We start from the raw sequence: 72,089 nt of genomic DNA, 5'->3' as shown, positions 1-72,089 counted from the left end.
TTTGTGAATCCCACTTTCGTAAAGAAGATATTTTATTCGAAGGCAGACCTAGATTGAGGTTAGGTAGGGTTACCATATTTTTGTGACTTCAAATCGGGACGCCTCGAAAGACAACGAGTCCTTAACTGTGATGTTATAACTTCACATTTTCCGATTTTACTACATAGGCCTCATTTAAAGCTGTCTTTATTGACCATACTGTTATCGAAGTTTCATGTGCATATTCTCTGTCCAAATATCGGGTTCAGTTCGAAAAATAGGAAGGAATTAACGATACCGGTACAAATAATTCGAATTTAGACTAATTAGTATTGGTTTTACATGCGATACGTCTGCCATCAATTGGAATCAGCGGGAAACGAACGCATTCACCTTCAGTAAGTAGGCTAGCGCTGCGCTACACAGAAACAACAGTAACGAGAACATATTTGTGTATTATGCTGGAAAAGCGGGACTTTTGGCTGACTTATCGGGACGGCGGGACAAAACGCTGAAAAGCGGGACTGTCCCGCCTAAAGCGGGACGTATGGTAAGCCTAAGGTTAGGTGCCAGACCCATTCTTAATTTTCCTAAGAAAAAACATTCAACAATACCTCGTAAGTAGGCTTACCATACGTCCCGGTTTAGCCGGGACAGTCCCGGTTTTAGCATGTTTTTCCGCCGTCCCAGCGATGGACTTAAATGTCCCGATTTTGCAGTATGACAGTAACAATTTTTCCATTTGATATCATTACAAAATTTTGTTTTTAACGGAGGCAGCTTATTTACCCTGATTTGCGTCTCATTTCACTAACTAGTTCAGATAGAGAGAAAAATTGTTATGTCATAGTTGTGATTTGAAGTATGAACCGCGCGTTAATTTAACACCCAGCTGTACTGTCGTTGTATCATTAAAATGACGGAAACAAAGTGCAAGTTTTATAATGAGTTGAACGATTTCCAATGTTACAAGCAAAGACCAATAGAGAATAGTTTAATAGGATTGACAGCTCATTTTGATGCCCGTAATCTACCCACGATGGTATGGAAAACCTTTAAACTATTACTAAGCTTTGGAATCGAACCAAGGTTGGCTTGCCCAATCCGCGCCGTCCCGGTTTTTTGTTTCAAAAATATGGTAAGCCTACTCGTAAGGCACCAAAGAAAAGGCTGTTTGTAAAAAAGCCAAAGTATATGTCGTTGAAACACATGTGAAAGTCCTGTGAAACGCTGCCATCAAACATAAAAGGTTTCAGAAAATTCTAAAATATTGTTTTATTGTATATGAGTTCTACATCTATAAACTAAGATAATGAATTTATTTGACAGAAAAGTGGATTTTTTACGACCAGAATGGCCTATTTATAGCAGAAATGAGAGAAAAGGATTGCATTATACCTAGAATAAGGTTTCTACAGTAATTAATAAGTTTTCTTTAAATGAAGATTTTGAATTTTTGTCAACTATTAGTTTTTGTATTATCAAAGGATACAGATAAACTCAGACCTAAAGATAGGGAAAGTTGCGGTTTTATGGTGGCAGGTCAGCGTCGACGTATTTAAAGATCTGACTCATAATTCGATACACAACATGTTGTTTAAGTAGATAGTATGCTAAGAAATTGGAATAAATGTATCAGTTCAGAATCCCCAGTGAACTTGACTAAAATATTGATTTTCAGGTCATTTCGAAAATCTGAAGGTGCAGGTATTGGCAAAATTTTGAAAGGGAGTTTGGACCATCCTATACTGCAATGGGATGGGTGCAAGATTGCACAACAAAATATATACAGGGCACCGAAATGTGAAATTATTGGCAAGTATAGCATTTTTTTTGTGAATCAAAACTGAATTTTCTTTGCAATATTCTTTGTGTTTTCATAGTGGAGGTTGACTTAGCATTGTGTTCGGAATGTATAAAGTTTGGAGGGTATCAATAAGAACAAGAGGTGGTTGTTGATGATGGTATGCATGGCCTGATTCAGGTAGTTAATTGACATGCTTCGAGTCTCTGATCAACTACATTATTATAATCAAAATTTCTATACAGAACATTTTTGGGGAAAGTAAGAGGAATATGAATGATAGGCAACAAATGTTTTTCTCAAATCAAGTCGAAAACGCCTCGATCACTGGGAAAGGAAGACGATATCACCCAGATACCATACGATGGACTATAGAGTTGTACTGCCGCTCGCCTGCAGCGTACAATCATATTAGACAGAGCCAAGTGTTGGTATTGCCATGTCTGTCAACCATACAAAGATATCGGTATACTTTATTTTCGTTTCATTATAGGTTATGGATTTTATTTTCTAAGACTACAATTTTCATAAACAGCAATCACCTTTCTCCTGAACCTGGGATCAACCCAGCTGCTATTATGGAGATTGAAAGAGTGATGACTGAACGCGAAAGTCTTCCTGGATATATAACTGTGGATGAGTTGAAAAGTAAGCAATTTTCTTTTTAAAATTAGAGGATTAATTACAGAATCCTATTTTTACTATTTCAGTCAGAGAAGATCTTGTTGTTAAAAACGGGAAATTAGTTGGATTTATTAAGAGTGACCTCTCAAATGAATGTGTTCTCGCAAGCTATATATTGGGTTGTGTAAATGACAGTGGTGGCGCGTGGTCATTTTGACAACCGGGGCAAGCTACTGCGGGACCAAGTCACCCCCATCTACGGGGACAGCATGAGCGCTGTAAGTTCTCCCATCATTTTATGAGTATAAAAACCATTCCATCGGTAACAACCAATTGGCAAAAGCGACAATTTTTAACGATAAGAAAGTGTCTTTAAAACCGGTCCAAGTCAAGGGATTAATAAATATAGACATAGTTTATTTTGAAACCTCTTTCAAAAGGAAAGGCAATATTTATCCAGATAAATACAATGACATATTAACAGAAACTTCGGGAAAGCAGACAAAACCTAAAATAAGGTTCAAAACGTTTCTATGAAGAAAGGAAAGCTAATGCAAAGATAAGGACATGCGTCGCTCACTCATAGATATAAATGCTGCTAGAGTTCTACTGCTTGAATATATATGCAACACGCCGCGGTTTCTTGGAAGCAAAATGCTCAATAACGCGCTGATTAAAGTCATGCATCCCAGAAATAACGTCTCTGTGAATGGATAAAACAGCCAAGGAATTTAATCTATCTTGCTTCATTGTGTTTCTGAGATACGTTTTAATACGCTTCAGCGTGCTGAATGTTCGCACTGCGTCGGCGGAAAAAATAGGCGTCGTCAAAATGATGTCCAGAAATTTTGCAGACGCCGCAAAGGTAGTTACTAGAGTGTTATCTATGAGGAACCCATAGAGCGCGCTTGTTGATGTGATGTTCAAAAAAGTTTGATTGGTGTATATACATCGCAATTCATTTTCCAATTTACCCACGTTTATCATGGGGTAAAATTTGGAGACAGTAGCCAACAAATGGATGGGAAATTGACGTGCAAATTTTGAAAATTTTTTGGGGTTCATCAAAGAGAACGCGGCAAGGTGTTCATTGCGCAGACGATCGCCTATTTGATTCACCAGAATGTCACAGCATTCCTTTGCAGACAAAATCAAACGCTGCGTTGTTTGCCCGCGGCGTAAAGAAGCACTCCATGTGTCGTCGTATTTTATTGTTTCCCGGATACGAGATACAGCATCGCAGAAGTCTGAAATACACGACTGCACAGACGCTCCATCCATTAGCCTTGACTGCAATGCGCCGTATATCATCCACGTGATAGAATATTGTGGAGAAAAAATGAAAACTCACCATCTTCTAGCAGACGCTTTAGACCTGCCGCCTCCCTCACAGAGCGTTCGTCCCAAACCGGAGAGCTCTGAATGCCATTGAAACACTCAATGAGCTCAGACCTAATTTCGGACACGCCCTGCACCACGCATGATTGGAAGTTCCAACGTGTTAGTGCACAAGCTGGGAGACGGCGGCTACATATCTGGCGAAGGAGGTCAGAGCGCTTCGGCGAAACGGAAAAAAATGAAGACAACCCCGAAACATTTGCAAAAAATATAGGCCTACGGACGAGAGGGGTATCAAGACACATATTTTTAAAAACGAGGTTAAATTGGTGTGCATAACAATGTAAAAAATGCGCATGAGGAAAATCTTCTTTTATATAAACTTGAACACCATGTTTCGACCCACTCATGACTGCCGCGCCGTCATAAGTTTGAGCTATCAATTTTGACTTCGCTTCGTGAGGCTGTAACACTTCTTTCAGTACAGCCGATGTCCCGCAAGCCGTGCGATCAACGATTGGCACAAAGCTGTGAAATCTCTCGGTAGGTTTACCATCTTTCACAAACCGAAAAATCACAGCCAGTTGGGAAACGCACGTGATGTCAGTTGTCTCGTCAGACTGAATCGAAAGGAACTGGCAATTCTCAATTTCCAGAGCCAAATGTTGTAAATAAATTTTATACATTGAGTCGAGCAAATCATTTTGGATATCCTTTAGATGTCCCTTTCGAAACAGTTGCGGCATCAAGATGATCTCCCAATACTGTATCTAGGGATGCGGTGTATTCCACCATATCCAAAAATACCCCTCTATTAGAAGAGCCAGCCCGTTCATCGTGCCCACGGAGGGACAGCTCGTGACAACCAATGAACTTCAAAACATCTATCAATCGACCGAGAACATGGCGGTTTTTCTCGACGTTTTGGTTGTACCGACGAATAGAAACCGCGCGTCTTTCATCCAACTGTGATGCAATATTAACATTTCCGAATGTTCGGTATTTTACTGCATTGTCCAGATGCTCCATAGAAGATTGATGATCCCTGGCACGCTCGGAAAGATGTTTAAGATCTCTAAAACCAAATTTACACCAACGTGAGTCACGGGCGGTAGCAAAAAGTAGGCGATAAAAACAAAAAAGTGCATTTTTGTCCTCGCTGTAACAAAACCATTCGTGTTTTTTTGAAAGAATGTACGCCGATGCTTTCCTCCGTCATGGGATTGTTCCAGTGAACAATTTTTTGGTTTATAAGGCCCAAGACGTTGTACCTCTAATTTTTGTTCCAGCGGCAGCTGCGAAAACGGAGTGCGAAGTAGTGCATCAACCTTATTCATTATGAGGTCTAAGGCTAAGAAATGCGAAGCCGGAAAGAAGTGAGGAGCTCAAAAGGAATGTGGAAAATCGAAAGCAAATGGACTAAAGGTCTCTAACTGATTCAAATAGCGAAACAAGCGACAAAAACGAAGGCGAGGAAACTATCAACTCTTCAAGCAACCAACGAACGAGAAGGAATGCGTGAATATGTCAACACGTTGTTGTAAGAAACGTCGGCATTGTGTCGTCATAATTTCGGGGCTAGCCCCGATGATTTAGCAAAAAAAACAGAAAACAAACGAGACAAACGCGGCGAGTGGAAGATAAAAGAGAGAATACGTTATACAATAAGCAACCGGGGCAAAATCGGCGTCGCCCCGTCGACGTTCGGCGAAGGCTTTGCGAGCGAAAAATGCCCCGGTTGGCCCTATTGACGCGCCGCCACTGGTGCCACATTATGACAATATAGCAGGAAAAACCTTCTTTACTTTAAAACTTGTTCTCAAAAATATATATGGAATATGAAAGATTGGCAACAAATGTTTTTCTCAAATCAAGTCGAAAACGCCTCGATCACTGGGAAAGGAAGACGATATCACCCATATACTATACGATGGACTATAGAGTTGTATTGCCGCTCGCCTGCAGGGTACAATCATATTAGACAGAGCCAAGTGTTGGTATTGCCATGCCTGTCAATCATACAAAGATATCGGTATACTTTATTTTCGTTTCATTATAGGTTATGGATTTTATTTTCTAAGACTACAATTTTCATAAACAGCAATCACCTTTCTCCTGAACCTGGGATCAACCCAGCTGCTATTATGGAGATTGAAAGAGTGATGACTGAACACGAAAGTCTTCCTGGATATATAACTGTGGATGAGTTGAAAAGTAAGCAATTTTCTTTTTAAAATTAGAGGATTAATTACAGAATCTTATTTTTACTATTTCAGTCAGAGAAGATCTTGTTGTTAAAAACGGGAAATTAGTTGGATTTATTAAGAGTGACCTCTCAAATGAATGTGTTCTCGCAAGCTATATATTGGGTTGTGTAAATGACAGTGGTGGCACGTGGTCATTTTGACAACCGGGGCAAGCTACTGCGGGACCAAGTCACCCCCATCTACGGGGACAGCATGAGCGCTGTAAGTTCTCCCATCATTTTATGAGTATAAAAACCATTCCATCGGTAACAACCAATTGGCAAAAGCGACAATTTTTAACGATAAGAAAGTGTCTTTAAAACCGGTCCAAGTCAAGGGATTAGTAAATATAGACATAGTTTATTTTGAAACCTCTTTCAAAAGGAAAGGCAATATTTACCCAGATAAATACAATGACATATTAACAGAAACTTCGGGAAAGCAGACAAAACCTAAAATAAGGTTTAAAACGTTTCTATGAAGAAAGGAAAGCTAATGCAAAGATAAGGACATGCGTCGCTCACTCATAGATATATATGCTGCTAGACTTCTACTGCTTGAATATATATGCAACACGCCGCGGTTTCTTGGAAGCAAAATGCTCAATAACGCGCTGATTAAAGTCATGCATCCCAGAAATAACGTCTCTGTGAATGGATAAAACAGCCAAAGAATTTAATCTATCTTGCTTCATTGTGTTTCTGAGATACGTTTTAATACGCTTCAGCGTGCTGAATGTTCGCTCTGCGTCGGCGGAAAAAATAGGCGTCGTCAAAATGATGTCCAGAAATTTTGCAGACGCCGCAAAGGTAGTTACTAGAGTGTTATCTATGAGGAACCCATAGAGCGCGCTTGTTGATGTGATGTTCAAAAAAGTTTGATTGGTGTATATACATCGCAATTCATTTTCTAATTTACCCACGTTTATCATGGGGTAAAATTTGGAGACAGTAGCCAACAAATGGATGGGAAATTGACGTGCAAATTTTAAAAAATTTTTGGGGTTCATCAAAGAGAACGCGGCAAGGTGTTCAATGCGCAGACGATCGCCTATTTGATTCACCAGAATGTCACAGCATTCCTTTGCAGACAAAATCAAACGCTGCGTTGTTTGCCCGCGGCGTAAAGAAGCACTCCATGTGTCGTCGTATTTTATTGTTTCCCGGATACGAGATACAGCATCGCAGAAGTCTGAAATACACGACTGCACAGACGCTCCATCCATTAGCCTTGACTGCAATGCGCCGTATATCATCCACGTGATAGAATATTGTGGAGAAAAAATGAAAACTCACCATCTTCTAGCAGACGCTTTAGACCTGCCGCCTCCCTCACAGAGCGTTCGTCCCAAACCGGAGAGCTCTGAATGCCATTGAAACACTCAATGAGCTCAGACCTAATTTCGGACACGCCCTGCACCACGCATGATTGGAAGTTCCAACGTGTTAGTGCACAAGCTGGGAGACGGCGGCTACATATCTGGCGAAGGAGGTCAGAGCGCTTCGGCGAAACGGAAAAAAATGAAGACAACCCCGAAACATTTGCAAAAAATATAGGCCTGCGGACGAGAGGGGTATCAAGACACATATTTTTAAAAACGAGGTTAAATTGGTGTGCATAACAATGTAAAAAATGCGCATGAGGAAAATCTTCTTTTATATAAACTTGAACACCATGTTTCGACCCACTCATGACTGCCGCGCCGTCATAAGTTTGAGCTATCAATTTTGACTTCGCGTTGTAAGGCTGTAACACTTCTTTCAGTACAGCCGATATCCCGCAAGCCGTGCGATCAACGATTGGTACAAAGCTGTGAAATCTCTCGGTAGGTTTACCATCTTTCACAAACCGAAAAATCACAGCCAGTTGGGAAACGCACGTGATGTCAGTTGTCTCGTCAGACTGAATCGAAAGGAACTGGCAATTCTCAATTTCCAGAGCCAAATGTTGTAAATAAATTTTATACATTGAGTCGAGCAAATCATTTTGGATATCCTTTAGATGTCCCTTTCGAAACAGTTGCGGCATCAAGATGATCTCCCAATACTGTATCTAGGGATGCGGTGTATTCCACCATATCCAAAAATACCCCTCTATTAGAAGAGCCAGCCCGTTCATCGTGCCCACGGAGGGACAGCTCGTGACAACCAATGAACTTCAAAACATCTATCAATCGACCGAGAACATGGCGGTTTTTCTCGACGTTTTGGTTGTACCGACGAATAGAAACCGCGCGCCCTTCATCCAACTGTGATGCAATATTAACATTTCCGAATGTTCGGTATTTTACTGCATTGTCCAGATGCTCCATAGAAGATTGATGATCCCTGGCACGCTCGGAAAGATGTTTAAGATCTCTAAAACCAAATTTACACCAACGTGAGTCACGGGCGGTAGCAAAAAGTAGGCGATAAAAACAAAAAAGTGCATTTTTGTCCTCGCTGTAACACAACCATTCGTGTTTTTTATACCAAGTTTTTGCGCAGAATGTACGCCGACGCTTTCCTCCGTCATGGGATTGTTCCAGTGAACAATTTTTTGGTTTATAAGGACCAAGACGTTGTACCTCTAATTTTTGTTCCAGCGGCAGCTGCGAAAACGGAGTGCGAAGTAGTGCATCAACCTTATTCATTATGAGGTCTAAGGCTAAGAAATGCGAAGCCGGAAAGAAGTGAGGAGCTCAAAAGGAATGTGGAAAATAGAAAGCAAATGGACTAAAGGTCTCTAACTGATTCAAATAGCGAAACAAGCGACAAAAACGAAGGCGAGAAAACTATCAACTCTTCAAGCAACCAACGAACGAGAAGGAATGCGTGAATATGTCAACACGTTGTTGACAACCGTCACTCCGCCAGGACAACTAGCCATCAACTTTTGTCAGCGTGTGAGAGAAGATGTGTTCGGATACATGCAATTGTTGCAAATGGAATGCCAACAAATCGTCGATTTTTCAAAATATTCGATGGTGTTATTTCCATCCCTCTTGAAGGGACTTTCACTGCACCAAACCCCACCAACCAATTTTTTTATGCTCGGGCCCATCTCATCTGTTAAAGGTAAAATGATGATCTGATAATCTATGCGATTTTGGACCTAGTTCATAGTTAGTGATAGGCATTCATGTATTTTTGTCTTATATTTTTGAGAACAAGTTTTAAAGGTTTTTCCTGCTATATTTTCATAATGTGGCACTATTACTAAGAAACCAAAAAAAGTGAATTAATTATTTCTAGACTTCTCGAAATCTATTATATTCTTCGAGGCCTGGCGGTGCGAAGTATATGAACCTAAGAGGTCGTGATGTGCTTTGGACACACCTGCTCCAGCTTTATGAAAAAGAGAACTCAAGTTTGGCTTTGATTCGAACACGTCTGACGCAAGATCATGTCATATTAAATACACGGTCGAAGGTGATGGTTCCAACACCACCTGGTGATATTTTCAAACATAAGTATCTTTTATTTTGAATGGGGTAATTTAATCTTTCTAATTGCAGATGAAAGTAGTCCTTGCAAGGGATGTCCTTAGTTTTAAAGTTGGGCAATGTCTTCGTGATATTCCAGGTGCAGAGGGTACTTCAGAGTATGTATTGATGATCGACAAGTGAGTTCACTGTTATTCAAATTTCTGGTGTATGTAATTGCTTAAATGAAAGATGATAAAAGTTGCATATGCTTTTCAAAGGTGGTTCACTATAGTAAATTGTAACATCACATGTCCAATACGCAACATCAATGACGAACGGCTACTTTGGTTGAGATCATCCTCCAAAAAACTTCTCGCTTGGAAGGTGATTCAATTACTTGTCCCTGGATATCCAAGTTGACCCTTGTAATAGGGAATGATAGACAAAATGGGTTAAACAAATGATCTTCGTTTTATTTGCAGAATGATCCATTGAGTCGCATGGAGCATGGTCATGGCCACTCCGACACTTGATGGCTTGATTTTTACAACAAACAATCTGTTAGCGTTGTGTGAAAGGTTGTTACAACAATTACCTTATGTTTGTCTACATAGTTTCACACAGGATGTTCTGAAAGCATTTTTTGGAAACTTGGTATGTAATTTGAAATATTAATTTAGGGCTGGCTTATGAACAATTGGCGATTTGTAAAAAGTGGTAGACCATGTCAAATTGAAACATGCTAATTGATATATTGCACATACATTACAGAAACAGCTGGAAAGAAGAAGTCAGAACCCTGACATTACACAGGTGGCATACGGCATTCAGCATTTAACACAGAGAAAGGCTATAAAAAAAATAAGAGGTGGCAATACAACATTTGGCAAGAGTAACGCATGGACCACTGTTTGTGATGATCTCATGCCAAAAAGAATGAAATAAAAAACAGCATGGTTTTTGGGGTAGTGGGACCCCTGGTATACCAAAAGGCGGATGAGGTGAATATTATCCAGCCAACGGCATCCACATGTAATGTACCTCTTTGGGTAGTGGGACTCTTGGTATACCAGAAGGCGGATGAGCTGAACTTTGTTCAGCCAACGGCATCCACAGCAGTTTCTTTACTAAGCATTGGCGATCTGCCTATCCATGCTTGGGTTTCTTCTGTTCAAAAAGAGATCCAACTCAGGGGCTGGAACCTTGCCGTGGTGAGTTGGCTTCTCACAACTACCAGCCGGCAGAATTAGATGTTCAGTGTATCTAAAAATAGTGTGGAGCAGTGGTTCCCAAACTATCGGGACCCAATATTTATTACCACAGCTTATGGCGACTCACTTAAATTTCTAATCATCGCAAAACTACCGTGTTTCCTCGAAAATAAGACCTGGCCTGAAAATAAGATAATAATTTGAATTTTCAAAATGATTTTCAATTAAACCCTATCCCTAAAATAAATTTTAAAATGTGTGGGAGAGGAAAGGTTCATTGGCCTGAGGTAAGGTGAAGATCACACCACTATTCAAGATTGTGTTACACCACTATTCAAGATTGTGTTAAGTCACAATCCCAATTATGATATTTGTCACTTGATTTTTGTATAGGAATTACAAATAAAAACAATGTCGGTTTTTATATAATGTTAGTAAAAAATCTTGTGATTTTCTACAATGTAACTTTATTTTTGATATATGAACGCAAAAAACATAAGTGTTATTCTTCAAAAGAAAATAAATCTAAATCCTGTCTAAATTTCGGGGAAACACGGTAAGAAATATTTCTCTTGTTTTTTCTTAACATTTACGTATTCGAGTCGCCACCGATCCTAATAACCAGTTAAGTCACAATCCCAATTATGATATTTGTCATTTGATTTTTGTATAGGAAATACAAATAAAAACAATGGATGTCGGTTTTTATATAATGTTTAGTAAAAAATCTTGTGATTTTCTACAATGTAACTTTATTTTTGATATATGAACGCAAAAAACATTAGTGGTGTTCTTCAAAAGAAAATAAATCTAAATCCTGTCTAAATTTCGGGAAAACACGGTAAGAAATTTCTTTTGTTTTTTTCTTAAGATTTACGTATTCGAGTCGCCACCGATCCTAATAACCAGTATAATTAATCAAATCTTTCTACATCTTTCCACAACCCACTAAGATTCCTTTCGCGACCCATAGTTTGGGAACCGCTGGTGTAGTTGATGTTAGGTAGGAATTGATACATTGTTGAGTTTAAGATCCCCATACCAGCATTTCTTTGAATATTGGTTGACAAATCCAATCTAAACAATATCGATCCATATATCAAATTTATTTATACTTCCCATAACATTGTCATTTTAGTGTAGCATTTTTAACAGCACCACTTAACATTGGTGCATATATTTTGAAAAAAAAGTAGTAAATGTCAATTAATGTTGCAATATTACCCTGCTGTAACTTACTTTACATGGCCAAAATTTAGTAATCTGTCAATCTGCAGTGATTTACAAGTATTATTGTATAAATGCGAGTTTGAAGGAAATCATACAAGAAAGGTTGGGAGTTGGAATCTTCAACGATCAACATAATTAAAGTTTTATCGTATCTTTGATCCATCCTAATCCGGACAAAGCCTTCTTCAACTCAGGGGTGTCAAAAGTGGGCCGTATTGCATTTTGAAAATTGTGCCAAGGGCCGCGTTTGACATTTACATATTAATTTATTACTTTCCACTGTGTTGCAAAAAGTGATAAAATCTATCTATCCTAAACTAGCAAATAATAATGTAATTTTTCAAAGCTACTTACCATTGTCCAAGTAATTAGAGAAATGATAACCTTTATCACAGTTATAGCTGCAAGCAGTACCCCCGTATACTGATTCAGTGTCGCATATTACGAAACCATTATCTATTTGTGAAGGAGAATTGCAACCACGAATACACATCCAGGTGATCTTCCATACATGTACGGTTACTGCCTTTAAATTCTCACCATATTCACTTTGAAAGGTTTGAAAAATGTATTACAGTAAGATAAAAACCTTACAAAATATAACAATTATTGTTAATCGTTCGAGGGCTGCGAGTTTGACACCCCTGGTTTAAATGCACCCAAGTTATTATGAAACCCAAATAAAACAGCTGATATTAAAACAAATCTAAACCACTTTTTACTGCCAGCTGGTATTGGTCCAGGAATTGGTAACTTTTAAAAATGAGACGACCACGGCTATAACTCTGTTTTATTCTGTATGCCAATATACATTTTTACCACTTGAGTCACTAGTGAGCAACTGTGTAACTTTCTCTTTTAGCTGGTTTGTCGGACTGCCGGCAGTGTAGATATTTCCTCTGTGTATTAGGTATTATTATAGTGTTTTAATGCCGTAAATCTATGTAATTCTTGTTGTAAGATGATATTAGTAGTACAGGTTTACTATTTCTCCAGTTTGGCATAGCTCTGTTCACTAGTTAGCTTGTATTTAAAACTTCCGTAACTAGTCTATTTTCGCAGTTTATTTCCTGTGTGATTTCCGTATTTCTATGCGTATTTCCATGTATATTACGTGTTTGTCGATAAGATAGGATTTGTGTTGTATCTTTAGTGTCATACTAGTTGTTCTTATGTATTTCTAGGCACGTTTTACCCGTTTTTTTATATCCCATTATAAGTAAATAGTTCATGACTATGACGTCATAGACCAATTCCGTATCTTTCTGTTTCGTATGTATCCTACGGTATTTGTACTGTGTTTTTCATGTTTTTATTTGTTTATTGTATTTCGTATTGGAGTATTTGGTTGTATTAAGTTCTTACAGGTGTATAATTAATCTAATTAGTTAACTTAGTTACTCTTGCTGTATTTGGAACCGCAAGAAGATTATTTTGTGATCGACATCTATAGCAATTACAGCGTCCAATAAGCTGGCAGAAAGAACCTGAGTGGTGATATCAATTTTGGTACGCCACACGTGTTTATAAGTTTCTCGTTTATATAAAACAAAGCAAAGTCACAAATATCCTGTTAGTTCTTCATATATTTTATCTGGCATAATTCGAAATATTAGTACATATCAACTATAATTGCTTGGTGATTTTCAACACTTTACTACACTACAGCGACGTTTCCGGAGCAATAGAGGAATATTATTTTAGTTACTAACTTCATTTATTTTACCATGATGCTCGTTTATATACGGATTATAAACCTCATTAAAGAGTTCGAAAATAGGCGTGCAGAGGCTTGAAACAACTGTTCTAGTCTACCTGCAGGGATTTATTCCAAGTCTTTCTGTAGTCATACCATTGAGTTGATGTCCAAAACCTTCCCATTATTAAGCTTTTTGGTGGAAAAAATTCATTTATATTATAAAGCTTGCCTATACCCACACACTCCCGATCGGACCATGCCACAACACAATGGTTTTGATTTTATTACTGTGCAATGTATGTAATAAAACAACAACATTGGATCAACAAAGATAATCGTTTCAGTTTCTCATGCAGATAATAAACGAATTTTTGATGCTTCATCTTGAACTGCTTTTTACAAACGGGTAACCTTGTTGTGGCACAATGAACTATATTTACTCCCCGGACCCTTAAAACGAAGTTTACAATTAAATCTCCAAATTATATGTGGCAGTAGGAGCGGGGTGTATTTTAAACATATTACTTCTGGCTTTTTTACAAAGCAGATGGTTACAGTCGTGGGCGTAAAATTTTTCTCCAGAAGGGGATTGCCTTGTATATTACGCCTAAGCAAAATATGAGCTTTTACCTTGATTTTTTGAAAGCTGGGACACACACGCAAAAAGTATCGTCCCCATCTGTTGCACAGTCTCTCTCATCAATTGCGCATGGGCTTCCATTTGCTCATGCATCATTTTTTCTTCCCACTCCCTTTGTTCCTAGTAAAGGATTTCAAAGTCAACTGAAGGTCTTTTCACTGCACAATGGCATAAGAGTCTTTTACTTAACTAGGCTTTCACTTAACTAGATCTTTTGACTCATTAAAAAGATCGTTCGTTGTTGCAGATGCAGTATTTTTTTAATACTGACTAGAAATGAGTCTTGAATTGAAACGAATATTAAATGATGTGTTTATGAATATTGCCGCATGAATAATTGGATGGATTTTGTGAGAACTATAATTTGTATTGTGGCTTTCAACCGGGGATGAATATTGGAATGAAGACTAAATACTAAATTTTTAACGTTATATTTTGCGTTGATTTATCGCTTTCTTACCACCAGACAAAATTTGATTTTCTCTTTATTAATTTTTAATTAATCTAATTCTAAACAACGGAGGCTGTTTCTGGCGTTTTTGCATATATTATTTATATCCGTCGTACATGAAATATTGTACAATTAATCAAAAAATAAATAAATCGAGAAAAAAACGGACATACAATATTTTAATTGCAATTGGCGAGAATAAACTATACAGCCTATACACTAAAATTACCGTGTGCAGCAGAAGTTGGCGTCAAATTACTTGTATTTGAACGTTTTTTCGTTTAAGGAACTAATATTTAAATCGAATTGAGTGAGTCAGTCAGGCGAGAATTGTTAAAATGAACAAAAGAGACAGTCGAAAAAAATGTTCATATCGTTAGTGTGTATTTGCAGCATCATGCTCGGGTGAACGGAGTAACAACGACGCTGCGTCGCTGAGATAAATTAAGGGGAATTCCCAGCTAGGGATGTCCGTATCTTAATACTAAATTATTCTAGAATAATACTGAAAAAACCTTTCGTATAACGTTTTAAACCAAATTAACCGGTGTTTTTTTAATGACAAATCATTGTTGCAATTCTACATGCTTTCCTGTTGAATAAGTATGGAATTGTATTGCAACTTGCAAGTATTGCTTTATTGAAAGAGCTCTCGCATTCACAAAGAGTCTAGCTGGGCCACTGCTGGGCCATAGAGGCATTTTCGAATGGGCCACGAGCGTATTATAATTACTCTAGTTATTGAAAAGTTTAGTTTCATTTGTGTCACTATAATCAAATTTTTATGGTAGTAGCAATGAATGATGCTGCCGCTTTTTATTCTGATTCTTAAAGTGAAAGTATTTATTTTTGCAGAAAGATTCTCGATTTTCTTGTAGTTTTACCCTTGCATGAGACTAGACTCTAGCTCCATAAAAGATAAACTTAGAACTTTATTGAAAGTTAACATGATGAGGAAAGCGAAGAGCCTACACTTTCATAATAAGTTCAAGGCCCTGAGAGATAAACTTAAAACTTTACTGGGCGTGAACATGATAAGAAACGCTTAAAGCAGGGGTGTGCAACCTTTTTCACTGGCGGGCCAAATTCAAGTAACTGGGTGAAGCCGCGGGCCGCACTTTTATTTGATATAGACTTTTTCGTAATTACCGGTACAAAAATTGTTTATTTTTGCTAGTTATCTTACGGCATTATTAGGATTCCTTGCAGAAATAGTGAGTTGAACACAAACTTGTGTCACTGATATCAGTTCTCTCATCCAATGCCAGACTGAAAGCTTCACACGATTTCAATCTCTCTTTCAAAGTTTCTTTGATATTATCTGATCATTTGTTCGGCGTGAAACAAGCGGGAAAGGCTGGTTTGCTCCACCAAATGTTTTTTCTCTAGACATGCATATTCTGTAAATATTGTCAAACAGTTTTTAATAAATTCTCCGTCACTGAAAGGCTTTCCCTTTTCTGCCATACATTCACAAAGTTTAAAACTCAACTTTGTCACCAGTTCTGAGTCCTTCTTGTAAGTGGTGTAAAAATGGATTTTTTAAATGTTCCATTTTGTCTACTCGTGCCTGGCCAAGAATTTGATCAAACTGGGAGTGCTTAGGTATGTAATGACGTTTAACATTATACTCTTTGATGACTGCAATAGTACTTTGAAAAGAGAGGCAGACAGCACCTTGGTTGTATGGGACAACAAAATATTTTGTACACCATTCACTGTTGAATACCCTTCCTTCTTCATCAATTTTTGCTTCTTAGCTGCCGACATTTTACTAGCACTGAAGTTATCAAAAAAATATTACCCTCACGAAAATAGGCTACTGAACTGCTTCAAATTCTTGAAAGCTAGTGTTACGGTAGCCAAAGTCCAACTTAGTTCAATAGCCCCGCAAATAGTCTATGACTGCAATGCATTTATACGCGCTCCCAAAACCTGTCTTGCTGTCTATGATACACTGGAAATATGCAGCTCTGATATTGTTGTTTGAAATGATATTTTAATCCAAGTAAATCCACAGTTAAACAGAATATCCAGTTATTAGATGTAATCCAATAAAGCAACTATACAGGAATTGATTGCGGTAAATGACAATTGTGTCTATCCAACCAATAGTTCTACGATAAACAGATGAAGAAGATAAGCAAATTTACTATGTGCGCTCCCGGTTTCAGGTTCTTGCCGAAGAGGCCTTACGGTAACTAAGAATACACATCAGTGAACCACTGCCCACTAGCGGTAATACACAGGAGCTAACTTTGAAAGGGGGTACACACAATACAAAAACTAACTATTGGCCCCAGTAACATGGCTCCCCAAAAAGGGTTCTTTGTTGGCAAAGAAAACTTTTTTAAACGAAACATATGTACAGTACAAAAAGTAATAAAACTAAGATGTTGGCTCCTCGTCCGGGGAATCGCCATCTTTGGCTGCACGAACCAACAACACAAGTTTATGTATCGGTCTGTCGAGGTATGTCACCGCTTTTGTTCGTTTGCCTCTAGAATCAAGATTACAATCGGCAACAAGAACTCTAACTTTTCGAATGAGGCCATCCTCAGACGGATACAAGGCATCAACTCTGGCAAGTTGCCATTCATTTCTTGGGGCATTCTCATCGTTCACTATGACAATATCTCCAACACATAAATTCAGTTCAGTTTTAGTCCATTTCCCTCTTGGTTGTAGTGTTTGTAGATACTCCAATCTCCACCGATACCAAAATTGGTTCAAAATGTACTGGACTCGTCTCCATCGACGTCTTGCATATACATAAGGTCTTTGAAATTGTCCAGGTGGAGGCAGAAGAACCTTTGGCTTCATCGTCAAAAGATGATTTGGTGTTAATGGCTCGGGTGAACCCACATCACCTAAATTAGAAACTGTAAGTGGCTTAGAATTAACCAAATGTTCAGCCTCCACAAGTACAGTACGAAAACTTTCATCATCAAGCTGTGAACCGAACTTCTGCATAATTGGCTCCAGAGCATTTCGAACTGTCCTTATTTGACGTTCACAACTTCCATGCATATGACTACATTTTGGAACATTAAACTTGAATTCGAACCAATCACACTCATTAGACAATAAATATTCTCTGACCTTGCATTGATCTATCTCACCAATAGCTTTTAGTAATTCGTTTCTTCCTCCAATAAAATTTGTTCCACAATCTGCTCTCAACTGCTTAATTGTTCCTCGTCTTGCTAGGAATCTCCTCAAGGCATTGAGAAATGAATCTGTATCTAATAAATTTGCAGACTCTAAATGAACTGCTCTGGAAGATAAACAAGTGAATATTATACCATATCTCTTTAAAATAGATCTACGCTCCTTTATTTCAAAAGGGCCGAAAACATCAACAGCTGAATAATCAAACAAGGCTGCTTCATTCACACGATCCTCTGGAAGATCGCTCATCCTTTGAACCTCAAGAGGTCTTCGGATACGTCTGCATGCAACACATGAAGTTATAAATTGTGACACAGCTGAGGTGCCTCCAACAATCCAATACCCATTTTGACGTATCTCATTCAGTGTCATTCCGCGTCCCATATGATGAACTTTCATATGAAAATGACGAATAATCAAATTAGTAACATGAGAATGTCTTGGCAAAAGCAATGGATGCTTACAATCCATGGGCATATTTGCTCTCCCTATTCTACCACCTACACGAATTAGTCCATCTTCATCGATATATGGATCCAATTTGTAAATTGAACTTCGGCTAAGTTTGTTTCGAATTTTAATTTTGGCTCGATCCAAAATTGCACCAGAAACTGCACAACTTTGCAGCTGCTCTATTTCCTCTGAAAAATGAATTTGCTGTAAACATCTGATAATTACTTTCTCTGAAATCGACAAATTTTCGACTTCCAAATTATTCGCACAATCAACTTTTCTCAGCTTGTGACAAAATCGAATACAGTTGGCCACAGCTCGCTTGGCTTTGAACCAAGAAGAAAATATGTCCAGTCTATCAATATCAAAATTATACCCAACAGTATTTTCTTTTTCAACTGTTATGAACGCTGTTGCCTTTTTCATTTCATGTTTCAACAAGGCATCTGTTTTATTATTTGGTACATAGGAAACTTCTGGTGGTTCATAAGCTCCTTTACATTGCAAAAACTCAGGACCATTCCACCATTTTGAATCAGCAATTGACTTTTTTACTGATATACCACGACTTGCCAAATCACTTGGGTTTTGATTAGATTCAACATGTAACCATGTACTAACATCAGACACATCAAGAATTTGTTGTATCCTATTTGCAACAAATACATGAAATCTTTTCACTGGATTGTTCACATAACCCAGCACCACCATACTATCAACCCAAAAATATTCCTTAATATTTTCATACCTTAGTTCTTCCCGTAAATATCTGCTCATTCGTGCAGAAATTGTAGCTGCTGTCAATTCCATCCTTGGAATGGAAATTTGTTTCAATGGAGCAACACGAGATTTCCCCATGAGCAAGGTGCAGTGTGAATCTCCATTTTCATTCACCAATCTGACATATGAACATTGACCATAACCAGACTGACATGCATCTGAGAAATGATGCATTTCAACAACTTTCACTACTCCAAAATTTGGTGATTTGATGCATCTGCTGATTGTTAAATTATCAATGCCATGTAAGTCGTCAATCCATGCATTGACTCTTGGTTGTACATTCTCTGGGATAGGATCATCCCAATCAATTTTGCTTTTACAAAGTTCCTGCAAAATTTTCTTACCTTCCAATATCACAGGTGACAGAAATCCCATTGGATCAAATATAAAACTCACAATTGATAGAAATCCTCTTCTGGTTCGTGGTTGATTTTTCAATTGCAAATGATAGCGAAAAACATCATCATTCACATCCCACAGCATACCTAGAACTCTCTCAATTGGAAGTGGATCATTATTCAAATCAATTGTTTTTACACTACTAGCCCGATCACATTCAGGAATAGATTCTAAGACTTCTCTCCGATTCGACACAAATTTATGCAACTTTAGACCTGCTTTGGCACACAGAGAAGTACTATTTTTAATGAGCAACTTAGCTTCATTAACAGTTTCGAGAGACTGTAAACCATCATCCACATAAAAATTATCTCTCACAAAATCAGCTGCTTCTATCCCAAATGCCTTTTCACCATCATCTCCAGCTAATTTCAATCCATACATTGCAACACCTGGGCTACTACGAGCACCAAATGGATGTCGAGTCATTCTATACTCAGTTAATTCTGATTCGGTGTTACCATTATTCCACCAAAAGAATCTCAACAAATCTCTGTCTTGTTCTCGTACAACAAACTGATGGAACATACCTTTTATGTCTCCCATTACAGCAATTTCCTCTTTCCGAAATCGGCACAAAATTCCCGTCATTCCACTCATAAGATCTGGTCCAGTGAGCAAATGATCATTTATGCATTCTCCTTTATACAAAGCACTCAAATCGAAAACAACTCTGATGGTTTTCTTCTTACTATGAAAAACAGCAGTATGTGGCACATAATTAACTTTTCCATCACTAACAACAAGTCTATTTTCTGGCACCCTTTCAGCATAATTTTTTATCATATCTTCCATGAATTCAACATATTTACTTTTATACTCTGAATCCTTTTCAAATCGTTTTTTCAATTGCATTACTCGTTTCAATACCATGGGCTTGTTATTCGGTAATTTAACTTGGTCACATTTCAATGGTAAAGGCATTTCATACATTCCATCGTCACATTTAATAACATTTTCAGAAAGTATTTTCACAAACCTTCGATCCTCAATTGACATATTTTCATGCTTACTTTTGTGATCAACAAAATCTATTTCCATCATCTGATTGAGCTGTTGAGGACTTACAATTTCTTTTACTTTTGTGGAAAATACAAATGATGATTTACCATTGCTCTCTAACAGATTTTCCGCTGTGGAACAATCTTGTGTCACTTCGACACGATGAGATATTGAACTTTTATCATCACGTTTGCCATTTTTGCAAACATTTCCAATTATTCCCCAACCCAATATAGACTTTTGACCATATGGATCATTTTCCCGTCCATGAATTATGTCACGAGGCCTTACCGCACTAGGAATGTTACTACCAATGAGAATACTGACCTTCAATTTTGAATCATAAGGCATAAGTTTGTCTGCAATTTTCTCCAAATGTTTCCACTGTTTGGCAACTTCAGGTTTTGGAATTTGTGAAGGGCTCGCAGGTACTTGCTCACGAGTATAAGCTTGTGGAATATCTATCTTTACTTGACGATCCATACTCATCACCTGTAGTCCTCTGATTCTCTGCGAAGACACCAACGCTCCAGATTTCATCATCGTAGAGAGATTTAACTGTGTCTGTACACCTTTTACATCAAGTTGCTTTTGCAATTCCTCAGAAACAAAACAACAATTAGATTGATCATCTAATATGCAGTAGCACTGGATTTCCTTAGATGGATTTTTACTATTTCTCACAAATACTGGAACAATCATAGAATTATGTTTGCCACCACTTTGACCTTCTATGGTGCAAACTTGAGTACATTTAGAATCACTTTTATCAAGAGTTTTATCCACATGGAGGGCAGTCAAATGTAACCTATTGCAAATCTTACATGTAACCCTCTGCTTACAAAAATTAACCCTGTGACCTCTATTAGAACCACATCCATAACACAGTCTCTCTTTCAGAAAAAAGGTCTTCTTGTCCTTTATTGACAATTTACCAAATTCATCACAATCATCTATATGATGACAAACACTACAAAATGGGCATTTGTTCGCATTCATATTTTCTACTTTATGAGCATATGCTCTCGCATTCTGTGCACTTCTATAACTGGAAAAAGACTTACTTTTCTTTTCCCTGTCATCATATGACTTCACATATTCACGATTTTTGTTCATATGTTCAAGCTCAGGAATATTCTCCTTTTCTGACACTTCATTTACAAATTTAACAATTTCATCAAAGGTGGATAGCTATTTTTTCCATATTTTGATCTCCAATTTTTAACAGTACCACGCCAAGCATCTTGCAAATAGGTTGGTAAACGTTCAATTACTTTTACACTTTCAACAGAAAAATCAAGTACCTCCAGATCTTTGATCCTATGTTTTGCAACTTTGACTTGGTCAAGGAAATCACCATATCTCTGAATTCCAGCAGCATCACGAAATCTAATTCTTGGCCATGATGCCAATTTGTCAAGAAATGCTTTACATATGACACTTTCATTGCCATATCTTGACTTTAATTTTTCCTTTGCTTCTGCATACGCAGTATCAGACTGTAACAACACAAGATCTTGAATCATTGTTTTAGGATCCCCTGATAAATGTTGACTCAGTAAATTAAGTTTTTGGCGTACATTGGTAGTTTTAGCTTCAATAAGAGCATCAAAATCAGATTCCCAGGCAGGAAATTTTAATGGATTACCATCAAAAATATCAACTTTAATTTGTGGCAAAGCATATGCATTGGCTAGCATACTATTTGATATTGCCAACTCTCTCAAACATGCACTTAAATCATTATTTACACGAGAAACACTATTCATGTTAACTTCAGGAGAAACAAATGTAGTGTACGCACCTGATGGAGAATGCTGAAAAGCATTTGCATGTTGTGAATTCATACCTGAATTAATATTCTCACATACAATATCATTTGAGTTATCTTCTCCATGAATTGTTTTCAAACTATGATCCCAATCTGATTTCAAGATCTGTGATTGTTGACTACTTGAATTTGCAATAAAATCTTCTTCATTCAACCCGAAAGGATTTTCAACTTGCTGGACCTTCTTGCAAACTTGTGCTCTTGCCTTCTTCGACTCGAGTTCCTTCTTGTGCAAGTGCAATTCCAACTGGCTTTGCTGCATTAACTTATGCATTTGAAGTTGACTTTCATCAGCCAAAATCTTCATTTTTCTTTGATATTCCAGCTGTAGTGCCTGAAGATTGAGCAACTTCTCTTCTTCCACGGATTTTACTTTAACTTCGAGTTCCCCAACATCCTTCTGTAAATCATACCATTCTTGCTTACTGTCAAGAGCAATCTTTTCTGATTTACGACTAACATTACTAGATGCAGATGTCCGATATGTGGAGCTTCTGGATGAACTTTCATCTCTCTTTTCCATGAGATTATCAACAGTTTCTTCAGCAATCCTAGTCGCATCTTTCACTTCTCTGTCCACTTGTTGAATACCCCGAAACAAAGATGTCCTCTCCTTTCTTGACACCATCTCTTCAAGCGCTGACCACATCTCCATTAATTCCCGTGAAGATGCACGCATTGCAGATGATGCTCTTAGGATATGGCTAACATGCTTTGCTGTTTCGCATAGTTTCACAAGCTTCTGACAAAGTTTAGATACGCTTTGCCTCTGTTGATCAAACTCTTGTTTCCTATTTTCCACAACTTTCGATGACGGTCTGATCTTTCTCTTTGTAATGTTTACAATATCACCATGTTCCATGGATGCTGGCTCAGAAGTTACAAGTTTACCTTTTGCAAACCATTTCCGCGCAGATTTCATCATGAAATAAATCTGTTTACACTGTCACCCAAACGGAAAGCAACACTGTTGCCAGTCAGTTACTGTAAACTCCTGGAAGTTAAATGACTAGGGAAACTCTTCAGCTTTTATCAGTGCTGTCACCACTGATAATCTACTTTTTCCTTTCACAACAGTACTCAGGCCTCCAAGCTGGAACTTCCACTCTTCTAAAGGCTGATAGACTTTGTCATTTACTGTTACGCCTTTCTACTAAAGGCTGGAAGATATGTTGTCAATTACTTCCACTCTTCTTAATACAACCAAATACTTCAAAGGCTGGAAGATATGTTGTCAATTACTTCCACTCTTCTTAATACAACCAAATACTCCAAAGGCTGATAGACTTTGTCATTTACTGTTACGGTAGCCAAAGTCCAACTTAGTTCAATAGCCCCGCAAATAGTCTATGACTGCAATGCATTTATACGCGCTCCCAAAACCTGTCTTGCTGTCTATGATACACTGGAAATATGCAGCTCTGATATTGTTGTTTGAAATGATATTTTAATCCAAGTAAATCCACAGTTAAACAGAATATCCAGTTATTAGATGTAATCCAATAAAGCAACTATACAGGAATTGATTGCGGTAAATGACAATTGTGTCTATCCAACCAATAGTTCTACGATAAACAGATGAAGAAGATAAGCAAATTTACTATGTGCGCTCCCGGTTTCAGGTTCTTGCCGAAGAGGCCTTACGGTAACTAAGAATACACATCAGTGAACCACTGCCCACTAGCGGTAATACACAGGAGCTAACTTTGAAAGGGGGTACACACAATACAAAAACTAACTATTGGCCCCAGTAACAGCTAGTGACTGGAAAGTGTCTAGCAGTCACTATGAGGGACTATTACATTACAATGTATTGTTGTAAACAAGCGAATCAAGTGAAGAAGCAATGGCGACTAACAACAATTCCTGGCTAGTGAAATAACACATTTTATCTATAAACGTAATCTGCTAGACAGAACCTATAGCTCAGTGGTTCTTAAACTTTTTCGAGCGCGACCCAAATCTGAGTTTTATGAATACTCGCGACCCAGTCCTAAATAACGCAAAATGTGTTTTTAATGTTAGTACAGTTTGACTCAAATACAGACAACTATTTATTAGAAACAGTCCATTGACTCAGTGAGATTGATGAAACTGAAATTTCCTTTTCATTATATCTTCAATACACAGCTCTATTTTACTTAACGCAATACGCAAGTTGTCACGGGTATCGAGGCGATTGCGAGCTTAGTTTTGATAACCGTCAGTGCCGAATATCCTCGCTCGCACAAGTGCCTTGTCGCGAATTGTAGCAGAAAAGGCGTCCGCTGTCCGTCGCAAACACGACATCCTAGCTGGCCTTCGGTATCTCTCGCAATATCTAACTTTTTACTCATCAAATGTGCACACACTGCTTCGTTCGCGGTAAATGGTGCCTCGAGATGGAGTCACATTTTCTCTAGATATTGAATAATCTAATGTCGAGAAGCGATCTTTTTCATTGCGTCGTCTATTACAATTTACATTACCAAAAAGACACCCATTTTTGGTTATTTTAATCCACTAAGACAACATTCCACGCGGTCAACACAACGACAAGCGACGTGCATGGTTACCGATACCATAAAAATAATACACAGGACTGGCATATCAGAATCGTGATGTAACAATAAGCTCAATACAGTTCTTTCCGTGAATGAAATTTTATATTTCATTATTTTCAAATACCAGAGTTTAGAAGCTGAATTGAAACATTGGGAAAGCTGAAAATTCGTCCTTCTTAGATTGCCCTTGCATTGACGACCTTGTCGCAACCATTTTTAAACCTTCCGCGACCCATGTTTGGGTCGCGACCCATACTTTAAGAACCACTGCTATAGCTGAACGAGTCTAGGTTTCATCATTTTCATCCGGTTCTGTTACGAACAGAACATTGAGAGTAACCAGTAATTCTAACCGGTTCGCTGATCTCGAAAAATTCCGTGAGAAGGTTCTATAGAACCGGTGCGAACGAGCTGAATCCCACCACGGGGGATAGTTATTTGATTATGTGCGAGAGGATTGCTGAATTACTCGCCGCCGTACGGTGGTTCACGTAACCGCTGGTCGGTTACGGCTTCGTCCACCATCAAATCCATGCATCTGAACACAAATATCTAACGGTTCCATTACATTTGAACCCATGACAATCGCACCTGCATACTATCGCACTTATGAATTGTTTTTTGTTTTACGGATATTTGAACATATACTCACCCTAACCCATGGGTTTTAGCACCCGCATATAGATTGAACCCGCGGATATACGCATGGGTTCAAATGTACGTGGGTTCAAATGTACGGTCACCATATCTAACTATCTATCTCCATACCCGACATAGACTGGTAACCGGGCGAGAGATCGTGGTTCGCCATATGATTGAGCCGTCTTTTCATTCCCACTGGATAACTATGTAAATCATATCCTATCAGATACTGATATTATGTACTCCACTAGCGCTAATAATAGCTTGTTTAAAGCCTTTTTCATAGCAACAAAAATTTAACAAAATCAGTTCTATACCTTTGTCGTTGTATTTTGATCAATTTCCTTTTAATCAAACCCGCTAGGTGTCTCTATATCAACTTTTCTATACTGTTTTGCCAAGTCTGTGTACCCCCTCTTCCGCATCAATGGAGCATAAGTAATTAATATCTATTCGAGACATCGTCAAGTATACTGTTGAAGACGAAAAGATAAATCAACTCGATGTTTAATGTAAATAAATTTTGTCTGTGTGCGGCATTGCTGGGCTCTCGGCATTGCAAGCAAATTCACATAACTGGTAACATTTTCTCCACAATCAAAGTTGGAGTCGCGGTGAAAAACGAATCTGATCTACTCTCGGTTCCCAGTAATACTATAAAAAATATTTATTCAATTCTAATAGTGATCCGGAACTTTTTACCACCATAGTAAAATCAACGCTTTAAGCGCTAGTTCACGTCACCCAACAAGAACGCTCTGTGGTGTATAAGATATAAAGTATTCACAGAAGCTTAGCTTTCGTCGTCAAAGTCTTGAATTGAATGTAAAATCAATTCACAAAAACACACGTTAAAACTTCTTTACGACGTCATAGTGAAATTACAACAATGGCCAAATAAGTGATATTCTGATTTTTAAATTTAATTTTGCTATTTCAAGACGAAAAGTTAATATGGAAATGTCAAACTCTTCTCTGCAAACTGCAACCTTAAAAATGTCAGAAAACGAGATCTTAATTCAACGGGGATGTTATCTACGGGTTATTATTGGTAAGTACATTCTGTTACATTCTTGTTTATACTTTTATTTATTCCAGAGAACTTGAACGAAGTTAAGTGCGCTAAAAGGCGATCTCTAGGTAAAATCATGGACTCAAAGGCCAGTGTAAGTTTAGACCATGGTTTCCAAAACTGTTTGCCGCCAATGTCCTGAAAGTGTGCCGTGTATTTTAAGAAGCTGCTTTACACAATATTCAACATGAATTTTATTTTATAGCAACCAGTAATTGGGGTAGTTTGGTAACATACAAAGATTTATTATTTTATGCTCACCGATAGGTGATGTATTGTGCAACAATTTTCTACCAGGGCGTTGAACGTTTTAGACCACAACTTGGCTATATTCACTTGGCTATCACAGACACTCCCCCAACTCGTAATAGAACTAAAACAAGGAAAATCGGAATAAAATTATGGCCGTACTCTAACCTGGTACACATATTACGGGAGTACCTGATAATGATGTTATTAAAATATTTATATATCAGGGATACATACACAAGGAAACGTTCATTTAGATTAAATAAGTTTGAAAGCAATTTATTTGTTTCCACCCTGGCACTGCACTTTGTTGCAGCAGAAATCAGGCTGCTCCCGAAGACGGACACCAGAACGTAGTATGCGTACCAGGTTGAGGTTAGGCCATAATTTCAGGCAAAATACCACGGGATTCACTTGGCTAGTCCCCGAACTCGTAATAGAATTAAAATAAGCAAAATTGGAATGACATTATGTCCTAACCCTGCCCTGGCACACATACTACGCTCCGGTGTCCGCCATCTTGGTTCACATATTACGGGATTTCCGAAATCAGTGAGAGGTGAATTGTCAGAATAACCTCATGATTACTGAGGCTCAAACATGAAACCCGATTTGGACTGGTTGACCACGAATCGCCAAACAATTAGGATAAATTATCAGCTTTCTTCCTTCTCTCAGATAAATATCAGTTTCCTGTCCAATAACAAATAAAGATTCGAATTATGTGATAAAGCTATAAAACAGCTGCTTGCCATAAAATATCGGAACCAGAAAGTCAGTGTTAACATCTTTAGTTAGTCACATTGGGACAGCTGATGTGAGATTTTAAAAAATAAATTTTGCACACAAAATTGGCAAAAGCTTCCATAAGTATCACATAATTATATAAAGTATGGTTACTGGATTGAAAAGATATGAAAATAATCACACAGATTTGAATGTAAAAATTCTAAAATCACGACAATTTGATGAAGCATGAATGAATTTAAAGTTAGATTGAGTACAAAAAATGGTGCCCGGGAAAATGGTTCAAAAGTTGGACAGTGTAAAAATAAATCATCGAATATCTATAAATTAGGTATTGTAAAGTTGGAACGTGAATACCAATCCACTCAACGTTGTTGTAGTGGAGTCCTATTTGCACCCGCACCCGCCTTGAAGAATTATGCGCAATCTCCCAGCTTCTAGTAACTGCACAACCAAAGTAAAGAGGCAACGAGATCCTTAGAAAACGAACTGTATTCATCAATCTCCACATATGAGTAAAATGTTGCTACAGCACAGAAACTTGAAGACCAACGATAAAACTAATTTATAACGACACGGATGCACTATAAACAACCAATGAAAGAATGACAAAATAACATTCACAATGACAAGCAATAATAACCAATACTAAATAAGACCTAACTGAGCTAAATTAATATAACAGATTTCACGAAACCCGCACCCCTAATGTAAACTATATCCAAGACAAATTTCAATACTAAACGACACTTTTGCAATCCCACAGTGCCGTATAGAACAAAGAATCAGAAAGCGTTATCTCAAAACCCGGGGAAAAGTTTCACTCCCTATTTCTTCACTATGGCGCAATAATGAGTTACCGTCAACAGGAAATCAAGATAAAGAAAGATAGAAAATAATTCGTCTGGGATTGTTAATATAATAGAGAAATATAAATGGACAAAAGTGTGAGGCGTGCGAGGTCAAATCTAACATTCCGGCCCCAGATAATTTAGACTTATAATTATCTCAATAAAAGAGGTGATCGAAGTAGCCGAACACAAAGCATATAAGTAAACCAAATAGGAAAATAATGAATACGAAATTGTGTATGGAAAAATGTGAAATGTAATATACAGAAACAAAATAAATAATCATCAATCAGACATTTAATCAAGTTCAAGTGAACATATCTTCCTAACATCACGCATGAACGTAGATTTAGAGGTTCGTACCTTCACCCTATGCACAATGCCTAGTCTATCAGGATAAACCTCATCCACAACAGCCATTGGCCAACTACCACGGGGAAGTATGTCATCACACATAAGTACTAAGTTACCAGGCTTCAGGTTAGGGGAGGGATGAAACCACTTTGAGCGTTTCTGAAGCAGAGGTAAATATTCCCTAGTAAATCTCTGCCAAAATATATCCAACCACCGCTGGACATGTCTATAGCCCTGTCTATACTCATCAGCCCGCAGAAAAACATCAGGGGGTAGATCAGGATCTAATTTACTTAGTAAAATAGAATGGAGGTCTCTGGGATCATTACTTACTCGGGTAAGGGGTCTGTCATTTAAGATGGATTCCACTCCAGCCAGAAAAGACCAAAGTGAATAATCGGTTAATGGTTTATCATCAAGCATATTCCTCAGAATCTTCTTAACTACTCTGATCAATCTTTCAACAACTCCATTCTGGTGACTTGCAAGAGGTGGTGAAAAATGCCATTGAATTCCCTTTTGTGCAAGAGCATTGTCAATTTGTTTCTTATTCCAATTTGTAATTCCATCCTTGAGAGCTTTACTTCCAGCAATAAAATTCGTACCATTGTCAGAGTACATGTGAGCTGGTCTTACACGTCGCGAGACAAAACGAAAAAAGGCTTGTAAAAATGCAGAGGTATCCAAACTCTATGCAACCTCCAGATGAATTGCTCGAGTAGAAAGACAAGTGACTATAACTCCGTAACGCTTATGTTCGCTTCTGCCCAACTTGACCTTTATATGACCAAAATAATCAACGAAGCTGTGAAAGAATGGTCTATTTCCTGTACAAAGCCTAACAGCAGGCATATCTGACATCCATTGTTTACCAGGTCTGGCAGATCGAATCTTGCATGGCATGCATTCTCTAAGAACTTTTGCCACCGCTGACTGAAGATGCAATATCCAATATTTTTGTAACAAATAAGCCTGTACTTGATTGCTTCCACAATGTCCATGTTCACAGTGGTAATAATCAATTAGTAGTTTAGTAGCATGGTGATATGGGGGTAAAATTACAGGATTCCTTTGATCAGGTTGTAATTCAGATTGACGAAGCCTGCCTCCAACTCGAAGTATGCCATCAGCCACATATGGATTACACTGCAAAAGTTCTTTAGCAAATGGCGATTTAAGTCTCTTTCTGTCAGAAGGTGGAGGGCCCGAACTCATCATATCTTTAAAATAGCAAAACTCAGCAGACAATGAATCTGCTTGTATAAGTTTCACAATATCTATAGTTGCATTTTCCCGTTCTGCAACAGTAAAACAACCAGTAACTGGAGAATCAGAACGATGTAGCAATTTCCCAATCATGTAAGTCTTGAATCTTTGAAGCCATATCACAGAGGAAATAAGTCTTTCAAATTTAGAGTAACGTTTCAACAACACCATAAGTCCAGGTTGTTGTATTATAGAATTCTTGTCCTTGTAGGAAATCTCATTATAATTAACTTTCACTTCAGAACATATTTCAGAGTCCTCAATTGTTTCAGAAATATGTGAATTTCTCAATGGTTCCTTGCTTCTCAGAAAAGAAGGTCCTTTGAACCAGCAATCAGCTTTGTGGCGCTTGTCAGGCATTAGTCCACGACTGGCAATATCTGCTGGATTAGACTTAGTGTCAACATGATGCCATTGTCTAGGTTGAGAAAGCAAGTGAATTGTATTCAATCGATTAGCAACAAAAGTTTTGAAACGTTCAGATCGACTGTTTATCATTCGAAGAACTGTCATTGAATCCGTATAGAAAAATACATCTGTTATCACTTCATTCAATTCCAATTCTGTAGCAGCAACCGCTGCAGTCAGTTCAAGACGTGGTATCGTTACAACTTTCTTTGGAGCCACCCTTGACGAGCCTTTAACAAATGCAGTGTGAATGTTTCCTGCATCGTCAATTATTTTCAAATAAGCACAAGTTCCATATGCAAAAGAACTTGCATCACAAAATACATGTAACTGAAAAGTAGATGGAGTAAATCCTTTTGGTCTGTTGCATCTACAAAATGATAGCCCATTCAATGAAGGTAATTTAGATAACCATTCTTCCTATTTGTCTCTAAGAGGGCCAGTAATTGCATCATCCCATTGAAATTCTTCATAACAAAGATCTTGCAGAATGATACGAGCTTCAAGTACAAATGGTTGAACATACCCAAGAGGGTCAAATATCTGCGACACCATTGATAATATGCCACGACGAGTAGAAGGACGTTCTTGAATTCTGACAATAACAACAAATTGATCAGTGGCTGCATTCCAATTCAATCCTAAAGTACGACTCACCGCATCATCGCCTAGTTCCAGAGCATGAGCGACGGGAGCCTTGTCTTCTTCAGGAACACATTGTAGAACTTCTGGTTCATTGCTTAAAAATTTAGTCAAGTGAAAACCTCCTGTTGCCAGTAAATCAGTAGTCTGTCGAACTAATGTAGATGTCTCCTCTACTGTATCTTTTGAAAATAATCCGTCATCTACATAAAAATTAAAGCAAATGCATCGAACAGCGGTCGGATCAGCATTAGATAAATTATCTTCTGCAACCTTTCGTAGAGCAAAGGTTGCAATAGAAGGTGAGCAGGTAGTACCAAAGGCATGAGATAGCATTCTAAATTGATAAACAGGTTTTGTAAGATCATGTGTAGGAAACCATAAAAAACGAAGAGATTGTGTATCTTCACGCTTTACCAATATTCTGTGAAACATCTGTCGAATGTCACACGACACAGCAATGGGGTTCAAACGGAAGCGTAGAAGAACTCCAACTAATGAGTTATTGAAATCAGGTCCTGATAGTAAATTCTTGTTCAGTGATTTTCCATCAAACTCTGCTGAACTGTCAAAGACAACACAAAACTTCGATTGTCTTGTTGCATGGTGTGGAATGAACCAGGTTCTCTCTGTAGGTGCCAATTCATCTTCTGGTATCTGTTCAGCATATCCATTCTTTATATATTCATCCAGTTTCTCAATGTACTTTGTAGCAAATTCAGCATCCTTCGCTTGACAGACATGAGACGTTTGAGAGCCATGTTATAGTTGTACGGTAATTTAATATCATCATATTTCCATAATAAACCAATTTGCAATCGTCCGTCAACACGCTTCAAAGTATCATTCATAATTTGTGTAGCTCGTTCATCATCCAAAGAAGGTTGTGTTGTTAATGGATCTGCATTCATATCAGCAAAATCATTTCCACAAGTTTGACAGACAGCAATTTCACGGTTAACATCACTCTCATCCAGGATATCATCATGCAATGAGGAACAAATAAAGAAAAAAATCACAACCATTCAATTTGCTGCTTTCTGTCCCCTGACAATCTGTCACTTCCGGCTTGGTAATGATTTTGCAATATAGTTCATGGTTGTCAATTGTAGGTGTCTGTGAATTATCACATGCAATTTCTTCCTCCTGCAAATTGTGATCTTCTTCTGGAAGACTTTGAGGTGACATGCAAGTATCGCATGAAGTGTCATTAAATGATAGCAATGGAAGAGTAGTTGAAATAAAATTCACAGCTACATCACTTTGTAAATTCTGTAGATCAGATATCATAGGCACAGAAGTGTTAATATAATTCAGGGAATTATTATCAGATTTCATTGATGGATCTTTGCCAAAGAGACACCATCCAAGACATGTAAGCAAGGCTCCTGGAGTACCAGGAGGTCCGACTCGGGAATCAGTAAATGGACAATTACCCAAGGTATCTGCCCCAATTAATAGTTCAACATCGCCATCAATATCTGGGAACTTCAAACCATCCAAATGAGGATATTTGTCAATTATATCCGGCTTTGGCAATGAATCTCTGACGTCAGGAATTTTGTCAAAAGTTAAAGCATTGTGTACTTCAACAATGTTAGTATTATTCACGCCATTTAGGCGAAATGATACTCCTTCTCCAGTATGAACAACAACACCATTTGTAGTGCGTATCATGCAACGCTCTGGTTTACCAGAAAGGCCAATAGATTTCGCTAGACGAGTAGAGCAAAATGATCTTTGAGATCCTAGATCCAAGAAAGCAATTGTTTTCTTCTTATCACTTGCGTCAGGTAAATGTATTTCAACAGCAACAGCCATGAGTCGAACAGGGCACAAAGTGTTGAGTACAGACATAGAATTCACAGAAGTTGTTTCAGTTTGAGGTGCATGTAATGGTTCCTTAGAACGCGACTGATGCAACGCAGGCTGCTTGGCTACCTGCTCCAAATGTAACAGAGTGTGGTGAAGTCCACCACACCCTTCTTTTAGACACCTCTTCTCTGAAGGACAACTGCTAGAAAAATGTTTCTTGGATGACATGCAATTGAAGCAAATAGACTGGTCCTTTACAAATTGTCGTCTGTTAGAAATGCTCTTCTCTTTGAATTTGTTACAGCGCATCAGAATGTGATCGCCTTTACAAAGATAGCAAAACAAAGCAGATTTGCCATTCTTGCCAGAGTTATTAGTTTTGTTGTAATTTTGTTTGAAGTTAGGTTCCGATTTTGGCGTACTTAAAGTGGTGAATGTAGAAAACTTCGATGGACGCTTGTTAATGTATCCTTTATGACCAGATGATTTTGTCGCCAATTCTGCCAGAGTGCGACCATAAAATGTGTTGTACAAACGAGCTCTAGACTCAATGAATTTCAGCAAATGGTTGAATGACGGGATTGTGAATGAAGTCCATGTGCCATTCATGACATAGTCAGTACGCATATTAGGAGGTAACCGTTCAAAGATAGCAACAAGATATGCTGGGGCATCGAGTAAATTCCCTGCATTCCAATTGTCAAACACAATAGAACAGTTACGCATCTGTGATGATAGTTTGCAAAGTCCCTTGACGTCATTTACACGAATTTTCGGTCCTTCAGTAAGTTGCTTTATAAATGTGCTGATGATCAGTGATCGATTGCCAAAATGAAATTCTAAAGTGTCCTTAGCTGCATGAAATGCTTGTGCTGGGTCATCAGCCATTCGCAAGTGCTTAATTACTTCATATGCCTCACCTTTGCAGTGAGCAAACAATTGTGCCAACAATGTAGAAGGATCAGATGTGAGACGTCCAATTGTGTTATAGAAAGATCTTATAAATGCATGATACTCTAATGGATCACCAGCAAATTCTACTTTATCCAATGCTGGCAAGCGGAATTCTTGTTGAATATTTCTTCCCAGAAGGTACAAATCATCTTTGCTGGCAGCTTGATGATGGATAACGTTAGGGGAAGGTAAGGATGGTTGTCTCATAACGGTAGGGTGAGGTAATTGTGAGCTTGACATATAAGGAGGTATGAAAGATGGAATTGTGGCAGTATTTGTGCACAAGGCATTTGAAATGGTAGGATGAGGAAAATATGGTCCTACAGGTCTTGTTAAGGGAGGTAACACTGATGTTATCTGCTGAGATGAGTTTGTATAAACAGGGCCTGGAGGCAAACTACTAACAGTGGTAATAGTATTTGGCTCAGCCTGTGGAAAACTACTACAAAATGTTGAAAAATAAGCACTAGTATGGGCCTGCGATACAACAGGCATAGTTACATTAACATGAGAAAATATGTCTGGCCTATTGTAATCAAAAGACATAGTATCAGCTGGCGCAATAAGCCGCTGTGGGACAGAATTTATAGGTTGTGAATACACCTACTGTGAAATATTTGCATTAGAAAATTGGTTAGACTCTACAACACTGCATGGGGTTGAAGACTGAACTGCATTAACAGTAGAGAAAGGATAAAACGATGGTTGTAAAACAGGAAAAGACGAATTCAAATAAGAACGTATACCTGAATTTTCCAAACTACTGTTAGACAAAAGTGGAACTGAACTAGGTCTCTGACTCACTTCAGTTGAACGTCGAAAAGTTACATCCCGTGCTGAGATGACGGTGTCAACATCCAAAACCGAATTGGAAGAGTCTCTGTCACTTGCCAGTTCATCAAGCAGTTGAGCTTGTTGTTCTTTAAACTTTGCTTTCATCTCTGCTAATCTTTGCTTTTGCGCCGCTAGTTCTCTTTCTTGTAATGCTTCAAGTTTTAACATTCTTGATTTCTCCAGTCTTCTATAAGATGATGAAGAAGATTTAGATTTCGACGAATGAGATATTGACCGTTTGGAAATGTAACTAATGTCGGCTTCTTTAACACAGAAGTCCAAATATTGGCGATAAATCATGTCACATGATTTCAATTTATCCATAACCTGAGTCAGGTGTAATTTTGCCACATGTTGATCAAGTCCATTATTTAAAATATAATTCTCCAAATACATTTTCCAACTGTTCAGATGATCGCATACTTTCTGATAATGTAAAGTAACACTCTGTTGATTTTGCTTATCCAGAATAGGTTGTGCAAAAATGTTATTCAAATCCGTAAAAGTCTGTCCATAATGGTCATTTGCTTGACGTAGATGATCATCCTTTATTGTTTGACCCAATGAAAATTGTCGAGCTTGAACTGCAGGAATGGTGATGTCACCAGACGATTCATCAATAATATCTTTAGAAACATTTGAAGCCATTGTTGAGAATAGTAGTCAGATGTTCTTCAAAGTCGGTCAATCGAATATTAGTTTTATTTCAATGTAAAGTTGGAACGTGAATTCCAATCCACTCAACGTTGTTGTAGTGGAGTCCTATTTGCACCCGCACCCGCCTTGAAGAATTATGCGCAATCTCCCAGCTTCTAGTAACTGCACAACCAAAGTAAAGAGGCAACGAGATCCTTAGAAAACGAACTGTATTCATCAATCTCCACATATGAGTAAAATGTTGCTACAGCACAGAAACTTGAAGACCAACGATAAAACTAATTTATAACGACACGGATGCACTATAAACAACCAATGAAAGAATGACAAAATAACATTCACAATGACAAGCAATAATAACCAATACTAAATAAGACCTAACTGAGCTAAATTAATATAACAGATTTCACGAAACCCGCACCCCTAATGTAAACTATATCCAAGACAAATTTCAATACTAAACGACACTTTTGCAATCCCACAGTGCCGTATAGAACAAAGAATCAGAAAGCGTTATCTCAAAACCCGGGGAAAAGTTTCACTCCCTATTTCTTCACTATGGCGCAATAATGAGTTACCGTCAACAGGAAATCAAGATAAAGAAAGATAGAAAATAATTCGTCTGGGATTGTTAATATAATAGAGAAATATAAATGGACAAAAGTGTGAGACGTGCGAGGTCAAATCTAACAGGTATTGTGTACTTATTGGTGGAATCAGAAACTTTTTACAAATGTTTAGAACAGGGGTGTGCAACAGGTGGCTCGCAATCCACAACCTGACACGCAAGGCCATTTAGTGTGGCCCCAATCAATACTCAGATATTTTCCCATCAAGCTTTTTTTTGCCGTTTTGCCCAGTGCCGGTATAACTGTATGCTACAGCCCATTATCTTATCCTGCCTTTCCCGCGGTGCTGTGTACATGAAATTTTTTTCTGTGTAGGCCAGCTACATGACTGAAGTTTATTATATGACCCACCGACAGAAATGCTAACAAATTTGACAATCAAGATTATCTATATTTATTTCGCAGCCCAAGCAGTGTAAGTTGAAAAATTGTAGACGGTTTGCATAGACAACCATAATTTATTTAATATATTAGAATGTTGTGTACAAACAACTGAAAAAATTAAATGTTAATACTTTTCCAGAAATCATGATCAACAACCTGATGAATTGTTAGTCGTTGGTCTTTATCATCGTGTGTCATTCTTGTGAGCAGATCATTGGCCAAGTGAGGGTTAGGAATCAGTAAAGCACTTGGATCAATATCTACTGTAAAATCTAAGATTGGCCCTTGGTCAATCAGTTTATTAGACCATAATTTATACAAGATGTTCCCCAAAAGAATAATATCATTTTGAAAGCTGGGAATATTTTCGAAAAAAAATTTAGAATAATTATGGAAACAAATTTTCACATTTTGCATGTCAAGTGAAAACAACATATTGGGTTGAAATATTCCATGAGCAGTATTATGTTTATGCAGATGTTGTAGACCACTAACTAACTGTTTTGCATGTATGAGAGCAAGTCTAGGATCAAAAAGAATTTTGTTTTTCTTTCTCTCTTTATAATAATCATGAATGGTTTGGAACTGGAATCTTTCAGTAGCAACAAAAAATTCACTTGTTTCATTCAAACGACCACTAACAATAACAGAGATTAAGTTTGGATGAGGTGGAAGTTGCTGAAGAGCTTTTACTTCTTGAGGAAATTCTTCAATCCACCAAGAATACACCCATATTGCTAAAGGTTCTGTCTCTGAATTCGGAAGTTTCCGTTGACCTTCGTAAACTGTTAAAGCCAATTCTTTATGAACCACATTGTCTTTATACCACAAGATGTCATCAGTGAGTTGTATGCGATCTGGAAATGTCACATTTAAAAAATTAATTTGAATTAAAAAACAATTTATAATAAACACTGGGGGCCAAATGACAATTTTAAGCATGGTCTCAGTAAGTATAAAGTTCAGACACTTTTCGTTTGGCACAATAGTCATAATATTTAGAAAAAATTGAAGAAATATGAATGCCAAGCACTAATACCTTTAGTTTGCGATGCCATTATATTTTGAAAATTAATGCCATGCACTCATTGTTTTATGTTAAAAATGTAGTATCCGTATTAGGTGTTCAGATAAATCGAATGAGCGAATCAAATAACTGTAGTGTATGTGCAGGCAATTTGGAACCAAAACCTAATTATGAGGATGAGCTCAAACCCAACTAATTAACTGTCGGTAGACGAAATGACATATTACACTTTTTCACAGATTTGTTTTTGACGGTGCACGACGAACATTTACGGTAATACGCAATTTCATGAATTAAACTTTACTGAATTCAGATTTTTTTAATTTATACAATGAAACTCTTAACCGATAGAGTTTTTTGAGTTAAATTCAAATTCAAAAAAAAAAGTTAATATGCTTCAATACAAGGAATGTTGAAATAAACATTTCTTACTTTTTGAGTTCAGAGCTGCCTTTCTATTCTTTTCTTTGGCTTCGAGATATTTTGCAAAGTGGAAATTATTAACAAGCTTTGATAATGATGTTGCAACTTGTGAAGAATGACTAAAATTAGATTGATTAGTTTTTGTAGGAAAAGTTATTTGATTGTTACGAATAAGTTTTATTACCTATTACTATGGTCCATCCCTGTATGATAACAGCCATGTTAGATACACCAATGAGAATATATATTCATAACAACATGCTTAATCAAGGATAAGTGTGACCAGGATTCTTATTTTGAATTTATGTTTATTTTAGATTTGGTATTGCCTCATTCGAACAAATACTTCTGCAGTGGATACTATTCTTGGTAAATCTAAAATATATTGTTCACGAAAAATATTTGTGAGACAGCCACAATTTGTGAAACAATTACAAAACATGGCTGGCTCAATAGACAAGGGTTCTATTTGCTACCGCGAAAATAAAATATGGGTCGATTTCCTACGACCTATATATACCCTTGTTTGATAATTCGCACGCTAAAAACCAATTTTATTGGATTGTGTAAATAGGAACATTCAAGTAGAACGAACAAATTGCTGACTCTTAGGGCTGTCCAAGCGAACCAAATATTCGAAATCCAATCGAATCGCAAATTATTCGAATTGTTTTTCGGCTAATTTTCGAATCGCTAAAAGTAGGTACATAAAGCGGAAACAACCTTTGCAGCACGTTTTTCATTGGGCAAGCGGCGGCGCTTCGAGCTCAGACTACTCTCGCTCCCGACTTACTTGGTTTCCCAATATTTCTCTCGTCTTCATTTTGTGATAAACAAATCATTCCTAAAGCCCGCCCAATGGCACGTGTTCAGCCATTTCATGCATGGTCATCATGACTTAAAAGTTATAATCGGTAATGACGTTTTTGAGAGAGAAGAGAAAAAGGCAATTTAGAAAACGATAGTTCTATAATTAAAATCGATTTGGAGCTGTTGAGTTCGTTATCATAGGAACATGGTACAGGCAACTCAAAGCTGAAACAGGTATTGTGGGATCTTTATGATGGCAATACCTTGAGTTAGTTATCATAGGAACATGGTACAGGCAACTCAAAGCTGAAACAGGTATTGTGGGATCCTTATGATGGCAATACCTTCTTTCAATGGAATTTGTAATTTCTTATGATGGCAATACTTTATTATCCATCTATATATCTCGACAAATAATGAAATTCTTGAATTTGGATGGCTGTTGTACACTAACAATATTATAGTCATCAAATAATATTGTCATCAAACTAGCTTCAAATTTGTTAAATGCAATTTTGAATTTGAGCAACAGTTATGGGTATATTAATGGTTGTTATCATTTTGCTGAAAATTACACGAAAAAACCTAAGGCTAGTGAATAGGATTAAATTAGCATCTACAGGCTTTACATGTCCTGTTAAAACGGAATCCATTAGAATTGAGATTGCAATTTTTGAATTGTGCAATTCTTACTCATAACACTCCACAGTTTTCGAAACCCAAATTTTGGAGTCCTCACAATATTTTTGACCAGTTCATACAAGCGATCTCCTTTCATAACACTGAAAGTAAGTCAGATGTAACTGCACATACGTTACCACAACATCTAAGGGCAGGCATTTATTGTATAATATAAACAGATTTAGGATTGCGCAATAATAATCAGTTCGATTCGGCGAAAATCTTCGATTCGAATCAAGAAATTATTCGATTTTGGACAGCCCTGACTCCACAATGCTGTAAGGTAGTGCATGTAACATGTAACCACCGCTCAGTCATAGCTTCCTCCACTTAAAGTTCATGCATCTAAAACAAATAAATGTTTATCTATTTCCTTATCCAACAGTGACTGCTGTCCATTTAGGAAGAAAGATTGCAAATGAATTATAATCAGCTTATACTTTAAAATAAATATAAAAACCTTTCAGATTTCTTTTTTGTTGGCAAATCTGATTTAAAATTTCCATTCCTAAAATGTGGAAGCAAAAGTTCATCATGGACGCTTGTCTGAGAGCTGCCAGGTGCAGATTCTTCCTGTAGATCTCGGAATAGTAAACCTGAACAGAAAAAAGTTTGGTTTACTTCCAGTTTGCAATGGAGCAATATCTTAACGACCTTTTTCTACAAGAAAACGTTTTCGAACAGGAGAAGAATGCATTTTTTGTGATTTTCTATCGTTGTAAACGTGGGTAGTTATATATATAGCGTGATTTTTAGATTTTTTTCGATAGTTTTATGACGATAAACATGGTTAAGTTTTTTGGTAATCGTACATAAAAATTTTGATAGGCGTGGTGTTGGCACTGACGTCACTCCACCTAGACCATGACATTCTGCCAACCTGTGGAATATGCGCGCTTGCTGCAGCGCTAATGTCGCCTTGGGTACCGGTACTGGAAGCGTTTAACATTGACAGTTTTTTTCTCGGACTTCCAGAAGAATAGCACCAAAATGGCGCACAACCTGAACATAGTATGTGTGTACCGGTCAGGATTCAGGTTGTGCGACATCTTGGTGCGCATACTTCTGGAGCACCATTTTTCTATACCATTTCACTCGCGTTTGTTTACTGGTTTTACGCATTTATACCTATACAGTTAGCAATATATATACGCCATCTACTGAAGAGATGCTGATGTGTCATTTATTTTAAACCACCTGTACCAAGTGGGTGGAAACTAAATCATAACGGATATGTTAGCAAATAGGTCCCAGTAGGGTAAGTTGTATACTGGTACAAAACAAAGATAAATATCTTCAACCTATTGCATTAATTCAATAACGGTACAGTACCGGTATCCTAAGTAGATTAAAAACATGCATGCCTTCGGAGAAAGGTCGCTCGCTGTAAGGAAAGCCAGTAAGGAAAAGTCAACCTGATTGTATAAGTGAACAGACTGCCATTCCGGCTAAACGTTACTAACTGAGACAAGAGAGCTATGCTCAAATATGTGGACACGTAGCGCCACCCAGTGGCAATAATTTTGATGACGTCATAGCGAAAAAAAAAGTAATAGCCTTCTGAAAAATTTTATCTTTAACCACTAAAAATCTCAAAGCAATTGGTCCAGTATTCGAAGAGAAAAGCGATTTTTTAAAAATGGAGACGGAGACAAATAACAACAACAATAACAACAAAATTTTGAAACGATCGTTATGGCCACTAAACGTGTCCAATAACTGGCTAGCAACTTCCGTGCCCAACATGCACTGGTAGACTGAACGAAAATCCATGGTTTGCCATATGATTAGGCAATCGTATCGACTGTTCTCTCCCCCCGGGATAAATATGTAAATCCAAGCACAACTTTAATTGTAATGTAAGGCTTTTTAAACGAGTGTGTAGGCAGGGGTGTCTCAAGGGCAGCGTTTCCCTAACTTTTTCGGCCACGGAACACCTCCACTAATAATAAGGAATAAGGGGAATATGCCCCTTATTATTATTATTCTCATGTATAACAAGAGAGCTATGCTCAAATATATGGACACGTAGAGTCACATAATTTTGATGACGTCATAGAGAAAAAAAAAGTAATAGCCTTCTGGAGAAAATTTTTATCTTTAACCACTAAAAATTTCAAAGCAATTGGTCCAGTATTCGAAGAGAAAAGCGACTTTTTAAAAACGTGTCAAGCGGTACTGAGTTAGCAGTCAGGCAGCATCTTACCTGTACACTGTAGGCCATATACGGTAATTGATCACAGAACAGTTGTTCCCTTGCAAATTTTATGTTGTTTACACTTTAGGACAGATAATTGATCCCAGAACAATTCTTCCCTTTCAAATTTTATGTTGTTTCCAGTAGACTCTCATCAAAATAAACAAATATAGTAGGCTACAAGTGCTACAACGCTTGCATTACTGCACTGGTAGGACCGTGAAAGAATAAGTTAGGGTAATTTCATTGTGGTAAGACACTGGTACCGGCACCAGTACCAGTATCGTACTTACGTACTGAGCTACCAGTACCGGTTAGCAGTCAGCCAGCATCTTACCTGTACACTGTAGGCCATATACGGTAATTGATCACAGAACAGTTGTTCCCTTGCAAATTTTATGTTGTTTACACTTTAGGACAGATAATTGATCACAGAACAATTCTTCCCTTTCAAATTTTATGTTGTTTCCAGTAGACTCTCATCAAAATAAACAAATATAGTAGGCTACAAGTGCTACAACGCTTGCATTACTGCACTGGTAGGACCGTGAAAGAATAAGTTACGGTAATTTCATTGTGGTAAGACACCGGTACCGGCACCAGTACCAGTATCGTACTTACGTACTGAGCTACCGGTACCGAACCTGTAGGTCTGATATTCCGTTCCGCATACGATAGGCTATAAAACTTGCATTGCAGCATTAGTAATACCGCGGAAGGAATAAGTCAATTTCACTGCGTTACGGTACCTGTATGGCAACTTACCAGTACCGACCTACAGTAGCTGTGGTACTGAGCAAGACAATCGATCGCGAAACCGCTTGAAATAAGTGTAAAACAGTGTTCCCATGAGTAAAAATAAATACCGCGAAATTTTGTATGAAATATCATATCTCATAGGATTCATATAAAATTTAAGAATAAACAAAAGTAATAGCCTTCTAGCGAAAAAATTAATCTTTAACCACTGAAAATTTCAAAGCAATTGGTCCAGTATTCGAAGAGAAAAGCGACTTTTTAAAAACGTGTCAAAGAACAAGAACAAGAACAACAAGAACAACAACAACATAATATTGAAACGATCGTTATGTCCACTACGTGTCCAAAAAGGTCTTTCTTTAAACGCCGAACACGGTATATTGAGGTCCCAGTATTCTGGTATCACATACTGTACCAAGAAACACGAGCAGTTGGAGCGCATATTTCACAGACCACAACGCGTTGGCAGAATGCCATGGTATAGTGAGAATGACGTCATCCGAAACACCGCTCTCATTAAAATTTCAATGAACGATTATCAAAAATCTTGACCATGTTTATCATGATAAAAATATCGAAAAAATGTAAAAAATATTCTATCCTCAAAACTGCCCACGTCTACATTGAGAGGTATCTAGAAAATAAAAAAAAAATGCAAATTTCTGCTCTGGTGATCACATTCCCCATAAGAGCTCATGTTAAAATCGCTTTGTTTATGCCACTTTTATATTTTGCGCGTAGGATGGGTTTTGAAAGACTGAGGTTTATTATCAACATGCCAAAGTATTTTGATCATGATCAAATTTTATTCCTACCTTTTACATTTGGTGGAGACATATACTTATGAGAAAGAACCTCGTCTATTATTGGACGTTTACGAGGAACAAACTGCAGCATCCATTCCAGTAAATCTTTTGCAATTTCTGAATTTGGGACTAAAAGTCCATCCAGGTTCAAGTTTTTATGGTTTTTCATGAAATGATTCCATAGATCCCTTTCGTTGCCAAAGGGATGTTTACCGTCACTCCATACATAGTAAACAATGACAGCCAGTGAATATATGTCAGTTTTTTGAGAAGTTGGAAATCCAGCCACAAATGATTCAGGGGGTCTGTAGCCGTCAGTACCGAGGCCTTTTCTGGTGTAAACTGTTTGTGTCTTTGACTCGATGACTTCGCTTATTCCAAAATCACCAATTTTGACAACTTTTTGATCCAAGGATAAAAACACATTATCAGGCTTGAGATCTTTGTGCACCACAAGTGTTTCATGAATGTATAAAATTCCAGCAAATAACTGTTTGGCAAAATCAAGTGCAAGTTCAGGATCAAATGGGATTTCAGCTTTCTTTCGATTTTCGACAAAACCTCTCAAGTTATCTTGGTTACATTTGTCCATTGCAATGTACATATATTTCATTGGACCTTGTTGGTATTCGTCTGAATGAATCACAGAGACTACATGAGTGTGAGGGTTCAGTAAGAGAAGAATTTTTGCCTCCTCCACACTTTGTTTGTTGTATTCAACAAATTTTATTGCAATCAGACGAGTTCCATAAGTTGCACTTGATATTTGTCCTTCATATACGTCACCATGGTTTGAAATTTTTCTATCCCGAAACAACAAAATAGAATCGGAGAGGTTGATCGTATCTGAAAAGTGAGAATAAATATAGAAAATTAAAAAGATTTGAAATATTTATGATATAAAATAAACCAATGACAAAAGGTGAATCGGATAAAATTTGAGAGATTTAAAATATTGCCAGATGATAACTACTCCTAAATCTCATTAACTAAGTATATGGAAACAGTCAATACAGATCGAAATGTTGCTGGTTTAAATCTACACGAGGCAATTGCAAACATGAAATGAAAATACAAACATACCTTCGCTATTTTCATCTTCAGTTTTTTCATTTTCCTCCATATTCAGATTTTCCTCCAATTTGACAATTTAAACCAAAGTAAATTAAACCCAACTACTAGAAGAAAAAAAAACTCAAAAGGTAAAATTTCACTAGCCCCCATAGAAAAGATGGGATGGTATGTTTGGGTAAAACTGGCTTTTGCTCTACATATTTAGATAGACCACTGTGAAGCTAGTAGCAATTTGACCTTTGTGTGCAGCGAAGCGGAAAGGTACATATTTACAGCAGAAATGAAGTCGTGTCAGAATGTACACCCGAAAAATGCAGATTTAACAAAGTTAGAATAAGATTAAAAGAAATTTATTCATCATTTAGGGAAAATTAACATCTACAAAGAAAAAAATAACCATGAACTGCTTGATGGAGTATGAAAAAACAAAAAAAAAATAAAACGAATTTTATTTAACTTCCTCCGAAACAAGAAGATGAGCAATTTTCTTGTACAGTACAACAAAGCAGGTTAGATGGAACACAAGATTAAAAAATGGGGAGCCGGCGTTCCGCCTTAAGAAAGGGGTAATTTTCACTAATGAAGAAGGTTACATGAAGTTTTTCACAAGACTAGAAACTGGGCCTTCCTCATTTCAGATTCTAGGGTATTCACAAAGCGAACATGGCGTTAATTGTTAAAATTACATATATTAAAAAAAGCAAGAAATCCCTTTTTCAAAGCCTAATAGCAAGTCCTTCCGCTCTAGGGAAGCGAGATTTGACTAGTTATTAATGAAGAGGGTTACATTGAATTATTTACACAATTCGAAACTAACCCTTCAAACTTTCAGAAATTGCGGTATTCTCACAGCCAATATTGCCCTTAATAGTAAAATTACGTATGTCATAAAAAAGGTAAAATCACCATTTTTCAAATCCTCCCGCCCAAGAGGCGTGCGATTAAAATATTTCATATTAAATAGGGTTATTTTTAGCTTTTTCATACACTTCAAACCTATCCCTGCAAAATTTTAGAAATTGGGGTATTCTCACAGCCAATATGCCCCTGATCGTTAAAATTACGTATGCCAAAAAGTGGTAAAATTACCATTATTCAAATCTTAATAGCAAGTCATTTTGCCCAAAAGGCACGAGATTTAATTATTTAACAATAAAAAGGGTTACCTCAAGTTATTTATATACCTGGTACCTAACCCTGCAAAATTTTATAAATTAGGGTATTCTCACAGTCAATATGCCCCTATTCGTAAAAATTAGATATATGAAATGGGGTAAATATTACCACTTTTCAAATTCCAATAGAAACTCATTCCGCTCAAGAGGCGCAAGATTTAATTATTTAACATTAGAGAGGGTCACCTCAAGTTTTTCATATAGCTCGAATCTAACCCTGCAAAATTTTAAAAACCGGAATATTCCCACAGTCAATATGCCCCTATTCGTAAAAATTAGATATAGAAAAATAAATATTACCAATTTCGAATCCTAATAGCAATTTATTCTATCCAAGAAGCACGAGATTTGATTTTTTACCGATAAAGAGGGTTAACTCAAGTTTATTATACAACTCGAACCTAACCCTGCAACATTTTAGAAATTGGGGTATTCTCACAGCCAATATGCACCTAGTTGTCAAAATTCGTTATAAGAAAATAGAATTCTAATGAATTATATTATTTATCTTTATAATGCTTTTTTCTGCAAAATAATTTTTTTCTGCAAAATAACTGCAAATAACGACTGTAATTATGCGTTACGGTAGGATTTACGTATGAATCTAAATACACAGCCCAGTATCACAGAATAAACATAAGCGGAGAAGAAAAAAGTTATAGATTAAACTTTTTGGCAAAACGAATTGGTAAATTTACTGTGATTGTAGTGTGATATCGATACCAGGATACCAAGTAATGGCGAAGTTCCAAGGATGGAAATGAATATGGTTTGAATAATCATATCCTAATAAAGAATAAGTTTTTATTGATTTTTCAATTTACTTGCAAAAAGAACGTATTATGTAATGAAAACTATTGTTGTGAACAGACATCCTTTAGGTGTTAAAGGTTCTTTATATCCCCCCATTTTCAGATTTCTCTCAAATTTGTTCATTCTACTGTTTGGTCAGTTCCAACCATTAAACTAAACTACTGGAAGAAATGTTTCTTAAGAAATAAGTCGAGACAAAATTTGGAATTTTACTAGACGTCTTAGAAAAGTAAGAACGATATAAAAGGTTCGAAACTGACTTTGCTTTACATATTTAGTTATAGTGTTATATAAATTCTTAATTGGTCGATTCATTGAGTTCCTGTTTTTGCTTCCTTTCACGGCCTTGTTCTAAGCTATATTGAAGCGCATAATAAATTGGCCCTTCCAGCTCTGAACCTACATATTCTACTCATGTATGTTTCTTTGGTCACAGCAAAAGTCTTAAAACACCTCATGAAGAATATTCCGATTTTTGCGTGTTCCGAGATAAATTTTGGAACGAGCTAATAGGTTCTAGAAAACAATTTTTAATACTTATTTATTATGAAACACGAGAATCTCAAAATAATCATTAGCGGAGAGGAGAAGTTATAGATTAAACTTTCGGGCAAAATAACTTGGTTAATTTACTGTGATTGTAGTGGGAAATCTATACCAGAATACAAAGTGATAGCGAAGTTCCAGCAACATTGCTTTGTATGTCCGATGAATTATTTTGAATGATCATATCCTAATTGAGAAAATTTTTAAACTGCTCAAGTATCAAAACAACAAGACCGTATTATGTAGTGAGATTACTGGCGTGTACAGACAACGTAGCAGTGCTTCGTACCAATCGTTTGTTGAGCGCTTATGAGGTAATAATGCAAATAAAAAGAACCTCGCGTTTGTTTGTTTTTGGTGTTGTTTTGAGCGAGTGCGTAGAACGCTATATAACTCATTATGAGAAAAGTGTATTGCTATACTACGGCCCTCGCCAATTTTTTAATTTACGAGCCCATATGTCTGTGTTTTGTCTTGCTATGAGAAGACATGAAATAAATGTTGTTTCACATTTTACCTATGGCTAGAGTCGAAACGTTACTATAAGTGTATTGTACTGTTTCTCATATTTATGTTAATGTTATAAGTATATATATGCTTTTCCTCAGCCTTATTCGGAGCAAAATGTGGATACCCCCTTGTGAAACTGTTTTATTATTCTTGATTCATCTCCACGAGTCCGCTATTTATGAAAAAAATTTAGTAAAGCTACTTGATTTCGCCATTATTTGAATTGTTTAATAATAACTTGGTGAAACTCAGTGCTTGAAATTAAATATACAAGATCGGTTAACCCTTTCCATCTCTGCGCCAAATATATCTAACTGAACAGGGAAAGTTATAAGTGTAATGAATACGTGTTGTAAATATAGATTTCTTTGACCAATGAATTCAAAAATATTTTCCACAAAATCCATCGTATGCCTTACGATGCTTCCGTCAACGGCAGACAAAAATATCTTCCCACACTGGGGGTCGCGATACCGCAGGGAAAGGGGTTGCTAAACAAGTTTTAGGGGTCGCAAAAAAACACAATTATGAAAATGAGTGTGGAACATAAATCTCACGATTTCAGGGGAATACATAGAATCAGAAAAGTGGCACGCTTACATAACAATGCTGATTTAACAGGGTTCGTAAGTTCTTTTTTTCCCTCTATTTTCAGATTTCACTCAAATTTTATGGTTCTACAGCTTGGTCAATTCAAGATAAATTAAACCAAACTATTAAAAAATAATTTTCTTAAGAAATAAGTCAAAACTAAGGTTAAATTTTACTAGCCGTCTTCCTAAAGGTGGTAAGAATCAAGATTATTGATATTGGCTATTGCTCTACAGATTCAGTCATAGTTTTATATAAATTTATAATGTGCTCGCTTCCTTATTTCGGCATGTTCTGAGCTTCAATAAAGTGCGTAATAAATTGCTCAGTGCCTCTTCCATCGCTAAATCTACATATTCTAATCATGTCTGTTTCTTTCTTCTAACAATTCTAAAACACCTCATAAAGAATATTTCCAATTTAGCATGTTCTAAAATAAATTTTGAAATAAGCTGTTAGGCTCTCGGTAACAATTTTTGATACTTATTAGTAATGCAACACGAGAGTGCACAACCATGCATTTTTAAAGAAAATTCACTGTATTTCTTTCCTGGGGTAAATATTACAGACAACGTATCAGTGCTTCGTACCGATTGTTTGTTTGAGGTAATAATGCAAATAAAAAAAAAACTCGCTTTTGTTTGTCGTGGGTGTTGTTTCAAGCGAATTCGTGAAACGCTTTATGACTCGGCGAGAAAAATATATCGCTATATTACGACCCTCGCTATTTTTTTTTAATTTTCACAGGTACATATCGGTTAGTATGTTGATAGGTATTTGTCTGTTTGGCTCTCTGTCTGTCTGTTAGATACAACGCGATATTTCACAAAGGGGAGTTTGAATCTGCTCCAAATCTTGCGTGTGCATTTATCATACCTCGGACCATAGCCTATTGATTTCGGATGAATTATGTCGTATAGTTAGCGAGTTCTTGATTAATAGGTGACGGGACACGCGGTGTCGCTATTGAATCGAAGCTAAGGGTACACGCCGCTAGATCGATAAGTCGGCGGTCTCAACAGGGTTTGTAGGTTCTCTATTTTCGGATTCCTCTTAAATGTGTTAATTCTACAGCTTGTCAATTCAAGCCAAGATAATGAAACCAAACTATTGAAAAACATTTCATTAAGAAAATAAGTCAAAACAAAATGTTGAAATTTTACTAGCCGTCTTAGGAAAGTAGGAACGATATAAAAGGTTAAAAACTGAATTTCGCTATACAGATTTAGATGGGGTTTTGTAAATTCAATGTGTGCTCAAATTATTGAGTTCCTGTTCTCGCTTTCATATCCCAGCTTCGTTCAGAGCAATAATAAAGCGCGTAATAAATTGGTCAGTGCCCCTTGCATTGCTAAACCTGCATATTCTACTCATTTCTTCTTCTTTGTTCAGAGCAATAGTCTAAACACCTCATGAAGAATAGTCCCAGTTTTTCTTGTTTTGAAATAAATTTTAATATAAGTTCTTAGGCTCTAGGTAACACATTTATTACTTATTAATTATGCAACACGAGAGGGCGCAGCCATGCATTTTTAAAGAAACTTCACTGTATTTCAATCCTGGTGTAAATATATTCGAATAACTTATAGCAAAATCCCATGTCCCCCATTGCTCCTGACAATATTACTAGTAAGCAGCGATATTACGCGTGTTTACTCCTCAATATGTTTCATAAAGACTGCAATTATGCGTTACGGTAGGATTTACGTCTAAATACGCAGCCCAGTATCTCGGAATAAACATAAGCGGAGAGGAGAAGTTGTAGATTAAACTTTCGGTCAAAATAACTGGTTAATTTACTGTGATTGTAGTGGGAAATCTATACCAGGATACCAAATGATAGTGAATTTCCAGCAGCATTGCTTCGTATGTCGGATGAAAATGAATTTGTCTGAATAAACATATCCTAATTGAGGATAATTTTAAAGTTGATTGTACATACAATTTACCTCAAAACAACAAGACCGTATTATGTGATAGAAATTATCGGCGTGTACAGACAACGAACGTATCAGTGCTTCGTACCGATCGTTTGTTGAGCGCTTATGAGGTAATAAGGCAAATAAATAATAACCTTGCGTTTGTTTGTCTTGTGTGTTGTTTTGAGCGAAAAGGTGAAACGCTTTATGACTCTTTACGGGAGAAGTGTAATGCTATACTGCAGCTCTCGCTATTTTAGAAACGACATGCCACTACTTGTATATTGCCTTGCTGTGCGAAGATTTGAAATAAATGTGGTTCTACATTTCACCTATGGCTACAGTCGAAGCGTTACTATAAGTGTATTGTACTGTTTCTTATGTTTATATTATTTAAATAGGCCTATATCTGCATTTCCACATCTTTACTTGGAGCAAAATGTGGATACCCCGCTTGTAAAACTGTTTTATTATTCTTGATTCATCTCCACGATCCCGCTATTTATGAAAAAAATTTAGTAAAGCTGATCTGATATCGCCAATATTAGAATTGTTCATTACCAACTTGGGTGAAACTTAGCAGTTGAAAATAAATATACAAGATAGGTTGACCATTTCCTTCTCTTCGCCAAATATATCTAATAGAACCGGGAAAGCTATAGGTGCAATGAATATGTGTAGTAAAAATAGATTTTCTCAACCAACGAATTCGAAAAATTAATTTAACAAAATCAATCATATGCCTTACGATGCTTCCGTCAAAGTTCGAAAACCAATAGGATTTTCCTGATGGTTGATTATTCAAGTTATATCGAAGATATTGCAGGTGTATATGACGTCACCGAAAACTTTCGTTAAATCTTTTACGCCGATATTACAGGGTTAGAAATGTAAACAACATTACCCAGTGTCTAATGAAGGGAGAACCATTTATTTTATTTATCGCAAAATAAATTTCATTTAATTTTAACAAATTCCTAACCTAATACACATAATAGGTTCAGTTTGTGCTCCATCTTGGTGCATATACTTTGGGGGCACCAAAGCGGATATAGGTTAAGTATAAACACGATAAATATAGTATGTACCACATTTATACTGACGTATCATTTCGAAAATAGAAAAGGGCGAATAGTAAAACCAAATATCTGCAATGATAAAGTATAGAAAGAATACAGAGGGGCCTCACAATAAGCAGAGTTTACTAGGGGTCGTCTCATTGTCTAAATCCGGCCCTGATTCAAATTTACGTAGGTTGCCGCTGATTCAATATATTATCCATTATTAAATTCGCACTTGTTATGCTAGATTTAGGCGGTGGGTGGGTCCCTGATCCAGCTGCTTTAGGATTGTAGTAGGCCCGTTAGCTATTTTTCTGGTCTTTTTCAATTGAAGCGTCTTTCTGATATCTCGGAAAAACATTCCGGTTAAAATTTTGTGACTTTGGTTGAGGTACTAAATTAGCAATAAAACCAGGTGAAATGGAAAAATCGAGGTAAAATTTCCTTACATTTTTCAAAGTATTATACCGGCAACGTGTGCGGCTGCCACAACGCAACATTATGGCATAGTGTCTTTGCGATGTAAGGGGCGTTTCAATAAAGAATACAAAAGATACAGAAAAACCTCATTTAAAACAGGCTGTTTTGTTTTAAATTAATACAAAAACTAAATCCTACATAAGACAGGCAGATGGGCTTGTAATTTTAAAATAGGGAGGCAGTGGCGTAGCCAGCCCAAAATTTTGGGGGGGGGGCCAAATTTGAAAATTTTAGAAATTATATTGGGTTTAAAACACAAGCGCAAAACAACAACAGTTGGTCAACAAGCAAACTGATTCAATTACTCAGCTGGATTTTTGTGAATACAAAATCCATTAATAAACATTTTTTTATTTGAAACAACAAATATTAACAACGCAATTTGAATAAGTAAAATACATCGCCCCGATTAAAAGTCCATCCTTCGCTTCCCGCTAACTATGCTCGACACAACTCGATTAATTTTCTCCTCGGTGACCATTTCACGGTGACAGTGAAGCACACACAAATCCGAAAGTCGATTGGACGTCATTGATGAGCACAGCCATGTCTTTACCTGTTTCATGCAGGACAAAGACCGCTCAGCCTCAACGGTGGTTGCTGGTAGCGTCATAACGATCTGTATTGCGGTGTACACGCTTGGATAATCTCGAGCGCTCAGAAGAAGCCCCTCCAAACATTCGTCGTTAACGTCGGAACTTAAAGAAGTTCTCCACAGTCTCACTTCATTCTGGAGGTTATCCAATAAATACAGACGCTCTACCTCATCCACGTGAACTGGTTTGTTCGGTGGAAGAATTGATAGCAATGAAAAAAATTATGGGTTGTCAATGAAGCGTTCCCGAATAGAGCAGCTCAAGCCGTCGACGTATGGGAGATATACGGAACGTTTAAAATACTGGGATGCTGAATCAGCACAGACATTGTCGCGATACACTTGTACTTCGACTACCCTGGGTATTGTCAACTCTTTCAAGCCAGCTATTTCACAAGCTCCTTTGTAAATATTCAATGCGATTTCAGAGTCATTGCGTTCTTCAGCGATAACGCTCTGAAGAGAGGATGTGAGGTTCTTTACTGACGGCACACTGACTCCGACCGCCTGAAGTGCGCGCGCTAGTGGCTCCATTAGTGCCGAATATCGACCAATCAAACATACGGCGTAGATAACCGACGACTTTTCTAGAGCAGATTTCAGAGAAAAAGCCTTCGCCCACGTCTCACTGTTAGCATCTCTCGCCAAAGAATCAAGAGCCTCAAGTACTCGTTTGAAGTTGCATTTGAAGATTCGGATGCTCTTGTACTTCTCAGACCATCTGGTGGGGCAGAACAAAGGGATGTTAATTCCTAAACCCGCGCGCCTTTTAGGGCTCTCCCTGAAAAAACGAATAGTCTCACGAATGATATCACAGGTGCTTCTGATGATTGCAACTTTACTTTGGTCATTTATGACCAAATTCAAACAATGAGAAGCGCGATGCACAAATATTGCGCGCGGGTATTAATCACAAATGCGTTTTTGCACACCGCTGACGTGACCTGCCATTGTCGTTGCACCATCATAGCCTTGCCCCACAAGTTTTTGCAAATTCACTCCTATACCAGAGAGGTGGGTCAAAATATTTGAGGAAATTGATTCGGCAAAAACAGAATCCATTTCCACTAATCCTGTGAAGCGCTCGCACACTTCACCACCTTTCACATACCTCAAAACGATGCTTAGTTGTTCTTTCCCAGAAATATCACATGATTCGTCGGGTATTACTTACACAAACGATTTATTAGCCTCCATAACGATATCTTGCACTATCATGTTGCTTGCTACCTTGAGAATTTCATTTTGTATCATCGGGCTTGTATACTTAGCGTTTCCGGCCATTCGAGCGAAATGCCTTTTCAAATCTTCATCCCCTGCGTCGATAGAAATAGAAGAAGGTTCACAAAATTTCCACTATCGCCGGAATATCCGCGCAAGGGTATGTCACCTGAAGCACAGAACATGACAGTCTTGACAATGGAAGTCATTATTCGTCTGTTTTCTTTTGTTTGCGTAGCATATTGGGCCTCCATGTTTGCACGCACATTTTGACCAGTTTCCATGCTTTTGACAAAATTTTTCGCAGCTATATTTGATTCTCGGTGGTAATTTGTGTCTCGATGTGCTACAGCCTTTTCCATAAATTTTTTGTAGTCAATGCATGGTCTTGTAACAAAGGCAGTGTCCCTGAGAGTTCCATGCTTCAAACGCGCTTGCATGACTATGCATATCTTACACAAACCACCCCCATCAGAGAGTTGGGTGTAAACTAACCAACTGCAAAATCTGTTATCGTCACGCAATTTTTTGAGAAATTTACGACGACTTTGTCTAACAGTATCCAGAATCGTCAAGTTTTTCGGACCATCCGAAGTTAGAAGCCTGTATCTCTCCGCATCGGTAAGCTGTGTATGTTTCTTAAGAATAAATCCAAGATCGTTTGTTTTCCCTTCGTTGATTATTAGTTCATCTTCGGGAATAGAAGTGATAGACGTAACTGACGTAACCGGTGCATCCACAGCCTGAGAAGCGCTTATTGATGTATTTGAGGAAAGCGAGTCTTTATTTCGCTGGAAAAAACTATCTAATTTCGCCTGTTTAAATTTAGCCATCGAAGTAATTTGGTCATCAAAATCCAAGCGTTTCGAATAAAAATCCGGCGAGAACAAATCAAGACCGAGTAACTGACCGAAAGCTTGCGAAACAGTCTTTCCCATACTGCTCATAAGAGCGAACGGTCAAGTATTTGTGACGTAACAATGACAATCAGCAAGCGTGACGAGACAAGATGCCACAAAACTGGTGGATTAGGAATGGAATTCTTGAAAATTTTGGGGGGGGGCCATGGCCCCTCTGGCTACGCCTATGTAGGGAGGGCTCTAATATAACAGTATACTTTTCTCATAAAGCGCTAAAAACAATACCCATAACAAAAGGACGCCGTGTTACTTTAATACACAATAGCGCTCTGCAAACGATCGGTATGAGGTGTTGAAACATTGTTTGTACCCACCAATAATTTTCATCAAATAGTGCGGTCTTGTACCGGAATAAACTTAAAGGCCAAACAACTCAAAAATCATTTTCGATTAGGGTATGAATGCTGTATATAAGGCATCGTTGTCCTGCGCATCAAATTTTTTCTGGAAAATACCTATTACTTGGTATCCTGGCATCGATATCACACTACAATCACAGTAAATTTAACAATTTATTTTGAACGGAAGGTCGAGTTACGACCCCCCTTTTCGATATGGTGTATTCAAGCTTTGAAAGCTGAGCCATGTTTTTAGGTTCATATGTAATTCCTTTCATAACGCATAAACAATCATCCTCAGGAAACACAGTGTCGAGTAAACACTCGTGGTGTCTGCTGCTCACTATTGTAGAAATTAGAAGTAGTGGGAAATAGTAAGATTTAGTGAAGTAACACACCCGGAAAGAAATACAGTGTAGTCCTAACGAAATGTATTGCTGTCGAACATCATGTTATATAAAAATAAGACTGTTTAAGTTGAGTTTTGTCGAATGTAATTAGCTCTTTTAGAATTGACCGCTATGGTGGCCCATCGTTGTCACGCGTAAAATTGGAAAAAAAAAATAAAAAACACTGAAAATAAAAGCAAAATAAAAAAAAATAGAGGTGAAAAAACATGAAAAAAAAATTAAAAAAAAAATGAAAAATAAAAACGAAAATAAAATAAAATCGAAATAAAGAAAAAAAAAAAAAAAAAAATTGAAAAAAAAAACTCGAATAAAAAGAAAATAAAAAGGTTGACAACGATGGTCCGCATCGTGGCCCATCGTTGTCACGCGTTTTTAATTTGAGAAAATTTGCTGCTGCTTGGGACCAACGTTGTCAGGAATAATCCTACGCGCACAAATGTGTTCTCTGGGTTTCTAACTCACTACTGATTTTCTTGAGCAATATCCAATAAATTAAATATGAAAATGTTTTATAAATTTTCCATGCTACAAGTTCAACCAGAAGTAATATATTTATAATAATGTTAAAAGAATATAGAATTGAAAACGAAAATTCGGAAAATTTGTTTTTACGTGTAGAAGGTAATTGAATTAGAGAATGCTGCTTAACTGCTCAGTTGTCCGGACACTCGTGCGATGCCGCTACCGTCTGACCAAAGGGGTTATAGTCGCTTTGCGTCTGACCGTAACGGTACCCATGCAATCACTCATGAAACGAATGGGAGATACGGATAGTCTTTTAAAATAAATCAAGGGATGATTTTATTTTCAGTTTTTTATATTATTTTTAAATTTTTTTTTCCAATTTTACGCGTGACAACGATGGGCCACCATAGACCTCCATTTCAGAAAAATTTTAAAATTATTCTTAACAATTTATGTGTTGAGTCGCTTTATAAGATTAGCAATTTATTTGCGTTACGTAGTTTCTACGTTGAGAATAATATATCACTTCGAAATGAAATCGTAACTTTCGGAAACGCGAATCCAAAGATATGTCGAATATATGCGATTAGTGTGAGTTGTTTAAATAAAACTAGCCATCCCCCCAGTTGGCATCGAGATTCGCTATTCGGGAGCAATATGCCAGTATATGACTATATATTCCTTCAACCTTAAAAACAAAGTGTACTAATTTAATCCGTAATAATGTATTTTTATTGAAACGCAATATTATATATAATTTTTACTATGCCAGTTCTCACTAAAAACGAGTATTATGATGTCGGGTTTTCTGGAACCATGATGATTTATGCCTGTAGCTAAAATTTAGTAATTCACCCAATTAAAAACGCACTTGCTATGTAACATTTGTCAGTTTGTAAGCGCCAGTTCCCCAAAACAATCTCGAAGACAGCTTTGAAAACTTTTCAATGATAAAGTATAGGAAGAATCTTCCCGTGGCCATGGCCGACAATACGTCCATTTTAGAGGGGCCTCGCAATTAGCATAGCTTTGTCGTCTAAATCCGGCCCTTATTTAAACCTACCTAGGTTGCCGTCGATCTATGTGTGTACTCCATTGTTGTATTGGAACTGTTAACGCCGACTTCATGCGGTGTGCCTGATCCAACTGTTTTTGGATTGTAGTATGCCCGTGAGCTATGTTTCATGATTTTATTTGTATTTTTTGCTTAAGGCGTCTCCCTGATATCTCGGATAAACATACTTGTTAAAATCCAGCTACTTTGGTGTAGGTACTAAATTGGCGATAAAGCTCCGTGAAAAGAGTGGAACTCGAAGTAAAATTGTCTTTAAAAACTTGAACATTGTATATACCAGTAATTTTCATCAGATAGTGCGGTCTTGTTCCGGGATAAATTTGAAGACCAACGACTACAAAATTATGCTCGATTAGGATATCAATGGTGTAAACGAAGCATCGTTGTCCTGCGCTCTTCTGGAACACAACCATTACTCGGTATTCTGGTATCGATATCACACTAAAATCACAGTAAATACACTAATTAATTCTGACTAGACGATCGAGTTACAACCTCCTTTTCAGAATAGGTCATTCAATCGCTGGCAGCTACAGAGCCGCGTATTTAGGGTCGCACGTAAATCCTTTCATAACTCATAATGTATTGCCGGTAAAAATATAGTGTGGAATAGTGAGCGTCATATCGGTGCTTACAATTATGATAATCAGAAGTAGTTGGAAATATTTAGGATTTAGTAAAGTAAGTCACCACGAAAAAAAATACAGTGTACAAGTCTTTTCCAAAATTCAAAATCTTGCGGTCTATCATATTATACATGGTGTCCGAAAATTCCCTTTTTAATTTCATTATGAGGTCTTTTCTTAATATATCTGAACCACGTTTGTTTAATCAGTGTTTATCCAAGCTTTTCACTTCGTTTAAAAAACTTGCAGCGGTCGAACAAGTACGTATGGTATCGATAAATACCTTTTCAAACTTGAAATATTTTAATTAATACTTCGTGGACACCCCGTAAATCTATGAATTTTCAAGGTGAGTTTTGTCGAACGTGTCGCACTTTTACAATTGACTTCAATTTCAGAAAAATCTCAAATATATTCTAATTATTTTGTGGAGTCGCTTTTAAGAGTAGCTAGTTATTTGCATTATATAGTTTCCACGTTGAAAATAGAATAGAACTTTAAGGCCATAACTTTGAGAACGCGAGAAGCTATTGCTTTGCTGAGCGTTGGCGATGAATTTGCGTTGATTGTCTCTCTATTTGCATCTAGACTCGATATTGAAAAAGAATTTAGGCGCATTAATTAAGATGAAACGTTTAGGTACTATCGAAGTATGTGAACCAAGATAGTAGACACCAGAACGTAGTACGTGTACCAGGTTAGGGTTAGGCCATGATTTTATTCCAATTTTCCTCATTTTAGTTCTATAATGAGTTTGAAAAATGGTCTTAGTTCAGTTAACAGTTAATTTTGGCATCTAAGTTTTCATCCAAAGCCTTGATAAACCATTCAAACATACAATAGCGAATGCGAAGCGTTTTCCCTAAATATTCTACCGTTATAACTGTTCTATCGTTTTACCGTCAAAATCATAGGTGAGGAATAATACTTTTGGACGATATTTTTTTAATTTTTGCTCCCAATAAGGAACTATACAACCAGGCATCAATTTATGAAGTTTCGACATAAATATTCAAAAAATGCATACAGTATGTTGCAAGTAAGCTTTTATAAGAAATTTTTTTAGGTTCAGCGTTTTGAGTTATAGCATAGAACAAGGCATAATTAATCAGAGCTTTATAGGGGGGAGGGAAGTTATAAAAGGAAGAAAAAAAGTTAATGAATAGAGCCCGTTGGGAATATGTATAGCACTGCCTATATCTCAATTCGATTCCAAGGAATGAACCCTATATATTTATTTCTTATTTTCAAATACGGCTAATGATGTTTTAGGTTTTGGTTTGATTGTTTCATTCAACGTATTTTCATTCAATAGTTTGGTTTAATTTATCTTGGCATGAACTGACCAAACTGTAGAATTAACAAATCTCAAGAGAAAACTGAAAATGGAGGAAAACAAAGAACCTGAAGCCAAAGATAGTGAAGGTTGGTTTGTTTAAAATTTACACATTTACCCCCGGGAAACGAAAGTTAATAAGACGACTTAATCATGTGGCCAACAACAGCCTCTCGTCCGGTTACCAGCCCATGATGGGCATGGGATTAGTAGTCAAATATTTAATTTCAAATGCATGGACTTGATGGAGGAGAAATGGGTAACCTGGTAACCGACCACTGCGGCTAAGAGTCCAGCAATCTTCTCGTACATAATTATCCCCAACGGAATTCAAACCCCCGCAGGGGAATCATGGATGCGGTGGCAAACATATTCCTAACGATTAGCACAATGCACTACACCACCGAGCCTCTATGTCCTGTATTTTAACCGATGTCTTGTATTTTAATTTATGTTGATTGTCGTGTTTTCTTTTAAACCAGCAACCTCTTGATCAGTATTGCTTCCAGCTACTTGGTTAGTGAGGTTAAAGAGTAGCCAGCATCTGAAAATATTTTTAATCTCTCAAATTTTAACTGGTTCGCCTTTTTGGCATTAACTTATTTTATATCATAAATACATTGAAACATTTTGATTTTCTATATTTATTCTCACTTTACAGAATCGATCAATCTATCCGAAACTGTTTTAATGTTTCGGAACAAGAAAATTTCAAACCATGGTGACGTATATGAAGGACAAATATCAAGTGCAACTTATGGAACTCGTCCGATTGCAATAAAATTTGTTCAATACAACAAACAAAGTGTGGAAGAGGCAAAAATTCTTAACCTTCTGAACCCTCACACTCATGTAGTCTCTGTGATTCATTCAGACGAATACCAACAAGGTCCAATGAAATATATGTACATTGCAATGGACAAATGTAACCAAGATAACTTGAGAGGTTTTGTGGAAAATCGAAAGAAAGCCGAAATCCCATTTGATCCTGAGCTTGCACTTGATTTTGCAAAACAGTTATTTGCTGGAATTTTATACATTCATGATAAACTTGTGGTGCACAAAGATCTTAAGGCCGACAATGTATTTTTATCCCTGGATCAAAAAGTTGTCAAAATTGGAGATTTTGGCATAAGTGAAGTCATCAAGTCAAAGACACAAACAGTTTACACCCGAAAAGGTCTCGGTACTGACGGTTACAGACCCCCTGAATCATTTGTGCCTGGATTTCCAACTTCTCAAAAAACAGACATATATTCACTGGCTGTCATTGTTTACTATATATGGAGTGACGGTAAACATCCCTTTGGTGACGAAAGGGATCTATGGAATCATTTCATGAAAATCCATAAAAACCTGGACCTAGATGGACTTTTGGTTCCAGAAGCAGAAGTTGCAAAAGATTTACTGGAATGGATGCTGCAGTTTGTTCCTCGTAAACGTCCAATGATAAACGAGGTTCTCTCTCATAAATACATGGCTCCACCGAATGTAAAAGGTAAAAAGAATTGATTGAAATGTAAATACATGGGTATTTTGATGGTCAACTAGATGTGCTGGGGATCGGGCCATTGACATATACATTATAATTTAACTGCTATTTCTAATCTGCGCGTCGTGAAGTTTGCTATATTTTTTTTTCATTTTATTTTAACTTATAGCTGTGGTTCCCAACCTTTTAGTTATATTTTTTTTCCTATGTTTGAAAACGTTTTCTTATAGTAAGGGGTTTTAGAGGTACTGCCCTATTGCTAACTGAAATTAAACACTCATCAAAGAAAACTTTGTGTTAAGGTTTACTATTCCGAGATCTACAAGAAGAATTTGCACCTGGCAGGTCTCAAACAAGCATCCATGATGAACTTTTGCTTCCACATTTTAAAAATGGAACTTTCAAATCAGATTTGCCAACAAAAAAGAAAACTAAAAGGTTTGTGTATTTACTTTGCTGTAATATTTGATTATTACTCATTTGCAGCCTTCCTTCATAAATCTTCCCAATTTGCTTTTGCAAAAAGGCTGAGTTATAGTTTTTATCACGGGGTAGAGGTAAGTCAAAAAACGGCTTATTCATATGGCATACCACTGCCTCTCGTTCAGTTAGCAGTCCATGTCGGGTATGGGATTAGTTAACCATTTATTTGTTTCAGATGCATGGGCTTTTTAGTGGAGAAAGCCATGACCGACCGGTGGTTGCATGTTACATGACCCCTATACAGCATTGAAAAGTCAGCAATTTGTTCGTTCTACTCGAATGTTCCTATTTACACATTCCAATAAACTTGGTTTATAGCTTGCGAATTATCAAACAAGGGTATATGTCGGTCGTAGGAAATCGACCCATATTTTATTTTCGCGGTAGCAAATAGAACCCTTGTCTATTGAGCCAGCCATGTTTTGTAATTGTTTCACAAATTGTGGCTGTCTCACAAATATTTTTCGTGAACAATATATTTTAGATTTACCAAGAATAGTTCCCACTGCAGAAGTAGTTTTTCGAATGAGGCAATACCAAATCTAAAATAAACATAATTTAAAATAGGAATCCTGGTCCCACCTATCCTTGATTAAGCATGTAGTTATGAATATATATTCTCATTGGTGTATCTAACATGGCTGTTATCATGCAGGAATGGACCATAGCAATAGGTAATAAAACTTATTCGTAACAATCAAATAACTTTTCCTACAAAAACTAATCAATCTAATTTCAGTCATTCTTCACAAGTTGCAACTTCATTTTCAAAGCTTGTTAACAATTTCCACTTTGCAAAATACCTTGAAGCCAAAGAAAAGAATAGAAAGGCAGCTCTGAACTCAAAAAGTAAGAAAGGTTTATTTCAACATTCCTCGTATTGAAGCATATTAACTTTTTTTTTGCATTTGAATTTAACTCAAAAAACTCAAAGTTCCTGCACATAAACCGCAATTAACGCAACGGTGGCATTGCAAACTAAAGATATTAGTGCTTAGCATTCGTATTTCTTCAATTTTTTCTAAATATTATGACATATTGTGCCAAACTAAAAGGGTTTTGAACTTTATACTTACCGTGACCATGCTTAAAATTGTCATTTGACCCACAAGGTTTATTATAAATTGTTTTTTAATTCAAATTAATTTTTTTAATGTGACATTTCCAGATCGCATACAACTCACTGATGACATCTTGTTCTATAGTGACAATGTGGTTTATGAAGATCGTCGTTTCGTAGTTTACGAAGGTCAACAGAAACTTCCAAATTCAGTTACAGAACCTTTAGCAATGTGGGTGACTTATTTGTGGAATAAAGACTTTTTGCACAAACTAGAAGCTCTTCAGCAACTTCCATCTCATCCAAACGTAATCTCTGTTATTGCAAAGGGTGGTTTGAGGGAAACAAGTGAACTTTTTATTGCTACTGAAAGATGCCAGTTCCAAACTCTTGATGATTATTATAAAGAGAGAAAGAAAAACAAAATTCCTTTTGATCCTAGACTTGCTCTCCTACATGCAAAACAGTTAGTTAGTGGTCTACAACATTTGCATAAACATAATATTGCTCATGGGATATTTGAAACCGATATTGTGTTTTCACTTGACATGCAAAATGTGAAAATTTGTTTCAAGACCTATTTTTTAGGTCTTTTAATATATAAGCCCGGCTATAAATATGATATTTTATCCTTTGGTCACACCTTGTATAAATTGTGGTCTAATAAACTGACTGACCATGGGCCAATCTTAGATTCTACAGTAGCTATGGATCCCAGTGCTTTACTGATTCCTAACCCTCACTTGGCCTTTGATTTGATCACAAGAATGACACACAAAGATAAAGACCAACAACTAACAATTCAGCAGGTTGTTGATCATGAATTCTGGAAAAGTATCAACATTTAGTTTTTCTTTCAATATTTATTTGTCTTGTGCATGTTTTTATTTTTATTTCTACAGACTAAGTCAAGTTTCTTTTTCCAACTAGTAAAAATCAGTTAAAAAAAAACATTTTTTTATCAGAGTGCTGGGTTTAGCCTTTTTTGTTTAGACTACTTAGCTCATTTTAATAAATGTTTACCTAATCATCCAAACCTCCCATTGTACCGGTGGTCTTCCCAACAAACTTATGGCCACCAGAGCGACCACTTACTATTGGAGGCTTGAAATCGGTGGTCGCGCACTGGTCGTTCGATAGCAGATTCGTCTTCCGAGAATCGTACTTTGGTGGCTTGTATAACCTTAACCCCTGTTCGTAGAAAGTTAATTTAAGCTGCAGCGTGTAGACAAAAATTTCACATCACATTTCATTAATTTTCCCACCCGCGTTTACTCATTTTCTTTCACTCTAACAACAAGATGAAAAAGTCGCGGCACACTCATTACAGATGAAGTTTTATTAAATCCCCTATCCGGAAACATTATGCGTTTCATCTCTAAATAAGAGTTCGTGGTCTCTATCGTTTTTTAGTCTTAGTTATTGTCAGCGCAGAAAACTAATATTTTACAAATCATGAAAATGCAAATGGAAAATTACTTTTGTGTAATATATTATATCGTAAGTGTACTATATATATTTTTCAGTAACGATAGATGAATACTCGCTTTCTGAAATTGATGACAGAAAATCTACGTGTCGAAGTTTAAACAAAATTTGTGGTAAAAGTAAAAACTCTCTCAATATATACTGTTTTTATAGTTCAGAGGGAAATGTGAAAAATCATAAACATGGAAAAAGTGAAATTAGGAAAATTGCAATTCTTCCAAAATTAATAGCCGCTCAAGTATCAATGACTACTTGTCTAGCTATGGCTACAAATATTTTTATTTGACAAATTTTGTATCAACGAATATGAAATTTTTCGAACTCAAAGTTTCTTCACAGTCAGCTTGCATTGTAAGGTTGTAGTCTAAAACGTTCAACGCCCTAGTAGAAAATTGTTTCACAATACATCACCTATCGGTGAACACATAGAATAATAAAACTTTGTATGTAAGTTACCAAACTACCCCAAATACTGATTTCTATATAATAAAGTTCATGTTGATTATTGTGCAAAAAAGCTTCTGAAAATACGCGGCACATTTTCAGGACATTGGAGGTATACTGGTGTGCCGGGGCACACAGTCTGGGAAACCCTGATCTAAACTTACACTGGGATTTGAGTACATACTTTTACCCAGAGATTAGGAATGGCGGAATTGAGTCCGGATTTGGATGCAGAATCGATTCTTCGGGGAATCGACTAGAATCGATTCTGATGTATTGGAATCGATTCTCGAGGTTGAACTTGGATTGCTAACAATGTGTAACGTTTTGTGGCAATTCCTTAACATATATGTACAAACTGCTTTACTGCTATGTTGAGTTGCTACGACGCCGCAAACTTCACTACAAATATATAAATATATTTCGCTAGTAGGTTTTTACGTCTATTTATTTCTAGAATCTCTGTGGGTTCTGAGGGATTCTTTTTTTTGTGCGATTTTGTCTCCTGTGACAAATTGGATCCTGATACTACTTTGTTTTGGTCTTCTTTCTTCTGACGCGTAGATAATATCCCCGTTTGATTAGGATCTCGTTTCCTTCAATTTTTCGGGTTGCAGTTTGTATAGAAGGGTTCGACATTTTCATATTTACTTTTCGTATTAAATCGGCAAAATAAAACTAAATTTAAAATCCAGAATTTCACCTATTTGGTCTTTTGTAAATTTACTATGACGTCATAGAGATGTTTTAGCGTTTGTTTTTGTAAATTTATTTTTACATTCATTCAAAGACTTTGACGACGAAAGGTGAGTACTGGTTTTAAATTTTATATTTTGTCGCAACAGCACCTTCTTGGGTGAGCCACATGCCTAATTAAAATGGCTTAGTATTTGATAATTTAGTTAAACTTTGATCGTAGTAGCAATTAATGATGATGCTGTTTTTGCAACTGAGTGGTATTTCTTATTTCATTAATAAAGTAGGAGCGTCTATCTTCACGAAACTTTATTTTTTATTTTTATTCAGTTTTTTCCTCACATAAGTAAGTTTGTGAGCCACAGAATTATTTACGCAACGGTAGTGGCCGATTGTGCGAGTCTTGATCAAGCGAAATGCACATTGTATCGCTATAAAAAATGCTGCTTCATTAGGCGGGCTCGTGTTGGATCAGCCAAAGTGAACAAACGTTGTTTTAGACCAGAGATGCCTCCAGGGCGAGCGTTCATTTTTTTTGTCCGGAATAAATATTTTTTCCAATATGGAAGATTATAATACAGCTACCAATGTGTACCATATGTGCACCATACTTTCCGAAAACATATCAGCTTTCTTCCCTCCGGGATAAATTTGTGAATCCTATCAAGACTAGTTGTCACATAAACTGGCTTTCAACAGCAAAGGATCAAGCAATCTTAGTGTTCCCAAAATTGAATAACATAGTCTTCATATAATTATTTGTCGGGAGCATAAGATATAGTCACTAGGTTGAGTATGGGATTGTCTGGGGTTATCGGAAAGAAAGTCCTAAACGACTATTAGAACTAAAATTGTATAATTATTTTTATAGTATTACTGGGAGCCGAAAGGAGGTTATTATCCCTATTCCTACTCACACACACATCCTATTCCTCTGTTTTGCACCGCAATAGTTCATACCCGACTTAAATTGCGGAGGAAATGTTAAACTATCATTAGTTATGTAAATTTGCTTGCAATGCCGAACACAGCCAATATTAATTGACATTAAAATTGAGTTAATTTATCTCCTCATTTTCAACAGTATGCTCGGCGATGTCTCGAACAGATATCAACATTACTTATGCTTCATTGAAGCGGAAGAGGGGGTACACAGACTTAACAAAACGTTATCATGGATATTTGGAGCCGAGTATTGTGTTTTCACTTGACCTGCAAAATGTGAAAATTTGTTTCCAGACTTATTATTTAATTTTTTTTTTAAATAATCCCAGCTTTAAAAATGATATTTTAATATTGGGGAACATCTTGCATAAATTGTGGTCTAATGAACAGATTGATCCCATTGATTTACTGATTCCTAACCCTCACTTGGCCCATGATTTGCTCACAAAAATGACACACGATGATGAAGACCAACGACTAACAATTCAGCAGGTTGTTGATCATGAATTCTGGAAAAGTATCAACATTTAATTTTTTCAGTTGTTCGTACACAACATTCTAATATATTAAATAAATTATGGTTGTCTATGCCAACCATCTACAATTTTTCAACTTACACTGCTTGGGCTGCGAAATAAATATAGATAATCTTGATTGTCAAATTTGTCAGCATTTCTGTCGGTGGGCCATATAATCAACTTCAGTCATGTTGCTGGCCTACACGAAAAAATCATTTTATGGACACAGCGCCGCGGGAAAGGCAGGATAAGATAATGGGCTGTAGCATACAGTTATACCGGCACTGAGAAAAACGGCAAAAAAAGCTTGATGGGAAAATATCTGAGTGTTGACTAGGGCCACACCAAATGTCTTGGCGGGCCAGGTTGTAGATCGCGGGCCACCTGTTGCACACCCCTGTTCTAAACATTCGTAAAAAGATTCTGATTCCATAAGTAAGTACACAATACCTAATTTATAGAATTTCGATGATTTATTTTTACACTGTCCAACTTTTGAACCTTTTTCCTGGGCACCATTTTTTTACACTCAATTTATCTTTAAATTCATTCATGCTTCATCAAATTGTCGTGATTTTAAAATTTTTCCATTCAAATCTGTGTAATCATTTTTATATCTTTTTAATTCAGTAACCATACTTTAAATACTTATATGATACTTATAAAAGCTGTTTTTGTGTGCAAAATTTATTTTAAAATCTCACATCAGCTGTAACCGATATGACTAACTAATGTTAATACTGACTTTCCGGTTCCGATATTTTATGGCAAGCAGCTGTTTTTATAACTTTATCACATAATTCAAATCTTTATTTGATATTGGACAGGTATCTGATATTTATTCGAGAGTTTCTGGTGGCGGAAAATATTGATACCAAAGTGATTTAGTGGCGCATAAGTTCGAAGGGTGCTCCCGTTGTATGTACACTTAGATGGCGCACAACCTGAACATAGTATGTGTACCATGTAGGGGTTATCAGGTTGTGCGTCATCTTGGCGAACATACTACGGGAGCGCCATTCGAAGTATATGGGTTATATTGGTTTCACTTTGGTATGCGATCTCATAGGTTGTGAGATCATCACGTACCATAGTGGTTTTATGATCATGATATCGCATACGAAAGTGGAACCGGGTATAATTCCCAAAATAAAATATTTCTACTGAAAATTCTATTTCTATAACAGGTTGTAAGTTAGGATACTACACTTATGACTCCTTATTTAGACAATATTCAATTCAACGAAGAGTGGCAACCTCTCTAATAAAGTTCGTTCCATCACCTGTGAGAACAAGGTGATAGGCAAGCAGATATGGGTTAATATTCTGGGAATACAGAACTGATGAGTAAGGTATAGAACCACACATTTATTCATAAGTAAAATGCGACAGATTCCGGCCCCTTTCCCAGAACAACAACATAATAACAAAACGATACATATGCCTACTTTGAGTCCAAGAAATCCATTCTATTTTATCGATATGTCCACTAAAATTCCAGCCGTATGTTAAAGAAATTGTGCCGAATGTCATATGGGGTAAAAAAATTTGAACTGTGATATTTCCCTAGTGCGACTCAGAGAAGAAAATCGCGTGCCAAGAAACGTCATAAAAAAACATAGGTAAAGACTAGTCATTCATTTATTCAATTAGGTGTTTTGAATTGTCACCCCAAACAATGCTATAAATAAGTATTTGTGGCTATTTAATTCACAATTAAACGACAGCGAAGTATGGTCCACGTCTAAAATTTCATACTGGTTATTTCATTTTACACACTTTTTCACAAAAATAAAAACGTTCATAAAACGTTTGCACTTTTACTCAGAACAAGAAACAATGCGACATTTTGCAGTAACTCAGTTTAATTTGTCATTTTTGGGTTTTAGCTGAGTTGACAGTGGTTAAAATGTATGAGAAACGGTGCCTTGTTGATGGAGGAGTGAAAATTCTATGAAGAATTGAGATCTTAATTTCACTCATCTTGGTAATCCCACACTACAATCACAGTGAATTTACCAATTTGTTTAACCCAGACGTTCAAATTACGACCAGTTTTCTCTGCAGTTCATTCAATCGTTGGAATCTACTGAGCCATAAATTTATATTTGCACGTAAATCCTTCCATGAAGCAAAAACAACTATTATTAGAAAATATTTTGTGTCGTAATATCACTTCATTCTCGTGTAAATATCAGAAGTAGTGAAAATATATAAGATTTTCTCATGAATAAATCAGCAATATTAACAACAGGAAAGAAATAAGGCGAGGTCTCTTTTAAGATTGTCATAACTTATAAAGTTGTTTAATTAATTAATGGGTAACGGAAATTACAATCTGAAGTAAGTCGAAACTTTTTTAGCATTAAATTATAATGTGTGGTGATATACTACTTCATTCGCTGTTTACAAATTTTAAACAACGGATTTGCGAACTTATACGACAATAATGGGCGCTCCAGAAGTACTAGTGGTAGGAGTATGTTCACTTGGCTAACACAGACAGCCCCCGAACTCGTATTAGAGCTAAAATAAAGAAAATCGGAATAAAATTATGGCCTAACCCTAACCTGTTACACATACTACGTGAGTACCCGCGAAACAAAATCTGGGTCGGCGGTATGCGACTATCACTGGACTGGGCAGTGAATACTAGATTTGTTAGGTAGGTCGATTGGAAATAGTTTTCAAGGCGTGTGCGTATTCTCTGGACGTATATTTCAAACTTGAACCCATGTTAGGTTAGGTGATATCATTAGACATTTTAACAAGCCAGAATAAATCAAAAACTGCTTGTTTTTAGCAAGGGCATAATCAGCATAAAATTTTATTCCATGGCGGAAAGCAATTGTTGTTTTCAATGAGACGTAAACCGACGCGTACACGGACCTTTTGCTCCGAACAGGGCCATGTATAAGCAGTCTCTAAATACGTCATGAATAACTTGCAGTACTGTACACCAGGAGTGTGCAACCTTTATTATAGGAGGGCCAGATACAAGTAACTGAGTGATGCCGCGCCGCACCTAGAAAGGCTCTGAATACGAGAAATGCAACTTGCGAAATTTCCTAATTATTAAATAAAAATATTGAGGCCGAAAACCTAATTAATAAACGCGTGTAGTGAGATTTGTTCATTTTAGGTCAATTTAATACAGTGCTTGAAGGAGGGATGTCCAATTCAAATTTATTATTCGATTATCGCGACCTTCGAATATCGTTTTTTTGTGGTATTTAATAAAGTATCTGCCATCCTTGCGTTCTCTCTCAGCGGTCAACTTTTGCCGTTCTCCCACTCTCCGCAGTCTTCGTTTAGCCTAGCCTATAGTCGGCCAACGCCATAAACAAACATACAGTTAGTTCTAGAATGTTATTTGGTATTGCTCTTATCTTTCTTCTTTCTATGTGTATCTATTATATTCAATATGCAGTCATCTAATTCTAACATGCATTTGTCACAAGTTTTAAACATTACTGTTTTTTATGCAAATATTATGTCAGAGTTTTATGTGGGCTTGGAACGGATTAGGGCATTCACAGGTAAAAGGCGTCCCTACTCACGAAAGTTTTTACCTACGAAAGGCTCCCGGATAGAATTAATTTCGTAGGTTGCATGCACAAAACAAAAACATTGTTTATTTTCGTCTCGGATCTTAAGGCATTGTTAGGGGTTCTTGCCAAAATGTTGAGGTAAAGTGCATCGATTTCTAAAGAAAACTTTGACTCTTGTTCAAATTTATTGTCACGCCGGTTCTAAACGATTTCAGTGAGAAACGTTTTATAACATTGTATATTTTGCAATAGAATTTTGCTAGCTAGTTTTGTTAATATGACAGTGGCACTCAGGTACTGGTATAAGCTTTGAGGCGCAAGGAGATTGGAATTGCTCGCACGTACCAGATTAACTAAACTAGAAACTTGAAACACCAATAAAAAGTGATATTTCTCCGCGGGCAGCATAATTTTTTCTGTTGTTTGCATTTGGCTCGCAGGCCGCCGTTTGCACTCCAAATTTTGAACAATGGATCTGCGAATTTATACGACAATAATGGGCGCTCCAGAAGTATGTGTACCAATATCGAGGTAATTAATTTTGTTCGCATATTTTACATCAAGCTATGTAAAGGGAATGAAACCTATGGGCAGGGGGTATGTTCACTTGGCTAACACAGATAGCACCCGAACTCGCAATAAAATTAAAATAAGGAAAATCGAAATAAAATTATGGCCTAACCTAACCTGGGTTCACTCCGACTTCTTTTTCTTATTTTCCGAACAGGGCCATGTATAGGCAGACCTTGAATACTTCATGAAAAACTTACGGTACTGTTCACCATTGATAAACCATAATGTGTGGTGATACACTACGCCAATGGCTGCATACAAATTTCGGCGCTCCAGAAGTATGTGTACCAATAGGGAGGTAACTAATTTTGTTTGTTTATTTTACATCAAGCTGTGTAAAGGGACTGAAACCTATTAGCACAGGCATGTTCACTTTGCTAACACAGACAGTCCCCAAACTCATAATAGGACTAAAATAAGAAAAATCGTAATAAAATTAAGGCCTAACCTTAACCTGGTACACAAACTACGGGGATACCCAACATTTTGGTTGGCTGGGGTCGGTTCTGGGCAAAATTACAACCTTTTTTATAAAATAAGCATGTTACTATTCTTCGCAAATGTGTTGAAGTAAAATATTTAGTGTATGTGTGATACTATACTATCGCTCAGTATATTATCTATACTATACAGCATTTTGACTTAATGATATAACTTTAAATATACACGTAAAGCATCATAATAGATTCAACAGTGGAATATGGGGTGGATATAATCATTATTCATGTTATATGGATCCCGTATACGAGACATAATAGTTCATCGCCTCAAAGAATTGCAAAAACTTCACCATTACTAGATATCCTAGTGGCGATATCACACTACAATCACAGTAAATTTACCAATTTGTTTTACCCAGACGATCGAATTACGACCCCCTTTTCTATGAGGTTCATTTTATCGTTAGAATCTACTGAGCCGTAAATTCAGTTTTGCACGTAAATTCTTTCCTAACGCAAAAAACAGCTATTATTAGAAAATATTTTGTGCCGTAATATCGCTTCATTCTCGTGTAAATGTAAGAAGTCGTAGAAATATAGAAAATATTCTCATAAAAAAATCGGCAATATTTACAACAGATAAGAAATACGGCGAGGTCACTTTTAAAATGCCTTGTTATGAGTTATCGTGTTGTATAATTAGTAAGTAAAGGAAATTACAAGTCGAAGTTAGTCGAGCAATTTAAAAAGGTATTTCCATGTTCAAAGAAATTTGAATATATTCCATTTCATTCCAAATGAAGTTGTGCAAAATCGTTCAAACAAACGTAGTTATTTGTTATATATAATTTCCACATTGATAATAAAACGCAAATTTCAGACGACAATATCTTCGGAACGAGCGAAACGGCGCCTCAGAAGTATGTGTACCAATATGGAGGTAACTAATTTTGTTCGCCACAAGTTGTGTAAAGGGACGGAAGCATACGGGCAAGCGGTATATTTACTTAACTAACACAGACAGTCCCCAAACTCGTAATAGAACTAAAATAAGGGAAATCGGAATAAAATTAGGTCTAACACTAACCTGGTACACATACTACGGGAGTACCCGTGAAACAAAATCTCTGTCGACCGTTTGCGGCTATAACTGAACTGGGAACTGAATGAGGTCGTTTGGTATATTAGTTAAGGATATGAAAGTTACAGAAAGAATTATTCTTTACTAAGGGAATATCCGAGATCTCTTATGCGTATTCCCTGGAAGTATATTTCAAAAGTTATCACCGTTTAGGTTAAGTGAATCTTTATTACTCTCTAATAAGCCAGAATAAATCAAAAACAGCTTGTTTTGAGCTAGAGCGTAGGCAGCCCAAAATTTTATTCCATGGCGGAAGACAATTTTGTTTTCAATGAGACGTAATCCGACGCGTACACGTACATTTCGCTCCGAACAGGGCCATGTATAATTAGTCTCTGAATACTGCATGAATACCTTGAGGTACAGTACACAGGGAGTGTGCAACCTTTATTACAGGAGGGCCAGATAAAACTAACTGGGCGGGGCCGCACCCAGAAACTCGACCTACGAAAGGCTATGGATACGAAAAATTGGACTTACAATAATCCTTTTTGTAAAAATATTGCTTCAGCTAACGTAAGGTTCCCTTAAACGCGTGTAGAGATATTTGTTTATTTTAGGTCAATTTAATGCAGTGCTTGAAAAAGCGATGTCCAATTCGAATTTAGTATTCGAATATCGCGACCTTCGAATATCGTTTTTCGTGTTAAAAAGATACCTAATATGGCGCACATATCATAGCGCCGCCGTCCACGTTTTGATTTAATAAATTATTTGCCATCCCATTGGCCCGTTTGTTTTCCGCGGGTACAATGAAAATAGATGGAATAAAAAATAAATAAATAAATTTGATTTTCATGTATGGGTGTGCTCATTTCCGTTGATTACGTTCTCTATTAGATGTCAACTTGTGCCATCTCCTCCGACCACCCTCCTTCTACTCTCCGTGTTTTCGTTTAGCCTAGCCTAGCCCCTAGTCGGCCAACACCAAATGCAAACAAACATCCCGATGCTAGATGTTATACGGTATTGCTCTGTTCTTTCTTCTTTTCATGCGTACCTTTTCTATTTATTATGCAGTAATCTAATTCTAACACGTATTTGTTACGGGTTTTGACCATTATTATAATTCATACAAATATTATG

General features: G+C 36.9%; 3 protein-coding genes across 3 annotated transcripts; all 3 read right to left on the bottom strand.

Annotated features, from left to right (window-relative positions):
* Positions 1 to 17,408: 17,408 nt before the first annotated feature.
* On the bottom strand, positions 17,409 to 21,560 carry LOC144411725 (uncharacterized). Its single transcript, XM_078116148.1, has 2 exons — positions 17,731 to 21,560; positions 17,409 to 17,498 (listed from the first exon to the last, which is right to left on the bottom strand). Exons 1-2 carry the CDS (start codon positions 21,550 to 21,552, stop codon positions 17,472 to 17,474), a joined length of 3,849 nt encoding a protein of 1,282 aa, XP_077972274.1. The 5' UTR covers positions 21,553 to 21,560; the 3' UTR covers positions 17,409 to 17,471.
* Positions 21,561 to 28,668: 7,108 nt separating this feature from the next.
* LOC144427240 (uncharacterized) lies at positions 28,669 to 29,346 on the bottom strand. The gene has a single exon (XM_078116115.1). The coding sequence runs from the start codon at positions 29,344 to 29,346 to the stop codon at positions 28,669 to 28,671; it is 678 nt and encodes a 225-aa protein (XP_077972241.1).
* Positions 29,347 to 29,415: 69 nt separating this feature from the next.
* Positions 29,416 to 35,292, bottom strand: LOC144427239 (uncharacterized). Its single transcript, XM_078116114.1, has 4 exons — positions 34,615 to 35,292; positions 32,094 to 34,287; positions 30,926 to 31,772; positions 29,416 to 30,769 (listed from the first exon to the last, which is right to left on the bottom strand). Exons 1-4 carry the CDS (start codon positions 35,290 to 35,292, stop codon positions 29,416 to 29,418), a joined length of 5,073 nt encoding a protein of 1,690 aa, XP_077972240.1.
* Positions 35,293 to 72,089: the final 36,797 nt, after the last annotated feature.

The sequence above is a fragment of the Styela clava genome, chromosome 9 (assembly GCF_964204865.1).
Source record: "Styela clava chromosome 9, kaStyClav1.hap1.2, whole genome shotgun sequence".
Lineage (NCBI taxonomy): Eukaryota > Metazoa > Chordata > Ascidiacea > Stolidobranchia > Styelidae > Styela > Styela clava.
This window is presented reverse-complemented; position numbering and strand designations above follow the sequence as displayed.

Excerpts from the sequence above, each read along its gene's own strand:
- LOC144427240 (XM_078116115.1), bottom strand. The coding sequence starts at position 29,346 with ATGTACTCTGACAATGGTACGAATTTTATTGCTGGAAGTAAAGCTCTC.
- LOC144427239 (XM_078116114.1), bottom strand. The coding sequence starts at position 35,292 with ATGGCTTCAAATGTTTCTAAAGATATTATTGATGAATCGTCTGGTGAC. Across the intron at positions 34,288-34,614 it reads CTTTTCGACGTTCAACTGAA|GCCCATACTAGTGCTTATTT; the intron begins GTGAGTCAGAGA and ends GTTGTATCGCAG. Across the intron at positions 30,770-30,925 it reads CAGATATTTGACCCTCTTGG|ATGCAACAGACCAAAAGGAT; the intron begins GTATGTTCAACC and ends ATCATTTTGTAG.
- LOC144411725 (XM_078116148.1), bottom strand. The coding sequence starts at position 21,552 with ATGAACAAAAATCGTGAATATGTGAAGTCATATGATGACAGGGAAAAG. Across the intron at positions 17,499-17,730 it reads GTGAGATAGATCAATGCAAG|GTGATGTGGGTTCACCCGAG; the intron begins GTCAGAGAATAT and ends TTTCTAATTTAG.